Genomic DNA, 72,089 nt, shown 5'->3' with positions numbered 1-72,089 from the left:
AGACCAAGAGAAAGACTACAAACAATATCATAGAGAACATAAAAGACCCACAGCTTTTGACAAAGAAAAACATATTCACAACAGAATTACAAGGGAAGGAATGTTGCAAAAAAACATACGGATCTTGGTAATGCTCTTGTGCACATATATGCCAGGTGGGGTGCGGTTTTAAAGGCAGAATGCCAGGAGAAAGACATAGACTCCATGCAATAGACCTAGTCGAACGACACGACCATCTGTTGAATAGCATATCAGTTCGCATCAACATGAAATCCTATCATTTCCATGACGGAAAATTCAGTCGATTCGACAGTCGTTTGCTGAAAGAGAACACCAAGGCTTCAGACAGCTTTACACAATCTTGCCAATAACGATAAAGCTTTTCATCAAGCTAGTAATCACAAGACACGAAGTCAGCATAACTCACTTATCTCGAAATTACCAAGGAAGCATCAAAGCAACAGAGATTGCAGTTGCCCAAACTTGACATACTATTGAACACCATCAGATTCCACGAGGGTGCAAGCCAACAAACAAAACGAACAATTGTCAATATAAAAAAAAAAACAAGCCACACTGCATCAAGAAATGCATAGATGCCTCTTCCCATGTCTTCTTGCTTGAAGGCTTGATATCCTCTCTCTCTCTCTCTCTCTCTCTCTCTCTCTCTCTCTCTCTCTCTCTCTCTCTCTCTCTCTCTCTCTCTCTCTCTCTCTCTCTCTCTCTCTCTCTCTCTCTCTCTCTCTCTCTCTCTCTAAAGAGGGAAAATACACTTCAATATCCCATCTCTAGTTATTAACAATACACCAAATGAGCAGCAATGGAGAAGGATCACAACATTCCAGAGTTCTTCATGAACGCTTGAGAGAGCAGTGAGAACAACCGTGAAGCTACAACAGTAAATTGTAATACAGTTCTTTCATTAACACACTATTGCAGAAGAATATCAACAATCAAATATAGAAGCAGTAACAACGATATACCATGTTCCTTTTGCAGAGTCTACAGGACGGACGGACGGGGGGGGGGGAGAGAGAGAGAGAGAGAACGAACCTGCAAGAGATTTTGCGCAAAGGCTCACCACTACAAAACAAAGAGCCACATAGCACGTAAAACCACTTCCTCTAGACCTTCTAAAAAGATTCACGCATAGGTCGCATGCCAAAAGCACGTGGAAAAGGCTACGCACCCACCAGCTTGAGAAAGGAGAAAATTAGGGCTTTCTAAACAGAGCGTCATCCATGGACTGCACACCAAAAGCGCACGGCATGGCACACGCACTCTATAACTTATCTCGAGATCCCTTTTTGGAAAAAAAAGGCTGCACTTAAGAAAGCAAAATGCCAACAGCCTACCATTTTGCCCAATTAAATCAATTAACTTCAATAACCAATGAATGGATGCCACGTGCTTGGTCCCAAAATTGGGCCAAATGGTAAGGCTGCTGCATGGCAGGCCAAAATGGTGGGCCAACCTCCTAAAGCAAGTGAAAATGCAAGTTGCCACCATGAGCTCCGATATTAAAAGCACCCGTAGCTCTCCCTCTCCAATGTTGCATAACACATCCAGCAACATGTGTGCGGAGCTTCACAGGGCTCCCCCATAGACCCTTAACAAAGCGTTTTGGTTGGAGGGCCCTCTAAAGCGTGGGCAGACTTGCCATGATCGGTCAACAAACATGGATCAACCAACATACAAATACAAACAATGAGCTCTACTTCAAATCATAGCGCATTTTGCTACTTTGTTATTTTCCTCCCTAATAAACTGAACATCATAGCAAGCATGTTTGTTTCAAGCACACGGTTATTTCAGGTCGAGGGTCTACACACTCCTTCAACCACTCAAGCTTACCAGTGTAACAAACTCAAAAAGAAAATTGTTTTACGTGGGGGATGGTTGAGGCAACCCCCACAAAGCACATTGAGGTGCATTACCACTATGTCAGGGAGAGGCTCTCAGGAGGAGAGATCAGCTTGGCTTATGTGCCAACACAGGACAACCTTGCAGATCTTTTCACAAAGGCATTGTCTCGTGAGAAGCTCGAATCTTTCCGCAAAGCTTTAGGCTTACTCGCCTTTGTGGACTGATCATGTCCTCAGGGCATGGAACTTCCCTTTACTTATTTGCCAGCTCTCACTCACCACATCACTCCAGGGGGTATTTGTACATGTGGTAGTGATGTGTGTGAACACACTAGGACCGCCGGGGCATTTTTTCCCTCTTTAGGAGGTTTTTTCCCTCGTGCATTGTATATACGCCCATCACTCTAGGGCTATCTATCTTTCCATTGCACACCAAGTAACACACTCTCTATTGTGTGCCTTGAGCTTCTTTTGTCTTCTCCAAGCTGTGTGTGTTTCTCTGCAACCCTAATTCCAACAGGCCTCTCCCATGCCCACACCTTTGTTCCAAGCATCCACCACAGGACATATGTCTAGCAATTCTCCCAAAGCCAAAGCTCTAACAAGTCCATGGTTCAGCTCTTTCTCACTAGGTTTCACCAACAGTTTCCACTGCCTTTTGAGTTTGGGCACCATATTTATCAATTGTCCAAAAGTACAATCCACCTTTCTCCCAATCAAGTCCTCCTTTAAACTATAATCTATTTGGCCTTCTCCCAATTGCAGGTTTGCTACTTCAAATCATCTACAAGGTCTCCTTTTCTCTTAACTTTCACATCCTCACCGCCTTTCTCTTTCCCTTTTATCTTGCTAGGACCAGCACCATTATGTGCCCTCTCTCTCTTCCCCAATGACATCATATCTGCCTCCTTTCTTTCAATTTGCACAATTTCCACATGACCACATGAATTCGATGTTTGATTCTCTTGCTTCATGCCTTGATCTCCCTGTATATCCAATGCATGATCACTAACCCTATTACTCTAACAGCAACACGACTATGACCGCCTCCAAGAACATTAAGTAGTAAGTCTTGCATTATCGTCATCATTTCTTGCATATTCTATTGTAATTGTTCAGTGTCCGCCGCAACCTTTTGAATGGGTTGGGCTCCAACCTTTACCTAACTCTCCTTCTCCTCACATTTGCCACCATTAAACCGTATATTAACCGCTCTTCCATACTCATTAAGTCTCCGAGCTTTCCACTCCTTCTCCCTAGCACACGTAACTGCTTCCTCAAAAGTAGCAGGCCTCTTCAACTCAACTTTGAACTTCAAAGTCTCCTTTAGGTTTGCCACAAAGCGATCCTTCTTTAACATAACCGGAGGGGTTCCATATCCTAAAGCTCGAGACCATCATTCCCATAAACGAGTAAACTACATGATATAATTATCAATGCTTTGATTAGCCCTGAAGCAAGCAATTGAATTTCAATTTCTCAATAAAATCCTGGGCATCTTCATTAGGCAATCCATGAAACTTTGGAAATTCATCCGCCACATTTGAATACCACAAACCACTTACACGTGACGTCGTAGGTACAAGGGATGTTGATGGATCGCTCCAACACCTGTATCATCTTAGGGATCTCAACATTTGACCTTAAAACGACCCTCTTCAAAGGTTTCAATCCAATCAATAGACTGCCTCAAGTGTTGTCCACAAATTCCGCATACATAGGCGGTTGTCCATAAGGACCCACATTCCCATACATTCTCAGCCTGTAGAGTATGTGAATTTCACAAAAGTTGGAGCACACTAGCACTTTTCCTCCGTGGGGGCACCAAAAAACAATGTGGAATGAAGAAAACAAATTCCTCCATAGCCTAGCATGCACCACATCGTCGGAAAGAAACGCCATGACAACACCAAAATCACTAGCGATAAGCACCTGTGAAGTTTGATCAAAATCCCTTCTATTCAGGTACATTGTTGGAATAGAAAATTTTGAGAACAGAAGAGTGTAGCTTGGCTCGAGAAGATGTCCGTAGAGTATTCATATGAAGAAATCCGATTAAAAACAAGAGAGATATGAGATTCCAAAGGTGAGAGGGTCTTCACAAGAGCAAAAAAACTAGCTCTCTGGAATGAATTGCTTTGTTGCAGGTGTTGCAACTATTCTTATGGGAGATATTTTTTCCTTTTTATCAAAGGGTTCTTGCTCTCTCTTTAGCCATCAAGGACTCTTCAAATCTTGATTTTAATTGGTCAATTAAAGCCTCATTTTTGGAAAGAAGAGGGGTTGGAGTCAGTGGCTTGAGGCCAAGACAATTTTTAAAAATTTCGTCTAGAGACCAAATTAGGGCCATGTGCGTGGGCAGGTGAATGTGAACAATTGGGCACTCTCACAAAGGAGTCACGAAACCACCAAGGCCAAGAGAGGAGTGCCCCTCTCTCTCATTTGATTCAAGCATAAGAGGGCTCCCATGTCACCTCTTATACCCTCTCTTTTCCTCTCACACCCCCCTATATGGGATAATTCAACTTCCACATGGCATTCCTCTACCACTTCCCTTCCAACTTCCTCACATCAAACCTAATTTTTCAACCTAACTTCCAAACTAGACCAACTTTCCAGGGGTGCCATTTATCGCTCCAGCCACCAAATGCTACGTCGAAAATCATGGTTTCGATCTTGCAATTTAGGCTACCTTCAAAACTCTCCAACCTCAACATTTTTAAATTAACGCTCATCATGCCAGACCAGTCATTGATTACCCATATGCATCTGCAACCTCCTTCCAAGCAAAGACAGTCAACTTTAAATGCTCATATCTCATGATGCGCAAATCTGATTGACGAGCTACAACGCATAATTGAAACTACTCATCAAAATCCATCTTCCAGAGACTTATTAGACCAAAAATCTCCAGCAAACAAGCAGGGCAAAAGCAAGCCTTTATTCAACTGTATTAGCAAATCACTTCCAAAATGCAACGAGCTATGTACAAATTACATCAAAATTGGCAGTTAATTACATGCGGTTTTTTTGTGGGTGCTTTGCTGCAAACAATGTGTTCTCTCTCTCTCTCTCTCTCTCTCTCTCTCTCTCTCTCTCTCTCTCTCTCTCTCTCTCTCTCTCTCTCTACTCAAGGCTGCTAATGGGCCAATGGCACTTTCCACTCATGTGTGGGGCACTGGGCCATAGCCTCTTGTGGCTCTTAGTAGCTACTTAGTGCAAATTGCACACTGCACTACACACACACACACACACATGTCTCGAGTGTGGACGTTGCAAAGATACTCATAGAGTTTGAGCCTCCAAGCTCATCCCTATTCTTTGCATGTGTGGTTTGTCTTTCTCTCTCTACTATAGTTCAACTTTTGATTTTATGAGCGGTGAGCACTTTGTCTCTCTCCCTCCCTCCTACAGAGGTAGTGAAAAGTGGACCTACTCTGGAGCTTGAGATCTCTCTCTCTCTCTCTCTCTCTCTCTCTCTCTCTCTCTCTCTCTCTCTCTCTCTCTCTCTCTCTCTCTCTCTCTCTCTCTCTCTCTCTCTCATCAACGCGTAGCGGCGTGGAAATTTTAGTAGAATATTTTTAGCCAATTTACCATTTACACTATTTTTTAACCAAGTTCCAATTGGAATTTTTCCTTGCAATATTGTCACAATTGGCCATTTTAAATTTCCAACTGACTCAAGGCTAAGTTAAGACACACTTTTCCTGAACACTAGCATCGCTATGCACAAGCTTTGAATTATAGCTTACAAAATAATACCAGTATAGAGTCTAGGCTAGCTGCTAAACCGAGCAAAGCCTTTGGTAACCTTGCAAACAATCAAGGGTTATCAAGAGGTGAGGCAATTAAAGAAATCTTTGGGTTCAAATAAGAAGAGTATTGTCAAAGACAATACTCAATACTCCTCTCATAGCTAGCAAGCTACGATAGCCACCTTCTCGAGGAAACTCCAAAGAAGAACAGAAGAAACACAAAGAGTACAATGAGCCCTACCATAAAGAACACAATATATGACAGAAGTTGAAAGTGTGCTGTTAGGAGCCATAACCTTGTTAATTATTACACTTCATGATGAGTCTTTCATACACTTCATGAGTTTATTACACTTCATGATGAGTCTCTCATAGTGATGTTTGAAGTTGAGCATAGAAGACGTGGTTTGGCTATTTATGGGTGAATGTGTATGTGAAAGAGAACCTAAGTTTCCATGCAAGGAGGGATTTTGGGATCCCTCCCCTGCTACATGCCTCTCAAGCTCATGTTGATGTCTAGCTCTACAATTGTACGTGCTTTTGCTGGTGATTTAGGGTAGGTAAGATGTGGATAGTGGCTTTGGAAACATAAGTTGTCAGAAGCCAATGGGGTGACTATGGGGGTCACCAAGCTATAATGGTGAACTACAGGCACACCATGTGAAGAAGACATTTTTGACCAAAGGTGAGCATGTCACCAAAGGCGGTGCTGAGTTACGCTTGCTGAGAATACAATCCTTCATTATTGAATCCCTATCACAAACCTACAAAGGGGCTACCTTGTATGCATGAATCGAAGGCTGATGCCTACTAACAAAAAGGCCTTGTTGGGGTGATCTCGAGACCTTGCAAGAACTGACGCAAAAAGTTGATGATTGTCTTTTATTTTCTTACATTCCAATAAGTCAATGCCAAGTGGTGTAGCTCACGCTGCATGCTTTCTTGTAGCTTTCTTAGACAAACAAGGTATAGAGAGAGAGAGAGAGAGAGAGAGAGAGAGAGAGAGAGAGAGAGAGAGAGAATTAAAGATAAAGAAGGAGAGAAGGGAGGGAGACACTATATTTCTTTCTTTCTCTCTATAATCTTTCTTTCTTGGTGGGTTTTAATTGGAAACTTCATGTGTGAATTTCTCTCCCTCTTTCTCTCTCTCTCTCTGTGTGTGTGTGTGTGTGTGTGTGTGTATAACGTTTTTATTGTTGCAAAATAGCTTTTATGTTTTTTTTTTTGGTTCAAAAAACAAGATAGACTAGCCGGTAAGCCGTTTTGTAATGCTAGTAAGTTTTAAAGCACGTTGCTTGAAAAGGAACTTGGTGTCCTAAGCAGTGAACATTCGAATTTAGAGCAATTTTGAAGTCCAAATGTTCTAAATTAAGGGTAGTTCTTTAAGAGATTTAATATTAAAAGTCCTTCCAAATCCCAAAGCGGCCACAAAAAGAAGGAAACGTATGAGCGAGTGATGTATCATCATTATGGTGAAAAATAAAAGTTCCACTAAATTATAGGTTAGAGGGAAAAGCTAGTCTAGGAGGGTAGGGTTGCACATGCATGCGCCTAGGCCTTGAGAAAGGGTGTCTTGATAATGAAGGTATTAGCACTACTGCTTGCTTCCAGATGTTGGATATACATCAAACTTTCAAAGGGAAGTAGGCATTGGAACTTTGACAGTGAAAGGGCCCTCTAATTTGCCTTGACTTTGTGAAGGGGTATCTTTGTTTCTATGTGAAGGCCAACGGCTCTTTGCTTTCTCTATGCATTTCTTGAGCATCTCAATACGCTGAGGGGTAGCTTAGTTGGAAGAGTGTTGGACTTGCCTCACCAACGTGGTGGGTTCAACCCCCACTAAGTGCCCTAGGTGTTATCTCAAGGCAAAGGATGGTGCAGGTGGCCCGGCCTGATGCACGATATTGGTGGAATAAACAAGCTGACTTGTCAACATTTATTAAAAAAAAAAACGTGTTGACGGGTAGCGATATCACTGCTAAGGAAGGGGGACCACATGACACGTCCAATAGGAGTAGGATTCATTTGTATGCAGTTTGCATGTACCAAAATGGGCACATTAAATGGAAAAGGGAAAAGGATAGAGGCCATGAAATCCTTTGAATCAAGATTTATCTTTACTCTTACCCAAGGGGGCTAGCTTAGTTGGAAGAGGGTTGGACTTGCATCACCCAGGTGGTGGGTTCAACCCCCACTAAGTGCCCTTGGCGGTATCTCAAGGCAAAGGATAGTCCGGGTGCCTCGGCTTGATGCACAATGTTGGTGGGATAAACAAGTGTTCGCACTTTAAATTAAAAAAAAAAAAAGATTTATCTTTACTCTTTATATGTGTGTGTGTCTGTGTGTGTGTGTATGTAGCCCATTTATCTCTTTTACATCTGACCAATGTCATATCCTTTGCGCAGAAACTGAGTCTCTGTCTCCCTTAAGGCATCTTTGTAGTTTTTGTCATACATCTCATAATGCTCATTGAAATCTCTTGAGTTCCTTTTTGGCAAATCTTTGACTTTGGCTTGGTAAGCCTCAGGAAACTCATCCTTCACAGCAAACAATGATATCATTCAAGGGGGAAAAAGACACACATATACCATACAATCGTACTTAACAAGGCATTCGTATATATCTTTCATATTATGGATCATGAAAGAAGTCAAAGCCAGCCATATATCACCCATCTTTTCATAAATTTAGCAAAGGCTACATCATTTTGAAGATTGGCTGGAGCAGGTCAAGACTAGTGCCATTAAAGCATTGCATCTCTTGAACTTGTCAGTGCTAATAAGATCTTGACAATAATACACTAATCCTTTGTCGGTTTTGGTTTTGTGTGCGCACACGCGTGCATGCTCTTTGTCCATTTTCTTCCTTTTAACGAGGATAAGCGTGATACTTGGAAATTATCTCGAGATTTCCTTTATTGGACCTTATTTCAAACTAATCCATGTTAATGCAGTAGTAGGGCCCCCCAATTTCAGAAAAATCTGTTTTATTTAACATTGGCTCTTACCTATTTCAATATGAAGCACAATTTAAGAGTTCAGGAAAAGACTAATCAGTATAGAAATGTATTTAAGGGAATCGCACATCCATCATATAAGGTGTATAGATTGGTTGCTAGGTACAATATTACAGGGCTTGAATGGCCCGGGATGAAAAGAATAAATGAATTTTGACAGCAATCCATCAAAATGGATGAATCAATAAAATTGTGAAGATTGTGTGGTGTGTGTATTGGCATGGGCAGTAGTGTAATAAATGGCATTGTGGCATAGCGTTAGTGATTCATTTACCACGAGGAAGCAATGTGTGAGAAGAAGCTGGCTCATGCTTCCTAATTGTGATTATAGTTAGAGTCGATAACAATCCGGCGATAGACAAGGCTGGTGCTGGGGATGCTACCCACCTGCCTACCGCCTTTCATGATAACCACATTAGGCTGCCCATTGACAGGGGCGACGGAGAGCTTCACACTTTCCTCAGGGCCTACTCTCTTGCTGTCCTGCGTAAGGGAGCGACTGTTGGATCTCAATTCGAGGGTGTCATCACTATTATTGACTAAAGTAATGTGAGACATGGTGCGCAGAGAGAGAGAGAGAGAGAGAGAGAGAGAGAGAGAGAGAGGTGTCACTGCAGGCAGAAGGAACAAGGGAGACGGGGCGTATATAGAGGAGTTCAGGCCGTCAAGAGAGGCTTAAAAAGCCATAGAAACCGTTACTGCAAGGAAATTGTTTCAGTCTAGTCACTCTGCTGCATGCAAGGAAGCCGACGGGCTGCTGAAGTTAGTCAGGGGGGTGTAGCCGGGCGACCTTCTTCGCTATGCTCGCCCACGCCCTGCCTTCCTCCACCACCCCCGCGTAGCTGGCTTGCTTGTTGACGAAGCCGCCTCTCATTGACTACAAAAGAGTGTAGGTTCTCTAACTAAAAATGGAAGCCCGGGTTCTAACATAATTTGATCTTTTTTCAAGGTCAAATTTTGGGCTTCCATATAACAGTATATAACTTAGTCGTTGAGTCAATTCGTTGTTTTGAGAAAAGAAATAAAATTTTGAGAAAACTACGTGCATTCTCCATGTTACTAGAAAGAATTACTATTTTTCTCTATATTGTGGTGTGTGGTCGTGTAGGCAGAGTCCGGTCACCTAGTGTGGTCGGACATGTGATGGTTGTAACCAACTCTCTAGCATAATATAAGGAGGTGCTTGCTTCAGGCAAGGAACGCTCATTTGGGTTCTACTCTTGTCCACATGTGAGCACACCACAATATAAAGAAAGAATTACTATTTTTCCAATTTCCCCTTTTATGATATATAGCTACATTTAACAAGGCATTCGTATATATCTCGCATATTATGGATGATGAAAGAAGTCAAAGCCAGCCATATATCACCCATCTTTTCATAAATATAGCAAAGGCTACATCATTTTGAAGATTATCTGGAGCAAGTCAAGACTAGTGCCATTAAAGCATTGCATCTCTTGAACTTGTCAGTGCCAATAAGATCTTGACAATAATACACTAATCCTTTGACAGTTTTGGTTTTGTGTGCGCACACGCATACATGCTCCTTGTCCATTTTCTTCCTTTTAACGAGGATAAGCGTGATACTTGGAAATTATCTCCAGATTTCCTTTATTTGACCTTATTTCAAACTAATCCATGTTAATGCACTAGTAGGGCCCCATTCACTCATTCATTGGAAAAACTTGAGCTCCAACACAAATTTTCCCTTGTATCATTTTGTGTAGTCGGTTTTGAATTGAGGTTTTAGGCATATCTATGTGTCCCCAGGGGTTTAAAGACCACACTGGCCCTTGGTAGGTCCAAAATAATACCTATTGTGCAAAATGATACTAGGACTCAATATTGATGAGAGCTCTAAAAGGATCTAAGAAATAGAAGGTTATTTTGGTGCTATAGCTCTACTTTTAGGGTAAATACTCTCTTGAGATGAGCCTAGAGCTCATGTAGACAAATAACGACTAATTTGGGGTCGCAAAAGATAAGAAATTTTTTTTTCACATATTTTTTTCACTTTTTTTGGAAACATGTGTCAAAAGGTAAAAAGATGATTTTTTATACACTATTTTCTATGCATCTAACTAATTGAAGGCTTATGTACTTTCAAACATCTCCTAATTGTACTTATCAATAATTCTAAATGGAGAGGAGCACTACAAGAGGTTGTGTACTCTTGTGACGCTGTTAGCGACGAAAATACATTGGGTTTTTATAACCCTCGGCTTCGATAAGACCGTCGCTAACAGCGTCGATACGGGAACATCGCTATAACAGTCGCGATATACGTCGATATGAACGTAACTATATAGCGATGCTTATAGCGACGATTATAGCGACATTTGCAGGCCATCTATAGCGATGTTTATAGCGATGCTGCAGAGCCTTATATAGTGACGTTTATAGCGACGCCTGGGAGAATTTTTTTTTGGTGGCAGGACATTCAACCATCAACCATAATTTGAATGTTTCATTAATTTATTCACCTTTGAAAAAAAGTGCAAAGGTAGATATAGACCCAAAATAGTCACCCACAAGACAATATAACCATTAACTCCATCATCCATAGTACGTATTGTTTGCAAAATAAAGATACAGAATTGACAAGCGTGAATTGATGAAAGTAAATCAATGACAATTGTACACATCATAGGCAAAATCACTTGATTGTTAAACTTTGCAAATGTAATAGTTACAACACCATTGTCATTATTGAAAAAATATACATGGTTTTCAAAAAGACGTATAAAAGTCGTCTCATGATACATAAGGTATGACAAAAAGAAACTAATGCTATCTAGCTACGGTTAGACTGACATCGTCTAATCAAAAGTCTCATCGCGTCCAAGCGACGTATTTGTCGGATTCTGCAAAAAAAACAATAAGATAGCTTTTTGTAAGTATAAACATATAGCGACGTTTATAAAACAATACAACAAATAGAAAAGAGTAAACCCTAATACTAACCATGCTGCCGCGAGAACTCAGAATGTCCATCAAGGCGTTTAAGCCCTTCCTGCCTGCGTACTCGCGCTCGTACGGTGTGGGATCATGTCCTGTCATCGATCACTGTCAAAACATACAAAGAATCCATTATGTTAGAATTTAAAAACCCATAAACCCTAAACTATCAAACATAAAGAGCAATGCGAAAACACTTACAAAATCGGCCTCAAATGATGCCCACCCGTCGCTCCCCAAGTGATGCGAGATCACAGCCTCTACTCGCGCTCTGGTTGCCTCCTTTTGTTGCTTCCACTTGTCGGGATTCTCGCGCGTTGCTTTCTTCGCATTCTTCCAATCTTCTTTGGCCAGAAAATCTGGTCTATTCCACCCATGCTTGATTGCTTTTTGCACTTCGGAACGCTTGTGCTTGCATTATTCGCGCATTTGAACCTTCATCACGTCTTCATTGAAGCGGTCATCTCGTGTTGGAATGGGAAACTCGTCATGAAGCATGCCGATGACTCTGTCTTTTAAATCATTCGGTACTTCACTCCAGGTGTTTAGTACGTAGTGTCTAAACACCTGAGAGCAAAGATCGCGCATGCGCGAAATCACCTTCTTGTCTTCATCATCCAAGATGATTCCGCTGCTGAAGTCGACGGAGAAAAGCAAGCCCTCTCACCGTTGAGACGTGAACCTCGGTGTCCTGGCAGGGGTCTCTAGCGGCGTGTCGATGGGGGTACGGACGTCAGGTGTCTCCACTGGAGTCTGAGCCCCGAAGTGAGGAGTGTCTACTGGAGTGACTCCTGGAGGAGTAGCTAGTGGTGTGTAGCCGCTAGGAACGGCAGTCAACCGCGCAAAACCTGGTGTCGATGGTGATGTCGTGGCTGGTGTCGGGGCGGGCAAAGAAGGGGAGGGTAAAGAGCCTCGTCGAGCACGAGGCGGTGTCGAAGCATCGACAACGGTATCCCCACAACCACCACCTCCGCCACCACTAGAGCGCCAGTGCCTAAACGAGTGTGAAGATCGTCTCGTTGACACCGAAGCTTTGGAGTGTGCTGAATGCTCCGAAACAGAGGGAGATGCAGATAGAGTAGGAACGCACGATGGTGCGCCAGAGCGGCGATGACGCTCCACATACTAATGTCTATATTGGGGTGACAAAGAAGAAAGAAACTCCTCATCATCCATACCTGCATTAAACACACGAACATTAAGGAAGTCCATATCTGCTCATAGATGTTGCTTGCCCCACCACTAAATCTACTTGATCGGGTGAAAGAGACGCTAAGAAGCAGTAGTAGTGCTTCTTAGCGTCTCTTTCACCACTAAATCTAGTTGATCGGGTGAAAGAGACGCTAAGTAAGCAGTAGTAGGGCTTCTTAGCGTCTCTTTCACCCGATCAATTAGATCTAGCGGTGAGACGAGCTGCATCTATTAGCAGAGACAGATCACTCCCTTCACAATTGCATCTTCACTCTCCATCGCACCCGGAGCGCACTGCTCGTCGTCCCTGCTTGTGAGAACATACCTAGAGCATACATACCTGGAGTGGACGCAAAGACCATTAAATACAATGACGCAATGACGCATATAAATAGAAATGGACAAAAAGCCACGTGAACACAATATATATTATAAAACGGAGCAAAACTGTTCAAAACGTAGAATCGTACAAGAATCCCAACTATCTCTTTCTTTTTTGACGTAGAAATTGAAGGTGCTTGTATCTTTGGAATGTTCAAAGGCTAGCAGCAATAGAACACGTTCTTCTTCTATTCAACTTGAGTGATGGAAGAGGCAAGTCGATAACTCAGAATTTTCAATCGAAAGAGAGAGAGAGAGAGAGAGAGAGAGAGAGAGAGAGAGAGAGAGAGAGAGAGAGAGAGAGAGAGAGAGAGAGAGAGAGAGAGAGAGAGAGAGCGCACACAATCCGTTCCACTTTTTGTCGATCCGTTCCACGTTTTTTGTCCGTTCCACCCTAAAATGTCGACCTTTACACCATGCTGCTATGTATGACTTATACTACAACGAACAAAGATTATGAATGGCCGTTCAAACATCTAGAAAGTCACTAGTCGTACATTGCAAACTTACCTTGGTCGCACAACCCCGAGAGTACTCCCACTCTTCCTCAGTCACTTCTTCACCACATTGTTATGCGCTTTTCAATTGGTTGTGCAACCATCTTAAGCTCATGAATGTTGGTAGGCTCTCCAGACCCGTCGGATAGTGCGTCGGTGGTCGTCTTTCCCGTCTCCACTCGATTCGTGCCCTTTGTCACTCTTGCTTTGGATCCTCGTATTGTGAAATCCACTTTTTCATCACTGGATTGTGAAGTGCAAAATCGGTTGATTTTAGCATCTAGATCTTCCGTCATCTTCTGCTCAACACCGAGATTGCACATGACAATCCCAGATATGCGCTCATCATCTATGGTTCGCCATAGCATGTTCCGGGCTTTATCAAATCCATCTAGCCACTCTCCAATGTACACTAGGGACTCTAATACCAGCCAACCTTCTACCATGCTACCCTCCGGATGTGCCTTCTGGCGCACATATCCCTTGAGCATTTTCATGAAATGTTCTAAAAAGAACATCCATCTAGAATGTACTGTGCCAGCTATTTCCGCCTCATCAACTATGTGAACAAGAAGATGCACCTGAACGGTTAGCATGGTAGTAGGAAAATGTTTCTCAAACATGCACACAACCTCTGTAGCGTTTAGTTTGGCGAATGGTATGGAGTCTATGTTGATCTCCTTTTGTGAGATCCATTGCACCAACTTCGCAAGTTTGTAGATTGTGTTACGGACGTCAAGAGACAAACATCCCTCAATGGCAACCGGTAAAATAAACTGCAAAACACGTGCAACAATGATATAAAAGTCCACACACGAATTTGTTACACAATTCCTACTATGATATATTCCACTATGAACTTACCTAACACATTTTATGCCAGTCGTGTGACTTCAAACTGGTAAGCTTTCCTTCTTTAGTAAAACACGTTCGGAGCGAGTGCATTACGCCAATGGGGGTCCGCAAAGATCGAATGGTCTCTTTTATTTTGCATTCTTGGGCTCCTGTGAAATCCATGGTGCTTTAGGGAGTTTTATCGATCCATCGGACGCTGTTTGCGGCCAATATTGCTCCATACGATCCACATTTCTAAGGTCAACCTTGGCTCCCAAAGTATCTTTCTTGCCGGTGAGATGGTCCCATAGTAGATTACCCACATTCTTGAATATGTGCATTGGATCGAGCAAGTGATTGATCATGAGTCGGGTCCAGTATGGTAACTCGTACCATAGAGATAGTCTCTTCATCCCCGAGGGCAATCCGTCATCACACATCTCCTTCTGCTCTAACCATGCTTGTGTAGACATCCTCGGTGGCTCTCTTCCCAAAAAGCCATCGTGTAACACATGATTCTCTGGAAGATACGCTTGATGACCTTCGTAGATTTTCTTCTTCAATGAGGGTGCCCTACGTGCATTCAGTCTAGGTCCACATGTGACACATTCTCTGTATCTGCTTGTTTGAAGCCCTGCATGTATACACATGATAATAGATCAACTTGAGAAAAACCAAGATTTACAGTGTTTGAGTGAGGAGTGTACATTACCTGAGCATTCTGTTAGTCCGGGATAGTCATGCATGGTCCACATTACAATGCCTCTGATCAAAGCATTCCGTCGACCTGTGTGTCGGCTCATATCCACCACTTCTATGCCAATCCACAATTGTTGTAGCTCTTCCAATAGTGGACGAAGATACACATCCATATTCTTCACTTTATATCTCCGCGACACAATCAAGCTTAGCCATAGGTGCCCCTTCTTCGTAGTCAACCACGGGGGAATGTTGTAGTTGACGATAACAACGGGCCATACATTGTAAGATGTTGATCTTTGACCAAATGGATTTATGAGCATCGCTAAGTTACTTATAATTTAGCGACGCAGTGGGTTTTCACATTTGAGCGTTACACTACGAGCGTCGCTAATATTAAGTACCTCTTGTAGTGAAAAAGTCTCAACTGCAATGGTTTTTTGAGGGTTTGTGAACCTCCCACAACTCAAACAACGCGATTAATCCTAAACCCTAATCTAGCCTACTTTAATGAATGAAGATACTTAATCCTAAACCCTAATCTAACCTACTCTGATGATTGGAGATATGACCCAAGAAACATGCGATGGACCTTAGCCATTCATCATCCTAGGCTTTTGTTTTACTTTTTTTCCAGGTAGTGTTGAGCCAAAAGAGGGTAAACTTTCCACATTTGTACTTACTTTCCACATTTGAATGGATGACATCATGACAATCCACATCAATACAAAAATTTCTTTTGAATCGAAATAACTTTGGTCACTTACTTGTTAACGATACCTAGTACCAAAAGAAACTCGGATGTCTCTGACACATCGAACTCAACAAGCATGCACTCCATCGCAGGTAGCTCCTCAACTGGAATTCGCTTCTTGAATATCCATTCTTGCCACGCACAAAGCCGGTGTTTCCCATCCCACACAATGAACATCTTCTCTGACATGTGCTTCAACTCTTCTATTTGTTTCTAGCTCAACATCAAATTCATGCGAGACCTTTAAATCCCACCCCCGAGCCTGCCGCCTATCAAAAGGAATTGGGCCTTGCCCTAGAAATCTGGTAGACACAATAAATCTTGCCATCAATGGCTGATAGTCTTGGCGCTCTATGGAGAATGACAGCTCTTCAATGTAATCAGCGTCGGTGCAAACGACGGGATTCGCCAATAAGCGACATAGTGGAACCCACGGTAAGAGGCTTGCACCAACATGCAAATGCTCATCTATCCAACGAGACAAAATTTGTGCATCCACTACCTTTTCAAAGAAATCGCTTACCGGCTCTTCAATCACATCAATCGTCGTGCTGGTCGATGACTATTGAACCATCACATTCGATTCAGTGATCATAGACGACGTTGCTTCACTCTCTTGTGAGTGCGCAAGACTCGTATCTCCATAACCGGCTCCTTACCTTTTGATTGATTTCTAGTACGGATCGGCATATGTAGTATGTAAAAAGTGAAGGGGCTTGTTGAGAGAGTGAATGAGAGTGTTGGACGAAGAAAGAGGGGTTGGACAAAAACACGAAAAAACTTAATTTAAAAAGACGCGAGAGGGAGTGGAAGGAGTGAAAGGGCAGGAGGTAGAGAGGAAGCTCAAGGGGATAGAGAGGGAGCGTGAGTGGGCAGGGGGGAAGGGCGAGGGGGAGGGGAGGAGCCCAAGGGGAAGGGAAGGGGGTAGAGAGGGGGCGCAAGTGCGAGGGGAGGGAAGGGGCTGGGAGGAGCGCAATGGGGAGGGCAGGGGGGGAGGGAGGGGGCACAAGGGGGAGGAGGCAGGGGAGGGGCGAGCTTTCAAGTCCCCTTGAAGGGGCTTGGCCCTATTTTTAGGACTGAGGCACCACGTCGATGCCTCAGCCCCAAAAAAGGGCCAACGGTCATGCGGCTGTGCCACATGGTCCCGTGATGCCATGTGGGCTCCGCGTGCCACGTGGGGCTCCACGTGGCAAGTGGGCACCACCGTCCTACGTGGTCGATGCCACATGTTTGTTGATATGCTTTCTGGTAAGTTTGTTGATAGTGGTTGCTAGATATGGCAGGTTAGTAGCTGGTTAGTTTGTTGATATAATTGGATTGCTATTGGGCCAATATTTACTTTGTGTGTTGTGGTTGTTGGATGTGGTGGACCAATATTTACTATTGTTGCTGTGGTTGTTGGATGTGATTGCTAGATACGGTAGGTAAGGTGTGTTTTTTCATAGTGGTTATTGGATATGGTGGGCAAGCTTTTGGATGTGATTGCTAGATATGGTAGGTAATCTTTTGACGTGTTTGTTCATAGTGGTTAGCGGATATGTTAGGCAAGTTTTTGGTGTGTTTGTTCATAGTGTTTATTCACAGTGCTTATTCCCAACTTTTGATAGGACCCTCCTCCAACCAAATTCTAACCATATTAATATGGAGGGGGCAACCAAACACTATTGTGATTTAAAACCTCGCAAGGTTGCCAAACAGATTTTAAGTGAGAACAAGTTTTGCAAAGCCAAGCAGCAGTGCATTGAGGGGTTTTTGCAGAGCTCTTGCATGCAGAAGAAGGATGTGCAATACACTATGGATAAGGTGGGCATAAGTAGAGACAGCTATGGTAAGCTATTCAAGGCCATGAAGTCAAGATTGAAGCAGTCCAAAGTGAAAGCATCCATGCTTCCAAAGCCATCCCTTGTGCCGCACGCAAGGTAAATGATTGATGAGAGGGTTATGGAGATGTTGGGAGAGCCTTATCAAATCCATGACACGTATCATGGTCAAAAGAGAGATCTCCACTTTGATGAATTCAAAACCATTTTCTTTGACCTCAGGACACTCCAAAGAGAAATGATCAAATTTTATGGGATCGAGCATTCAGAAGCGAATGGTGTTGCAATCTTTGTAATAAAGTTGGATGAAAGTGAGATTTTGAAGAATAAAAATATAGAGAGGGTCTCCATAACTTTTGAACAAATCCATAAAGACTAAGGACTCCAGATACTTGAGTGTGCAGTCACCGAAGAACATTTGGTGGCTTGGTTCTTTTGAGGTGGACAGTGAGGATTTCAGTGTATTAAAGTGGTCTTCCATCACACAACCATACCTGAAATTATCAATGTACATCAATCAGGCGAGGAGCTTAATGTGGAAGGGTTTGGGAGTTATAGAGTAGAATGGCACATGGGGGGAGATCTCAAGAAACTGAAGTGTATGTGCAATGTATCCAAAGGTGCTACTGCTAAAAGCCCTTGCCTCTATTGCATGGGACCAACAAAAGAGTGTAACTCTGCAAACTGGAACAAGGCACCTACTAGTAGACACACAAAGGATCCTAATTTTCAAGCCATTTTAAATATCCCTCTTGGTAATGTGCACATATGCAGTTTACATGCTCTGTGCAAAATTGTGGAGAAGATTGTATGTTTGTATGTGGGTTTTGCTTGGAAACTAAACCTCAGACACCTAAAGATGCTGCAATCAAGAGTATTGAGAAGGTATTGTCATAGATTGGTCTCCACAGTGGCAAGGTTATGATTGAGACAGGCCTGAAAAAGTCTACAAGTGGAAACAATGTGCCTCAAAAGCCATCTATTGGTGGTGTGAAAGCTAGGACCTTCTTGGGGTTTCATGGCAAGCTAAACTCAAAAATGGGTACTTCCATTGTGAAGTATAACCAGTGGAAGGCTTTGCATAATGCAGTTAAGGGTCATGGGTATCATGGAACAACTAGGAATAAGAAGGTTTAGGTATGGGAGGCCTTGGATGCAGTCTTCTCTTATTGTAATAAGACCTACTGGAAAAAGAATGACCTTCCAAATTTTAAGAAAGAGCTCAATAACTTCAAGAATTCCATGAAAGATGCTTGGGGCCAAGAGTTTAAACACTACATGGTAAGGATATGCAAATGGTTGGATTTTAGATAATCATGTCATTTTTCCTCCATTAATTCTGTAAAATGACAACACGTTATTTACAATCACTCCCCCTAGTTTGCAAAGAAATATGGCAGCGAGAACAAAAATTTTCAAGCACACAAGACATGGGGGAGGTGCAAACAAAGCAAACAGCTTACTAGAAGTATTGCAATGGTTTTATAGACAAGTATGGCATAGAAGCAGATCACAAGTGGCAAAAGAATTACTACAAAATTCACAAGTTGCATAAGTCTTACAAATGAGAAAACATGAAAGGCAAGATACATACTGATAGCCGTTTTTCGGCTCTTTGTAATTGTCACAGTGAGTTACCTCACCCTACCAAAATCACCCAAACATTGTGGCTATCCCTACCATTTCACTATATATAAGCGTATGTGAGTTAGGGAACTTTCCCCATATTTTCTTTAAAACCCTCAGCTAGCTAGTCACTGGGCTAGTTGAGCCAAAAAAATAAATTAAAAAAATTATAAGTATATTATGGCCCATTTGTGTGTAAATATTTCATTGTATATAGGGCCTAAATAAAAGGATTTTTTTCATAATTATTTTGGTATTTATTTAAATATTTCTACCTAGGTGTGTGTTATTTATGCTCTGTACATTGCCTCACCATTACCACAATTTTTCTTACCATTTTTCATACTCTTTATTCCATATAGAAATATTTTCATGTAAGCTTCTCTTATTTTTGTTGTAACTCCATCCCAACAAAAATCCAAAAAAACTAGTTTTATTTATGTGTATATTTTTTCACTATTGTGATTTTTCCCTTCCTACATCTATTTTGTTTTTTTTTAGAACACCAAAAATATTTATCTTTTTATGGTAGCCTCATAATGAGAGAGATTTCTTTTGACCGCTTTATATTTTTTCCACTTATATTATTTATATTTGACATGTACATATTTTTTAGACCCCTCAATATTTGATTTTCTTAGTTGTACTATTCACTTATATCATAATCTCAACAATATCTTCAATTATAGACCTACCAAATAAGGTCAAGGGTAGGTGGCATGCATACATGCACTATGGAGGGCTCACTCTTGGAGGTATTCAAAAGAATCATCCAAAGAAGGACCCCACAAGGACCTTGTGCAGTGGAAAAGTTTTGCTGAATTTTTAAAGTTCACTTGCTCTCCGAATTTGAAAAGGTGATACAAACAAAAGTTGTAGCTCGTGGGCTGAACTTTTGCCTCAAATTTTTTCATATTTTTTTGAGCTACGAGTTGTGAGCTATGATTTTATTAGTGGACCCCAGTTTTCCCATGCTATGCAGCCACACTCTCTCTTCCACTTTATCATTTTCCTCTTTCACACACACTTCTCCGCTCATCATCCCCACCTCTCTCACCACTCCTCTCTGCACCCTACTCACCTTCTCCTCAACCTTGAAGAATAAGAGAAACCATGGTGAACTCATACCTCCCAAATTGACCACCTAGTCTCATTTTTCCTCCTCCAATTTACCCATATCTATCAAAAAAACCACAAAATTCAGCCTCTTCTCTTAAAAGACAGCATCATGGTGGTTGATTACTCAGCTTCGATTACCTTGTCTCTCAAGGAAGGTCAAGAGTGGAGAAAAAATGCACCGTCAAAGCTAGTGGACCGTCAACAAGCGTCAAAATTGGCCCTACTCAAGACACTTGGAGCATCAACCTTGTAAGAAATCCACCTTTTCTTACCTCTTAAGAGTTTTTCTTCCTTATTTGTATCCTACATGGATACTCCCATTGTAAATATCCAATTCCATTTGTAAATTAATACTAACTCTGCTAACACTAACCCACTATGAAAAGTCCTATCACCTCCATTTCTCTCCTCTCTCTTTCCCCACCAACTTCTTGATAATTCCAAGCAAAAGAAATTAGATAAATTTCTGAAAATCTAACCCAACCATGGTTAGAGGAGTAACCCTAGCCTTCAAAATTGCTATAAAAGGAGGGTGTAGCTAGCACAAAAGGGGGGAGCCATAAGCAAGAGCACTATGCTATAGCTTGAGAAGCCAAGCTCAACCTCTTTAGAAGGAGCTCTTGAGTGGAAGCTCATTGTCTTATGCATGTGCATTTGTTGTAATAGGGGATTAGCAAGGGAACTCTATGCCATTGTAAGAGAGAGAGTGATCATTCAATTGAGAGTAGGAAATCTATCATTTCTCCTACTAGTGTAAGCCCAACATTTGCTGAATCAAGGAGGGTGGATTTGGACTAAGCTTGGATATTTTGTCTCCCTTCCAACGTGAAGTAATGGACAACAATGATGCGTAAGTGTCTTGGTGTTTTTTGTTAAGTTCTTGATAGCTTGTCTCTGGTGTTGTCATCAATCTAGCCATAAATCCCACATACTATAAGAGGGCGATAGGGTGGAGAGGACTCCCCTGGCTTTAAGACAGTGATTGGGGTGGCTTTTCTTGTGATGTGTTGTGGTGAAATTTACGCAAGCTATGTTGAACAAATACGAATTTCACTTTGATTTGTCATGACAGATTTGTAAGAAGGTATTAATGCAACAAACACCCCCTCCCCCTTTCTCTCTCTTTCTTAAATATATAGTTGTGTTTGCTTGATCATTGCCGATACGTTTCAAAGCAGCCCGAGCACTATCTCTCTCTCTCTCTCTCTCTCTCTCTCTCTCTCGTGTTTTAGTGTGTGAGAGTGTTCCATTGGTGTTAGGGTTAGTGTAAATTCCTTGCTTGTTTGTGGGTTGCTCTAACGATTCTCCTCTTTTGCGTCCTAGTTCGCTCTTAAACTAGGTGGTGCCCCTTGTGTAGTTGGGATTTGGCTGTGGGTTTGTTGTTTTGGTTTGTGTTGTGTTGTGCCCCAGCCCCATTGAGCAGCACGGGAGCCTTGAAGGGTGTATAGAGGTTGCTCTTCTTGTTGCCCGCCCCGGACCGCTTCAAATTGGTGCCCCCACTGAGGACGGCTTGTGTATTTTTGTGTAGAATCAACCTTTAGCATAGTCAAGTAGTTTGCATGAATCACGAAAATTTGTATGATCCCTTCATTCCCATTGCAAGGCAAAAGGTACACATAATTGTTAGTACTAAGTTGCAATTTCAACGTGTCATTCGTAGAATTTTAGGTCCTCTTAGGTTGGCCGAGATAAACGCTTCAGTAAATCCTTTTATTTTGCCTCTCATTAGGTACGACCTTAGTTTGGACGTCTATATTTTTGTTTTGTTTTAAGCATTAGGTCATGCATAGACCATGGATAATGGCTCAGGAATAGAGGTTTTCCCCTTCCATTTCACTCCACACATTAGAATAAACATTGCAATTAGTAGGAAAATCCATTTTCAACAACGTATGGTGTTCATGTTTGGTGCCCAAAGAGTAGGAGAAATTCTCGCATCACCAAACCCTGTCATCCTACCTCTTATTGATTATCATAGGTCGTTTGATGTGAATATCTTTATTTTGTTGTAGAATAGATTGCAAGCTAGATACATTATTGTGTAAATCTTTTTAAGAAAGAAAAACAAAAACGGGTGGCACTTTGAAATCAATTCAATCGAAAGCCAACGCCAAATGTCTGGGTATCCTCTTTTCTTTGGAGAGCCTGCAGAGGATGCTGAATTATTTTTAGCGAATTTCAAGATGTCTTGCCGTATCAAGAGGATAATAACTGATCAAGAACGTGTAGAAATGTTTGAGGTGGTCCTTAGGAAAGATGCTAGCACTTGGTTTGACTCTTTGCCTGAGGAAGTTAAGGGGAATTACACAAAAGTTTTGAATCGTTTTAAGAGATACTTCTTTGATCCCCAAAACACTCAAAAACTATGGCAAGACATTGTTTCTCATAAGCAAAAAGACTTAGATGACTACTACTTGTACAAGCAAGAGTTTCTACGTCTTTGGGCTCTATGGATACGAAATGTTGCTAACCCTGGTGATGGTGCATAATTTCTAAAGAAGGAGAGGTTCATAGCCGGACTCTTTCCTGACCTTAAGGTAAAAGTTGAGGCGGGTGCACCTGCTACCTTTGATGCAGCTGAAACTAGGGCTGCTGAGAAATATAGGAAACTCAAGTGCTTAAGGGGAGAGGTTCCAATAGAAGGTCTTAGACCCAAAGATAAGTCACAAGCATCAACATCGAGGGAGCTTCCTGAGGTAACGGCGGAAGTAATTGAGAAGTTAAACGAATCTTTAAGCAGCCTGTCAATTCACCTTGCACAAGCTGTAGGTCCAAAGGGACAAGCAAAGAAGTCTGAAGAGCGAGATCCACGACCTAGGAGAGTCTTGCAATGTTGGAATTGCGGAGAGTCTGGACATGGGATGTATAATTGTCCTTGGCCCCGTGGGGAGCCAGGGAGACCTAACTTGAATTACCCAGTGATGAATGCAGGAGAAGGAGCTGGTCAACAACCAAGGCTTCTACAAAGACCAAATGGACCAAGACCACCTCCACAAGGGGTAGAAGGATTTACACCTTTGCCAGATCCAAATGTGCATGTGGTAGAGGTGACAAACTCAAATGAGGTTGACATGGAAGCAAATGACAATGACAAACAATAGCAAGACTAGGTGCATAGGCATTTGTAAAAATGTTTTTGTGGAGGCCTTTGGCATTAAGAAGGCAGTGGATTTCTATGTCATGTCTACCAAGGGAAATGGTTACCCATTTATCCTAGGAAGACCATGGCTAATGAAAATGCGAGCTTTGCAGGATTGGGAGAGTGGAAAGCTAATTTGCAGGAATGACAATCACAAGAAGGTTGTCTTTGACATGAAGGAGCAACGCCAAGAGGAGCTCCATGAAGAATCATCTCGAAGTGAGACGGAAGAAGATTGGACTGAAAACACTTCAGAAGAAGAAAGTAGCGGCAACATTACTGAAGAGGAGTCCTCCATTGAAGTCATGGGGATAAGGTTTAAGCCAAACAACCAGGAGACCTCTTCTCGAGGTTTGGAAGAGGTAGGTTCCCAAGAGAACCAAAAGGTGGAAGATGAAGGAATGTTAGAAGGTATGTTGTCAACAACACTTACAAAGGATGAAAGAGAGGAGTTCAAATGTGTGCTAAGGAAATTTTCGAGGCTTTTTGCTAAAGACTACACCGATGTGCGTGGAGTAGATGTTGTTCAACACAAGATTGAGTTGAAGCCAGAGGCCACACCTAAGGCTCAAAAGCTACGAAGGCTAGGAGTCATTAAGGAGCAGGCTCTACTCAAGGAGGTAAGAAAGCTTCTAGCAGCAGGTTTCATTTATCCAGTGGAGAATTCAGAGTGGGTCTCTCCCGTTGTTGTCACTCCTAAGAAAACCGGCAAGTGGAGGGTGTGTGTGGATTATCGTCCACTTAATGAGGCAACAAAAAGAGATCACTTTCCCCTCCCATTTCAGGATGAGATACTAAATGAAGTAGCTGGTCATGAGAAGTACACTGTGTGTGATGGCTACTCGGGTTACTTTCAAATAGGTATCGCATTGGAGGATCAATTGAAAACAATCTTTATCACTCCTTGGGGTTGTTATTCTTTTAGAGTCATGCCATTTGGCCTGACAAATGCTCCTGCAACTTTCCAACGCTTCATGAACATGGTGTTTCAAGCATTGTTTGGAAAGTCCATTAGGGTTTTTATTGATGATTTTTGCATTTATAGCTCAAAATCATTGCATCTACAAAGGGTAGAAGAAGGTTTAAAGAAGCTCTATGACATGGGAGGTCAACTCAACCCCGACAAGTGTCACATAGCTGAGGATGAAGTGATCTTGCTTGGTCACAAGGTTTCCTGTAAAGGCATTGAGGTGGATCCTTCAAAGGCAAAGGCTCTTATTGAGCTCCCCTCACCCAAGAATCTCAAAGAGGTCATATCATTCATTCAAAAAGTGAAGTATATGTCACGCTTTATTCACTTAGCTTCGGAGTTGCTTCATCCTTTGCAAAAGTTGACACAACAAGTAGAATTTGCATGGCCTGATGAGCTTGAAGAGTATTTTTGTAACATTAAAGTCATTTTGTCAGAGCTACCAACACTCATGCCTCCTTGTTGGGAGTACACATTCTTTGTTAGCTCTAGTGTTGGAAGGGAAACAATTGGTGCTGTGTTGCTACAACAAGATCCCCACAGTACAAGGATGCGACCCATCTACTTTGCTAGTAGGGTCATGAATGCTTTGGAGAGAGACTACACAGAAGCAGAACTCATGATGCTTTCTCTCATGTTTGCGGTGAGAAAGTTTAGATCCTACCTGCTACCAAAACCTTTTGTAATTCTCACTGCAGAGAATTTGTTCCCTTGGGTGTCATCTCAAATGAATCTTAGTACTAGGATCTCAAAGTGGATTATGGAGTTGCAAGAGTTTCAATACTCTTTCAAGGTAGAAGATAGTGTGCGTGCACAATTGGCAGGGATTCTCACTTATAGGGTGCATGAAAAGGAGATTAAGGTGCCTGAAGTAAAGACCCTACCATTACCACCACCAAAAAGTATTCCTAATGCTTTTACCTTGTTCTTTGATGGAGATTTTCGTCGAGCCACAGGAAAAGCAGGGGGAGGGCTAGTGTTGCTCAACCCAAGTGGAGAGGTGGTCATGAAAGAGAAGTTCAATCTACCAAGTTCAGCTAGCAACAATGAAGCAGAATACGACACACTAATTCATGGTTTGAAGATGTGCATTGGCCAAGGGATACAACGCCTCATGGTAAAGGGAGATGCACTTCTCATTGTTAAACAAATTTTAGGTATTTGGGCATGCAAGAATGAAAGCTTACGGACAAAAGTTCATGCCATTCGTAGATTGTTTAATCAATTTGAAGAAGTGCAACTATATCATATTCCTAGGAAACAGAATGAAGATGCCGATTTACTTGCACAGCAAGTAGTTACATGTGTTGAGAAAGAAGTGCAGGTCATCATGGTGGCAGCAACTGTCAAGCAACCGAGATACCAGGGATTGGAGTCATTGACTCCCATTATTAGCTACATTTTGGAGGGCGAGTTTCCACAAGACTTCACGAAGGCTCAGAAGAGGAGACTCATGAAGAAGGCAAGCGCATATCTCTTCCTAGAAGGCTCCCTCTAGCAAAGAGGGAGGGATCAAGTATGCAGAAGAGTACCAACTATTGAGGAAATTCCAGCCATTCTAAAAGGTTTGCATGAAGAAGCATGTGGTGGTCATTTTGCCCAAGAATTAACTGTGAAGAAGATTTTGCTTGCGGGGTATGTTTGGCCAAGTCTGCATGTGGATGTCCAACATTGGTGTAAAAGTTGTCACAATTGTCAGGTAACTGGGAATAGAAGATTGGTTTATGGTCCAAGGCAAATCGTGCTTGCAAATGGACCGTTTGAAAAGTGGGGCATTGATGCTATGGGTCCTCTGCCTAGGACAAAAAATGGTAAACTCTACATTCTAGTGGATGTAGACTATATGACTAGGTGGGTGGAAGCACAAAGTGTGGCAAAGGTAAATGAGAAGACAGTGAGCAAATTCGTCTACACTCACATTTGTTGTAGATTTGGCACACCTTTGGAGATTGTTTCTGATAATGGTCCAGGGTTTAGAAAGGGATTTCTCACAGAAGTCTGTGAAGAACTTCACATTCTACATCGTCACAGTACACCCTACTATCCCCAATCAAATGGTTTGGTAGAAAAAGCTAATGGTGTCATTGCAGGCATCATTAGAAAGATGGTGAAAAACAAGACAAAGTTGTGGGATGACTTCTTGGATGGTGCCTTGTGGGCATATCGAACCACATATAGGGAAGCCACGGAGTTCACACCATTTCACTTGGTCTATGGTCAAGAGGCTTTGCAGCCTATCGAGCTCAACATTCCAACAATGCGACTTCATGGCAAAGGAGCACAAGATGATCAAGAGGTATGGATGGATTGACTGCTTACCTTAGCTGAGCTTGAGTGGAAAAGAGAAGCAGCATACGAGTGCTATAAGAGGAAAGCCACACAGACAAAGGAGAAGCTTGACAAGAAACTGAAGGACAAAGGCATCAATGAAGAAGATCTTGTGCTAAGGTATGACAATCGACTCGATAATTGTTTTGATGCCAAATTTGAAACAAGATGGCAAGGGCCATACATAGTCAAGAAGGTTTTCAATTCTAGTTACTATCAGCTTATGGACTTGAATGGTAAAGAGCACTCCAGGAAGGTAAACGGGTATCGCTTTAAGCCTTATTTGAATCGCCTTCTACCAAAGGATCTACCAAAGATCTGTCCAAAGGCCACTGTCTCATGTAAGTATTGTTACATGAAGCATGAGTGTAACTCTAGCCAAAATTCTGAGGGGCCAAACAATAAAGATCTCGTCAAGGACTCTGAAGCACTCTCTTTGGAAAAGATACTCTATGATGGTACATGAATATACCATCATCCAGGGGGAGGGCTAATGATAGCCGTTTTTCGGCTCTTTGTAATTGTCACAGTGAGTTACCTCACCCTACCAAAATCACCCAAACACTGTGGCTATCCCTACCATTTCACTATATATAGGCGTATGTGAGTTAGGAAACTTTCCCCATATTTTCTTTAAAACCCTCAGCTAGCTAGTCACTGGGCTAGTTGAGCCAAAAAAATAATTAAAAAATAAATTATAAGTATATTATGGCCCATTTGTGTGTAAATATTTCATTGTATATAGGGCTTAAATAAAAGGATTTTTTTCATAATTATTTTGGTATTTATTTAAATATTTCTACCTAGGTGTGTGTTATTTATGCTCTGTACATTGCCTCACCATTACCACAATTTTTCTTACCATTTTTCATACTCTTTATTCCATATAGAAATATTTTCATGTAAGCTTCTCTTATTTTTGTTGTAACTCCATCCCAACAAAAATCCAAAAAAACTAGTTTTATTTATGTGTATATTTTTTCACTATTGTGATTTTTCCCTTCCTACATCTATTTTGTTTTTTTTTAGAACACCAAAAATATTTATCTTTTTATGGTAGCCTCATAATGAGAGAGATTTCTTTTGACCGCTTTATATTTTTTCCACTTATATTATTTATATTTGACATGTACATATTTTTTAGACCCCTCAATATTTGATTTTCTTAGTTGTACTATTCACTTATATCATAATCTCAACAATATCTTCAATTATAGACCTACCAAATAAGGTCAAGGGTAGGTGGCATGCATACATGCACTATGGAGGGCTCACTCTTGGAGGTATTCAAAAGAATCATCCAAAGAAGGACCCCACAAGGACCTTGTGCAGTGGAAAAGTTTTGCTGAATTTTTAAAGTTCACTTGCTCTCCGAATTTGAAAATGTGATACAAACAAAAGTTGTAGCTCGTGGGCTGAACTTTTGCCTCAAATTTTTTCATATTTTTTTGAGCTACGAGTTGTGAGCTATGATTTTATTAGTGGACCCCAGTTTTCCCATGCTATGCAGCCACACTCTCTCTTCCACTTTATCATTTTCCTCTTTCACACACACTTCTCCGCTCATCATCCCCACCTCTCTCACCACTCCTCTCTGCACCCTACTCACCTTCTCCTCAACCTTGAAGAATAAGAGAAACCATGGTGAACTCATACCTCCCAAATTGACCACCTAGTCTCATTTTTCCTCCTCCAATTTACCCATATCTATCAAAAAAACCACAAAATTCAGCCTCTTCTCTTAAAAGACAGCATCATGGTGGTTGATTACTCAGCTTCAATTACCTTGTCTCTCAAGGAAGGTCAAGAGTGGAGAAAAAATGTACCGTCAAAGCTAGTGGACCGTCAACAAGCGTCAAAATTGGCCCTACTCAAGACACTTGGAGCATCAACCTTGTAAGAAATCCACCTTTTCTTACCTCTTAAGAGTTTTTCTTCCTTATTTTTATCCTACATGGATACTCCCATTGTAAATATCCAATTCCATTTGTAAATTAATACTAACTCTGCTAACACTAACCCACTATGAAAAGTCCTATCACCTCCATTTCTCTCCTCTCTCTTTCCCCACCAACTTCTTGATAATTCCAAGCAAAAGAAATTAGATAAATTGCTGAAAATCTAACCCAACCATGGTTAGAGGAGTAACCCTAGCCTTCAAAATTGCTATAAAAGGAGGGTGTAGCTAGCACAAAAGGGGGGAGCCATAAGCAAGAGCAGTATGCTATAGCTTGAGAAGCCAAGCTCAACCTCTCTAGAAGGAGCTCTTGAGTGGAAGCTCATTGTCTTATGCATGTGCATTTGTTGTAATAGGGGATTAGCAAGGGAACTCTATGCCATTGTAGGAGAGAGAGTGATCATTCAATTGAGAGTAGGAAATCTATCATTTCTCCTACTAGTGTAAGCCCAACATTTGCTGAATCAAGGAGGGTGGATTTGGACTAAGCTTGGATATTTTGTCTCTCTTCCAACGTGAAGTAATGGACAACAATGATGCGTAAGTGTCTTGGTGTTTTTTGTTAAGTTCTTGATAGCTTGTCTCTGGTGTTGTCATCAATCTAGCCATAAATCCCACATACTGTAAGAGGGCGACAGGGTGGAGAGGACTCCCTTGGCTTTAAGACAATGATTAAGGTGGCTTTTCTTGTGATGTGTTGTGGTGAAATTTACGCAAGCTATGTTGAACAAATACTAATTTCACTTTGATTTGTCATGACAGATTTGTAAGAAGGTATTAATGCAACAAGCACCCCCTCTCCCTTTCTCTCTCTTTCTGAAATATATAGTTGTGTTTGCTTGATCATTGCCGATACGTTTCAAAGCAGCCCGAGCACTATCTCTCTCTCTCTCTCTCTCTCTCATGTTTTAGTGTGTGAGAGTGTTCCATTGGTGTTAGGGTTAGTGTAAATTCCTTGCTTGTTTGTGGGTTGCTCTAACGATTCTCCTCTTTTGCGTCCTAGTTCGCTCTTAAACTAGGTGGTGCCCCTTGTGTAGTTGGGTGTGTAGTTTGGAAGTGGCTATGGTTTTGTTGGTTTGGTTTGTGTTGTGTTGTGCCCCAGGCCCATTGAGCAACACAGGAGCCTTGAAGGGTGTCTAGAGGTTGCTCTTCTTGTTGCCCGCCCCAGACCGCCTCAATACAGAAACTCATCTGCAAGTGAGAAGTTTTTGTAGTGGCTTGCTACAAGGGAGAGACAAGGGAGGAAGTAGACCAAGCTACAAGTTTTGGCTAATTAAGCCAGAGTCATTCTTCTCATCAGCCTCACCACATGGAATCTCTATGTCACCCCTGAACTTTAAAAATTTTTGTTACTGTAACCAGTCAGCTGCCTTTTGAGGTCACAAAGTGAGCAGGCACATAGGAGGCCATAGTGCCAAAATAACCACCCCTAGACCCAATAAGACCTGGGAAGAATCCAAAAATCCTTAGAGCCTCCTCTTTCTCTACCAGTATTATTTTCTCTAAGCCAGGAGGAAGCTGGTGTGAGCCAACAACCTTTAATACTGCTTTTATTGCCAGAATAGGGAAAATTGGATTGGTGGAAAACTTGTTATGATAAATAACAGCTGTTTCTTTATTCAGCTTCCCTATGTAGTGTCCCAAGATTTGGTTCCTCTTCAGATCCAAGGTTCTGGACCTCTTTAACCCTTCCAAGAAATTTTTCTATGTCCAATATTTCAATCTATGAAGGATAAATATGTGTTTATAATTTGAATCTACAATCAAAGCAAGTTTAGGGACTTTGGGGTGTACCTTTGAAGATTCATCTTCATCAAATAAAATTGGATCCCAGATGTTGATTGAGCCAGTAGGCATTGCTTCAGGTGGCTCTTTGATTTCCTGCTTCCCCATGTAATCAATTTTTAGTCTCTTCTGAATCTGTTGAAAATCCTCCTCTGAGGCCAAGCCTTGCTGCTCATACCTGTTGACAATGTCAAGAACATGTTTCCCACCACTTACACTATCAATAAAATTTTCCACTTATGTGTCCAAGAGTGCTAAAGGGCATGGTTGATAATCAATGAAGCCTTTGTCATTCTCTGACCACTCTGATAGAATTGCCAAAGCATCATCCTCCCTTAGATAAAAAAGATGTTGAATATCATTAAGCAAAAAATAATCTTTGTTTTTGACAATGTATGAGGGAAATGTAGAAGTACACTGTAATGGATCAAGGTCCTCCTCTTCATTATCAGGCCCTTCAATTTTTGTAATATTACTTGCTTTAAAATTTGCTATGTCCAATATTTCCATGCTACTCAACTTTTCCTCTTCCTCCTTGAACTCTGTCTCTATTTCCTTGACATCCTGGTCCTCCTTGAACTCTGTCTCTATTTCCTTGACATCTTGGTCCTCCTCAGCTTGAGTGATCTGCTTTGAGCCTGCCTTGCTTTTAGGTGTGGGAAGAAGACTAAAAAAGATAAGAAGACCTATATCATAATCTATAACATGGCAATGAACTTGTCCATGAAACTTGCAAGGATTTACAATCTTCTGCCAGTCTTTATGAAGAGTTGACCACTTCTTGGATATTCCTGCTTTGCTGAGGTCAGCTCCCTTACACACATCAGTGAAATGAATATATATATATATATATATATATATATATATATATATATATATATATATATATAAATATATATATATATATAGCAGTGCACCAAGCCACCATACGCACACGCCCCTTATTCCACACACTAGCTCAAAGATCCTCTCTTAGGTTCACCATCCCCTTCATATTGATCCTTTTGTGAGCTATATACACAAAAGTATCAATAAACCCTTTGACAAATTTCCCAAGAAAAGGGGTAAAAATCCAATCCACTTTCCACTCAAAGGCTCCTGGCCCATTTGTAAGCCCAAAAGGAAGACACCAAAAATAGAAACAGCCCCATGGAGTAATGAAGGTAAGGCTAGTTTTTTTGTCTCTTCATTTAGATCCAATGTCGAAGAGCCCATAGCACATGGTGGCAGGGGTGCTTGTTGAGGACTTGGGCCTATTATAGTATAGAGGCTGCCTCTCAAGTCCTCTCTCTCTTTCAATCTCTCCCTCTCAGTAGGGTTGCAAGGTAGCACATAAGTACGCTCTGTACACATCTCTCTCTCTCTCTCTCTCTCTCTCTCTCTCTCTCTCTCTTTCTTTTTGACACACACACACACACACACACACACACACACACACACACACACACACACACACACACACACACACACACACACACACACACACACACACACACACACACACACACACACACGCACGCACGCATGCGGCTTGTGCTTGCAAGTGCAATGGCCCAACCAGGTTGCTAGCGTGTCTATTGATCACATACTTGCTATGCTCAGCGTCGACTAGCCATGAAGCGTAGTCAAATATGTGGTGATTGGTTGATGTGTAGTTCTACCCAATGACAGTGTGTCTTTCCTGTTTCAAAATTGTTGCCCATAGCTCATCCAATCATGTGAGCTTGTCAGCAGATGCTACTAACAAGGATTATTATGAGATACTTGGTGTCAGTGTTGATGCCTCATATGATGAAATTCAAAGAGCGTATCGTCTTTTGTAGAAGAAACATCACCCAGATATTGTTGGCCCGACAAAGATTAAATAGTTGGGCAATGGGAGGAGCCCATGTGGACAAAAATGTTGGGTTTGTCAGTCCCTAATTTCAAGGGGTCAAACTTGGAGTCTAGGCTTTTCTATTAGACTAGAATATTGAAAAATCTTCAATAATATAAGATTTGGGCCCATTTTTTAATTTAAAATGTCCTTGCTGGTATGAATGGGCCACCCTAAAAAATTGGACTAGGCCCAAAAACGCCCAGCCCCTCATTACTGTCATTGGATGCAACTTTTCCCTCCCTCCACTCACTTATCCTCTCTCTATACACCAGATCTGGACCTCTCTCTCTAGAATCCAAAATCTTGGCTTTCATTCTCTCTCATCATAGAAGAGTACCTTTTTTTGGCCTCCCCTCTCTCTCAGATCCACCTTCCCCTTTCCTCCCAAGCCTAGTTCTGAGTTTCGACACCTTTTTGGCCATGGAAAGCTTGGAACACAGACCATTTTTCCTTGCTTGACCCCTTTCTCTCATGTCGGCACTTCCTGTCCGACTTTCTTCTTGATCCATTCCTTTCATGCTAGCGCCCTTTCTCCACTCTCACCTTGGGGGCTCCCCACACATCTTATAGAGTGTAGAGCTTCAGCTTGCAAAGCTTTAGATTTTAGGGAGCTTCAGCTTGTAGAGTGCGAGAAAGTGAAACACAATGAGACGTAGACCTCGCTCAAGCGTGGACTCATTTTGCTGCACCAACTGGCGAGATGACAGCGGCCATTGGGTAACCACAAGCTTTGTGAAAGGCATGTGGGTGACCATGCATCCAAGCACAAGGGGAGCCCACAAAGTCTCACATCAATACATCGAATTGAAGTCCGATCACTGGAAGGGTCGCATGATGGAGATGAAGAAATCTTCCGATGGAAGCAAGCAGGTGAAGATACAACACGTCTACAAATCTTCACAACTATGGATCAATGATGCCAATCGCAAGCACTTTCCTGCAAATTGTAAGTATTTCTAGTGTTATTTTCAACTGTCATCTGTCATCATGCTACAGCTACATTAACACAACATAATACTGTCATCCATTCTCTAGAATCACATGTGATACCATACATTGATTTAGTTCCCTTCTTTGCAAGGATATTCATGCCTTTGTCCCTTGACCCTTGAAATTGAGTCTCGTATGTATTCCAGATATTAGAAGGTGGGTACTTATTTTCATCATACAACATCCAAAGATTCTCGTGAAGAGTCTTGACAATTTCTGGTCTGAACCTTATTGCTCTTTACTGATCTAGGCCCTCAGAGACACAAAAAACAAGCTGAGGGTGCCATCAACGGAACCCTTCCCACCAACTCCTTTCGAGAATGCCATTTGTGAAGAGTGTGTGTCTTGCCTAACAAATCTCTGCCACCTTTAGCTTGACATCCAAAATAGAGACACCATGTCTTGATTCGCACTTTTGAAATATCCATTTTTGTAGTGCTTCTTCTTCATCGAAGGTGAGTATTGCTTTCGGCCCTCTCCTCCTCTTTTGTGATCGTCCTTCTTCCCAATTTGTTATTGCAGATTTTCTCGTGCCAAATTGCATGGATCATTTTTGCAAAGAAAGTCCTTGTTCTTGCACCGAAAGAGCTTTTGCCATGTACTCCTCCGTCCAAGATAGCTTTGCACAAGTTTGTTTTTTGGTGGCGGTTTTGGAGAGGAGTCCTCTGGTTGACATATTGGTTCTTGATGTTGTATAACTGTGCTTGGTCTCAGAAATTTTGCCTTGGCTTGGAGCGCACAAGGACGCTTCTTAGTTTTTTGTTGTCCATTGATTCGTCTCTTCTGGATGTCATGAGCTTGCCTAAACAACGGTGAAACAAGTGAAGTTTGTCTTGCTGATGCACTACCTTTTCTCTTTCATGTTGATCTTGTACCTCTGAAGCTCTTTCATGTTGATCTTGTACCTCTAAACATAGCCTAAATGCAAATATAAAACTGATTATTAGCTAATGAACTATGCAATCGATTTAAAATAACCGTGGTGGACAACATATGTGACATATATAGACTTTAAATGACTATGCAGATTCTTTACAATCCTACTTGTATTGTTGGAACTCAGTCGGTGATACTCTCAAGTAGGTGAAATTATTCCTTTATAGAAGATTTTTTCTTTGGGGGAAGGGGAGTGGTCTTCTCTGGGTTGGCAGCTCGCTTTGCAACTACTGTTGTTGAAGAGGACTCCTTGGGATTGATGAAAGGAGCTTTCTTTCTTGGGACACTGCACAAACATGAAGGATGGCTTTACATGCACATGTCGACAACAACAAGCTCGGCTACCATGTCTATGTACTAGTTGAGAAGTACACAAGGAATCAACCAAAATAGGGTGTCTTTCCAGCAAACATGTCTTGCACTCACATGGAGCCTTTGAACCCATCTGTGTAGAATTGCATATTTGATCAAAATTGGTTCTGAAATTGTTCTGCAAATCAAGTTTGTTTGTTCTTGTTGGGATTTCTAAATGGTTGTAGTATACACTTGCAAGTTTGTCTGTTCTTGCTGGGATTTATAAATGGTTGTAGCATGGATGGGTAGGAGGGTATAAGGTGGAAATCTGAGGCTAACATGAGTAAGATTTAAAGGTAGAATTGGTTGTAGTTTGAATGGGTTGAAGCTAACAGAGTGGAGTCATGGAAACCAAAGTGAGAGCCAGGTAAGAGTGCAGGAGACAATTGTAGGGCAGAAAAGAGAGTGTTCATGGGGTGCAAGACAAGTTAAAAAAAGTGGTAGACACCACATATTTTCATGGAGGTGTAAATCGTGACTAGTCGTAACTATAAATTTATCTCTCATAGTGGCTTTAAATGTTATTTTGATCGTCACTTGGAAATTGTACTGATTGTATTTCTACATGGATGATTCATGATTGCTGAGGTATACTGTCTTTGATAATGTGTAGTGTGGAGCCTGCGTTGGAGAGAGATGGCGCCAGATTAAAGAGGGCATGGAGCCTTCTCAGAAAGAGGAGACGTTAATTCTGTAATTTTAAGACACATCATGTAAGAATCTTAATATTGAAACAAGAAGTTTTTTTTTTTGGCTGGACCATCATGTTTCTAAGTCTTGGACCTAAAAAGGCCACCGCCTTTTAACTGGTACCTCTACACTATAGTCGTCTCCTGATAAGTGACTCTTTCTCTCTCTCTCTCTCTCTCCCTCTCTCTCCTGGTACGAGGTAAACCAAAGCTATTTCTTTTTATATTTATATCTCACATAGACTAGACTAGGTTATTTTTAACACTCACTTTATTTTTAAAACACCCAATACTTCTATAGATTCCCCCCCTTCTCCTTATCTACGCACCGCTTGTACACACAACCTCTACCCCTGTTCCTAATCCCCCCCCCCCCCCCCCCCCCCCCCCCCCCCCCCCCCCCCCCCCCCCCCCCCCCCCCCCCCCCCCCAAAGCTCTACAGTGCTGAACAGCGGATACTTGCAAGCTGCACAGTAGAGAGGAGAATTTGCGAACTACTTACAAAAAGAGAAAGGGGGGAAGAGAGAGAGAGCGCTCTGCGCAGTGGAGAGAGAGTGAGCCAAAGTGTTTGGAGGGGGGGGAGAGAATCCTAGTGCAAAAATGAATGAAGGGGAGGAGGACGTATTGCAACGGATATTTAAATGATTCTGGTGTTTTTGTTATTTTTCCAAAATCAAGGGCACATTATTTATAGAATATAAGTTCTCTACAAAACGCAGATCATTCTGTCTCTATATATACCACAAAGACTAAAGTAAATGTGTAATTTGAGATTGGTTGCTTTTGCAACCAGGTCCACAACGACAGGAAGAGTGTGATGGTGACAGATTGGTTACTTTCATTTCAGAGCCAAGCTGAGGTACTTTATTGATTTTGCAATATGCATGCTGCATGTTGCTTCTTCTTCTTCAACTGCATCCCTCACCACTGCACGTCTGCTGTTTGCCCATACTACATACTATTAGTAAGTATCACTCACCTTCTTCTCCATGGCTCACCCACAGTGCAACAGCATCACAAAGTGGATCAAACGAAGATGCTTAACAGATGTTACTTCTTTTGTTTGTCAACATACGCCTAGATTATTATTTTTTGTGATCACGGGACACTCAGTGGTGCTGCAGCCACTTCTGACAGAGCTTAGCATGCAAGCTTTCAGACATGAGAAGCGGTTCTTGGAGTTCTTGGTTAGGCGTGGGTCAAGATTGTCTCACATAGACAAGCTTTTTCTTTGGGATACCTTCCAAGGGGAGTTGAAAGGTCGTATCCAAAACTTAGCTACACCTATCAATTTCGGGGGCTGAGTTGTGTAAAGGCAAAGCTATTTACACCTATGATCAAACATAGCCTCAAAGAACTCAAATTGTTTCAAAGATTAGAGAGTGGTTGTCCCGCACCCGACAATGTAGAGGGCATTGAAAACAACAACATTGCGTGGGAATTAAGCATGCTGCAAAGCATCAAAAGGAGCAAGAAAGATACTCATTATGAGAGAATTTTTTTTGAGAAAGTCTATCATGACATTAGCGACGGATGGGTGACAGTGGAGAAAGAGGAGGAGATGGTGATCTCTGAAGGCAAAGTTCCAGTGAAGAAAGAGGAGGAGGTGGTGGTCTTTGAAGGCAAAGCTCCAGTGAAGAAAGAATAGGAGCTACAAACAATTGTTGTTCTACGTCCTACTACCTAGTGCACCTCTTAGTTGTGCAACATTATTTTAGAACTCCTTGGAAAACTATCAGCTATGGCTCTTCAATTTTGTGTGTCTGAGTGAGCCTAGGGGTAAATAGTTTTTTTGCTTATGGGTATCTCTTATTATATGCGATCCTTGGATAAAGAGTTTTGTTTTTCTTATAAGTTTCTCTTATTATATGTGATCCTTCAGGACTCCTCGGCTTCAATAAATCTTTTGTTTTTAAGCTATGGGGCAAGTTGAGTTGACAGTGATATCCATTTCTCTTTGACATGTTATAGATTCTAGACTAGAGGTTAAGATTTGATGTTTTTCCTTACTAGTAATGATAAGAGGCTAGGATTTGATGCTTTCTTAGTGATTTGATGGTTTTTTGCATTTATTACAAGACATCCTTCATGTTAAAGTTCACACACTTAAATCGTTTTCGATCAGACATCCAGAAAATCCTTCTAGCAATTGATTAGAAAAGAATAGAGCTTCCTCTGGGTCTTACCTGCATCATGTATCTTAATCTGCCTTCTTTACTTGGTTTTTCTCCTGTTGTTAGGTTATCCACTCTAGGTACCAACGTTTTGTCTTTAGTTTGAACCCTAGTCTAGGGTCTAGGCTTGACTCTCCGCCTCGTGCCCACATGCTCTTCTTTGTCTTGCTCTTGCACGCTTAGGCTTCAGCCCAAGCTCCAGCCTTCATAGTGCTCCAATCTCGAATCTCAGGTCTTTCTTCTCTAGAGTAGGATATAGCGTTTTCTTCTCGACTCAGTATCCTCCAACGTAGAAATCTTTCTTCTGAGCATAAAAGGCGACCAAAGTTTCTCATTCTCGTTTCTCTTTCAGGCTCAACTACTCAACCAAGATTCACTTTTCAGGTTGGTCTTTTACACTAGTTCTTCAATTATAAATACGTGTTTTCATAAGATTTGAGATCTTTAAGATTTACAATTTCCAGAACTTAAAAGTTCAATGCTAGCTCTTTTGTGTTGATTACGTTTTTCCATGAAATCTAAGAGCTTCAAAATTTACACTCTACGGTGCTTAGAATCCCTTAATTGTCTTGTAAAAAAATTTAAGTCTGTTTATAGTCTGAACAGATCTACACTATGCAATAAGTGCTTTTAGTATGTTTTTTTTCATGTGTTACTGCCTTAATGCCAATTTTTTTAAAAAATTCGTTAATCAGTTAAGGCGAGCAGCTCAAAATCGTATGCCATGATGTAGGGACTACCTTTCATGAAGTTTGGGTGGACTATGCATTTGATATGTTCTTGTCCATTTTTGATGCCCATCTTTAGTTTGTGATTCTTGCCCCTTCGCGTGCAGATATTGCCTTTGCAAGCATATCCAATGTGCCCCTTCTATTAGCCCAGGTCAAGTTTATTACTGGATTTCATCATGTATCATATTTGCTAGTTTTGTGATTGGGTATGTGCAAATGCATAATTCATGCACACACTTTTACACATAAAACCCATCAATTTTCTAGCTGACAATTCTCTCATGTCAAGAAAGGAGTTCTTTTCCCAAAGAATTTCTTCCTGTAGCATTCAACATCATGATGTAGTTCTTGGGAGGGATCACATACCTAGCTAAGATCCGTTGACACCAAAGACATTTCCAGTTGCTACTCCACCCTAGTTGCCATTGGCAATCTGTCCGGAACTGCACCTCGCCTGGTATCTCTTCTGTCCATGTCACTCATTTTGAACATGGCTGCAGCTACCTCGGCATCAGGCTGCATCACAATGTCTGTAATGGCTTCCTGGCCTACCATTTCTTGAGCTCTTGGGCCATCCTTAATGTCAACAAAGGTGGAGAAAGCACATCTATATAAAGGGGGGCGGCCGAGATTGTACGCTATCCAATCCATTATATATAAAGGGGGGCGGCCGAGATTGTATGCAATCCATTATCAAGCCTCCTCACATAGATAACCACTCTCTTTTCAATGAAAAAGCTTTGACTTGCCCCCATAACAACCCTTCCAACCACCCTGAGTACCAAATCACCCACCTATCAAACTTCATTAGTGTATGGCCAGCAGACACATTAAGAATTTTCCCCTTTATGCCATCATTCATTGATGATGTGAGGGCAAAATTATCTGCGAGCTCAACTGCAGGAGTTGCTACAACGTATACACACAATACAAAATTTGAAGCACTAGCTGCATACTTGTGGCTAGGCATCATTAGTGCAAGAGGTCTTGCAGTCGATGGTCAAAGCAGCTTCGATCCCCTCCTTGCCGGAGAGCTACTTCAAGAACATGGTCTTCTATGGTTATACGACATGCAAAGTAGGAGATCTTGTCTGAATTCCGTTACCATTTTTCGTAGATCTAGTGTTAAGAGTGCCACAGTGGATGATGCACACATGAGGTATGCTTTAGGTTGGCTTACCATGCAAAAGTCTTGAAAGCGAGTCATTCCCTCATTATGCATCCCCTTGGTCGACCTCATCATCACTAGATGGTCCAGATTTCCATTCTATGAGCTTGACTTTGGATGGGGCAAGCCTTCTTACAAGCGAAATTCCGGCTATTTGATGCACTCATCATCCTCATGCCATCCCCTTTGGGAGCAGGGCATGTGGATGCCCTAGTTGGTCTTGTTGGCTGAAAGTAGTTTTAAAGGGCTACTAGGTAAGAGGCCAAACACTAAACCCGCATACTTGTAGTAATGCCTCAGATACTTCTAGCAGCCTGTTGGCAAGACTTTCACAATTTCTCCATTTGTCTTCTTCATGCATTGGCATGGAATGGATGATCGACATGGAAAGGCCTTAGAATTAGACCTTCTTAGGAACCACCCTCCCAAATAATAGCTCGCATTATTTTTTCAAAAGTGAGTTGTTGTGCTTCCCAAGATCTCCTAGGCCTCTTTGCTTGAGCTACCTCTTCTTGTCGTCGTCTACGTGCATCTAGTTCGACTGCAAGTGATTCAAGTCGTCGTTGCTCTTTCTCCACTTTCTTATGCTCTCTTGGTTTTGCAATCTCGTCTTTCTTAGCGTTCTTAGCCTTCATGCTCGCAATATATTGGGATGAAGTGAGAATTAAACTGTTTGTATAGTCCACAAATGCCTCTCGAGGTGCTTGCCTTACTGATACCTCTGGCACTCATAAAAGATCAATTACACGAGTGTTTTTGCTTGGAGATTGGTTTCTTTGCATCGGCTGCTTGCTTGAAGAGCTGGGATTGTTCTCCTTATCAGACTCCACCATTTCCCAAGCCAATCAAAGATTTGATTGTATGTTTGTGTTATCTTCTCCCTGCCAAAGTATTTCATGCTAGTTGTTTGCTGATGGAAATTCTAAATTGATGTCAGCATACCCTTGTATAGGTGGCAAATTAGTATCATCTTGAAAATAATCTCCCTGTAGCAATCTCATAAAACTGATTTGATGCGCGGATTCAATCTGATCATGTGACGTTGATAAGTCAATTATCCAAATCTTCTTGTGACTTGCCATTGAACGTAATGCTAGAACAGCCTCATTCTCTATTCCTGCACTAGTTGGAGTGCTAGGTACCCCTGAGATGCTTTCATCATCTTGACTTGCTGGTTCATTTTTTATATGTATATTATTGCATGGCATGCCATTGATTTTTACCGCTGAAGCATCACGTGGCTAAATTCCTATTGCCCAAAAACTTGCCTTAATGTTTGACTTCATTAAAGACAATTTCAGGGCACTGGCCACAATGGTTGCGAGCTCTCTCTTGCTTGCTTGGTGGCTGGATGCTGTCTGCCGCTGCCACATTGCTCTCTGTTTGCAAAAATTCATCTTTAATGATTTGAAGATGGAGACATCCAAGGGTTGTAGCTTGTGTGATGTATGGATAGGTAAAGTGATAATATCTATGCCAGCTTCATGTGCTCTTGCCACAACTTGGAGGGAATCATGACTTTCATGACCATTAAGAACTAAAAGGTGTCTAGTTTTAAATCCAATATCTTGTATTATGAGCTTTCGTAAGTGCTCTAGCCAATCTTGGAAGAGATCGCCTATCATCAATGCTTTCTTTTGCATGGCCATTGCAGCCCTCGTTTCACAATCTTCGATGTAGTTGTCATTCATTCTAGTTTCCTTCAATATATAGTATGAAGAGATTGCATGGCCAGTTGCATTAACACAACATAATATTGTCATCCATTCTCTAAAATCACATGTGATACCATACACTGAATTAGTTCCCTTCTTTGCAAGGATCTTCATGTCTTTGTCCCTTGACCCTTGAAATTGAGTCTCATCTGCATTCCATATATTAGAAGGTGGGTACTTATTTTCATCATACAACATCCGAGGATTCTCATGAAGAGTCTTGACAATTTCTGGTCTGAACCTTATTGCTCTTCACTGATCTAGGCCCTCAGAGACACAAAAAACAAGCTGAGGGTGCCGTCGACGGAACCCTTCCCACCAACTCCTTTCGGGAATTCCATTTGTGAAGAGTGTGTGTCTTGCCTAACAAATCTCTGCCACCTTTAGCTTGACATCCAAAATAGAGACACCATGTCTTGATTCGCACTTTTGAAATATCCATTTTTGTAGTGCTTCTTCTTCATCAAAGATGAGTGTGGCTTTCGGCCCTCTCCTCCTCTTTTGTGATCGACCTTCTTCCCAATTTGTTATTGCAGATTTGCTCGTGCCAAATTTCATGGATCATTTTTGCAAAGAAAGTCCTTGTTTCTGCACTGAAAGAGCTTTTGCCATGTCTTCTTCCGTCCAAGATAGCTTTGCACGCATTTGTTTTTTGGTGGCTGGTTTTGGAGTGGAGTCCTCTGGTTGACATATTGGTTCTTGACGTTGTATAACTGTGCTTGGTCTCAAAAATGTTGCCTTGGCTTGGAGCGCAAGAGGAGGCTTCTTAGTTTTTTGTTGTTCATTGACTCGTCTCTTCTTGATTTCATGAGCTTGCCTAAACAACGGTGAAACATGTGAAGTTTGGCTTGCTGATGCATTGCCTTTGCTCTTTCTCGTTGACCTTGTACCTTTGACCATAGCCTAAATGCAAATATAAAATTGATTATTAGCTAATGAACTATGCAATTGATTGAAAGTAACTGTGGTGGACAACATATGTGAAATATTTAGACTTTAAATGATTATGCAGATTCTTAACAATCTTACTTGTATTGTTGGAACTTAGTCGTTGATTCTCATTAGGTGAGAGTATTCCTTTACAGAAGATTTTTTCTTCAGGAGAGGGGGAGCGGTCTTCTCTGGGCTGGCAGCTTGCTTTGCAACTACTGTTGTTGAAGAGGACTCCTTGGGATTGAATAAAGGAGCTTTCTTTCTTGGGACACTACACATGAAGGATGGCTTTACATGCACACATCCACAACAACAAGCTCGACTACCATGTCTATGTACTAGTTGAGAAGTACACAAGAAATCAGCCAAAATAGCGTGTCTTTCTAGCAAACATGTCTTGCACTCACATGGAGCCTTTGAACCCATCTGTGTAGAATTGAATATCTGATCAAAACTAGTTCTGAAATTGTTCTTCAAATCAAGTTTTTCTGTTCTTGCTAGGATTTCTAAATGGTTGTAGTGCACACTTGCAAGTTTGTATGTTCTTGCTAGGATTTCTAAATGGTTGTAGCATTTATGGGTAGCATGGTATAAGGTGAGGCTAACAGGAGAAAGATTTAAAGGTAGAGTTGGTTGTAGTTTGAATAGGTTGAGGCTAACAGAGTGGAGTCACGGAAACCAAAGTGAGAGCCACGTAAGAGTGCAGGAGACAATTGCAGGGCAGAAAAAGGAATGTTCATGGGGTGCAAGACAAGTTAAAAACAGTGGCAGACACCGCATATTTGCATGGAGGTGTAAATTGTGACTAGTCGTAACTGTAATCTCATCTATGATAGTGGCTATAAATGTTTTTTTTATCATCACTTGGAACTTGTACCTATTGGATTTCTGCATGGATGATTCATGATTGCTGAGGTATACTGTCTTTGATTGTGTGTAGGTATGGAGCTTGCGTTGGAGAGAGATGGCGCCAGATTAAAGAGGGCATGGTGCGTTCTTGGGAAGAGGAGACATTCATTTGTAATTTTAAGACGTCATGTAAAAGTCTTATTATTGAAACAAGAAGTTATTTTTTTTGGCCGGCCCATCATGTTTCTAAGTCTTGGCCCTAAAAAGGCCACCGCCTTTAATTGGTACCTCTACCCTTTAGTCATCTCCTGGAAAGTAACGCTCTCTCTCTCTCTCTCTCTCTCTCTCTCTCTCTCTCTCTCTCTCTCTCTCTCTCTCTCTCGGTACGAGGTAAACCGTAGCTATTTCTTTTTATATTTGTATCTCACACAGACTAGACTAGGCTATTATTAAGACTCCCTTTATTTTAAAAACGCCCAATACTTCTATAAATTCCCCCCTTCTCCTTATCTATGCCGGTCTTGTACACACAACCTTTGCCCCTACTCCTAATCCCCCCCCCCTCCAAGCTTTGCAGCGTTGAACAGTGGATACATGCAAGCACATGCAGGCTGTACAGTAGAGGGGAGAAACTACGAACTGCTTACAAAAAGCGAGAGGGGGGAAGAGAGAGAGCGCTCTACGCAGTGGAGAGAGAGCGAGCCAAATTGTTGGGGGGCGGGGGGAGGGGGGAGCCAAAGAATCCCAACAAAGAAATGGACGAAAGGGAGGAGGACGTATTGTAGAAAATATTTAAATGATTCTCATGTTTTTGTGATTTTTCCAAAATCGAGGGCACATTATTTATAGAATATAAGTTCTCTACAAAACACAGATCATTCTGTTTCTATATATACCATAAGACTAAAGTATATATGTAATTTGAGATTGGTTGATTTTGCAACGAGGTCTACAACGACAGAAAGAGCGCAATGGTGACAGATTGGTTACTTTGAATTCGGAGCCAAGCTGAGGTACTTTCTTGATTTTTCCATATGCATGCTGCATGTTGCTTCTTCTTCTTCAGCTGCATCCCTCACCACTGCACGTCTGTTGTTTGCTCATACTACATACTACTAGTAAGTATCACTCACCTTCTTCTCCATGGCTCACCCACAGTGCAGCAGCATCACAAAGTGGATCAAACAAAGATGCTTAACATATGTTACTTCTTTTGTTTGTCAAAATACGCATAGATTATTAGTTTCTGTGAGCACGGGCCACTTGGTGGTGCTGCAGCCACTTTTGATAGAGCTTAGAATGCAAGCTTTCACATATGAGAAGCGGTTCTCAAAGTTCTTGGTTAGTTGTGGGTCAAGATTGTCTCACATAGACAAGCTTTTCCTTTGGGATACCTTCCAAGGGGAGTTGAAAGGTCGTATCCAAAACTTAGCTACACCTATCAATTTTGGGGGCTGAGTTGTGTAAAGGCAAAGCTATTTAGACCTGTGATCAAACATAGCCTCAAAGAACTCACACAGACAGCAGGAGCATTGTTTCAAAGATTAGAGAGTGGTTGTCACGCACCAGACAATGTAGAGACCATTGAAAACACAACATTGTGTGGGAATTAAGCATGCTGCAAAGCATCAATTGGAGCAAGAAAGATACTCGTTACGAGAGAATTTTTTCTGAGAAAGTCTATCATGACATTAGCGACGGATGGGTGTCAGTGGAGAAAGAGGAGGAGATGGTGATCTCTAAGGCAAAGTTCCAGTGAAGAAAGAGGAGGAGGTGATGCTCTTTGAAGGCAAAGTTCCAATGAAGAAAGAAGAGGAGGTGCAAACAATTGTTGTTCTATCTCCTACTACCTAGTGGACCTCTTAGCTATGCAACATTATTTTAGAACTCCTTGGAAAACTATCAGCTATGGCTCTTCAATTTTGTGTGTCTGAGTGACGCTACGGGTAAAGAGCTTTCTTTGATTATAGGTATCTCTTATTATCTGTGATCCTTGGATAAAGAGTTTTGTTTTGCTTATAAGTTTCTTTATTATATGTGATCCTTCAAGAATCCTTGGATGTAATAAATCTTTTGGTTTTAAGCTATGGGGCAAGTTGAGTTGACAATGATAGAGATTTCTCTTTGACATGTTATAGACTCTAGACTAGAGGTTAAGATTTGATGTCTTTTGTTACTAGTAATGATAAGAGGATAGGGTTTGATGCTTTCCTTGTGATTTGATGGTTTCCTACATTTCTTACAACACATCCTTCATGTTAAAATACACACACTCAAATCGTTTTTGGTCAAACATCCAGAAGAGCCTTCTAGTAATTGATTAGAAAAGACTAGAGCTTCTTGTGGGTTCGTCTTGCCTGCATCATGTATCTTAATCTTCCTTCTTTACTTGGTTTCCCTCGTGTTGTTAGGTTATCCACGCAAGGTACCAACGTTCTGTCTTCAGTTTGAACCCTAGTCTAGGGCCTAGGCTCGACTCTCCGCCTCGTGCCCACATGCTCTTCTTTGTCTTGCTCTTGCACGCTTAGGCTTTAGCCCAAGCTCCAGCCTTCATAATCCTCGGATCTCAAATCTCAGGTCTTTCTTTTTCCAAAGTAACAAGGATAGGCTATAGCGGTTTCTTCTCGACTCAGTATCCTCCAACGTAAAAAGCTTTATTCTCAGCATAAAAGGTGACCAAAGTTTCTCATCTTCTCGTTTCTCTTTCAGGCTCAACTACTCAACCAAGATTCACTCTTTAAGTTGGTCTTTTACACTAGTTCTTCAATGTTGAGTACGTATTTTCATAAGATTTAAGATCTTTAAGATTTACAATTTCCAGAACTTAAAAGCTCAATGCTAGCTCTGTTGTGTTGATTACATTTTTCCATGAAATCTAAGAGCTTCAAAATTGACACTCTACAAAAATATAAGTCTTTGTTTATAGTTTGAACAGATCTACACTATGCAATACGTGCTTTTAGCATGTTTTTTTAATGTATTACTGCCTCAATTTCAAAGTTTAAAGCATTTTTGTTAATCATTGATGGCGAGCACCTCAAAAGCGTATGCAACGGCAAGCGCTTCCTTTCATGATGTTTGGGTGGACTATGAATTTTATATTTTCTTGCACATTTTCCATGCCCATCTACAAGTTGTGATTCTTGCCCCTCCGTGTGCAGATATTGCCTCTGTAAGCATATCCAATGTGCCCCTTCTATTAGCCCAGTTCAAGTTTATTACTGGATTTCATCATGTATCATATTTGACAATTTTGTGATTGGGTATGTGCAATGCATAATTCATGCACACACTTTTACACATAAAACCCATCAATTTTCTAGCTGACAATTTTCTCATGTGAAGAAAGGAGTTCTTTTCCCAAAGAATTCTTCCTGTAGCATTCAACATCATGATGTAGTTCTTCGGAGGGATCACATACCTAGCTAGGATCGGTTGTGACCAACGACATTGCCACTCGCTGCTCCACCCTGGCTGCCATTGGCAATCTACTCGGAACTGCACCTCGCCCGATATCTTTTATGTCCGCGTCACTCGTTTTGAATGTAGCTGCAGCTGCCTTGGCATTAGGATACATCACAATGTCTGTGATGGCTTCCCGGCCTACCATTTCTTGAGCTCTTGGGCCATCCTTAATGTCAACAAAGCCAGAGAAAGAACCTCTATATTAAAGGGGGCCGCCGGCCGAGATTGTACGCAATCCATTATCAAGCCTCCTCACATGGATCACCGCTCTCTGCTCAATGCAAAAGCTTTGAATTGCCCCCATAATGCCCCTTCCAACCACCTTGAGTACCAAATCACCCACCTATTGAACTTCATCAGTGTATGGCCAATAGGCACATTAAGAATTTTCCCCTTTATGCCATCATTTATTGATGATCTAAGGGCAAAATTAGTTGCGAGCTGCAAGAGTTGTTATGATGTATACACACAGTACATGGTTTGAAGCACTAGCTACATACTTGTGGTGAGGCATCATTAGTGTAAGAGGTCTTGCAGTCGATATGGTCGAAGCAGCTTTGATACCCCCCTTGCCGGAGAGCTCCTTCAAGAACGTGGACTTCAATGGCTATACAACATGCAAAGGAGGAGCCCTTGTCGGAAGTCCGTTACCATTTGTCACAAATCTAGTGTTAAGAGTGCCACAGCCAAGGTGGATGATGCACACATGAGGTCTACTTTAGGTTGGCTTACCATGCAAAAGTCCCCAAAGCCAATCATTCCCTCATTCTGCATCCCCTTGGTCGACCTCACCATCACTAGCTGGTCCAGATTTCCATTCTATGAGCTGGACTTTGTATGGGGCAAGCCTTCTTACATGCAGAATCTTGTCTATGCATTTGATGGATTCATCATCCTCATGCCATCCCCTTTGGGAGCAAGGGATGTGGATGCCCTAGTTGGACATTTAGACCAACTAGGGAATCTACATGCCCTGCTCCCAAAGGGGATGGCATGAGGATGATGAGTGCATCAAATGCATAGCCTAAATTCCGCATGTAAGAAGGCATGCCCCATCCAAATTCAAGATCATAGAATGGAAATCTGGACCAGCTAGAGATGCCGAGGTCGACCAAGGGGACGCAGAATGAGGGAATGACTAGATTTTGGGACTTTTGCGTGGTAAGCCAACCTAAAGTAGACCTCATGTGTGCATCATCCACCTTGACTGTGGCACTCTTAACACTAGATGTGCAACAAATGGTAATGGACTTCTGACAAGATCTCCTACTTTGCATGTCGTATAGCCATAGAAGACCACATTCTTGAAGTAGCTCTTCGGCAAGGGGGGATCAAAGCTGCTTCAACCATTGGCTGCAAGATCTCTTGCATTGATGATGTCTCGCCACAAGTATGTAGCTAGTGCTTCAAACCTTGTACTGTGTGTATACATCGTAGCAACTTCTGCAGCTAAGATCATAGCTAATTTTGCCCTCAGATCATCAATGAATGATGGCGTAAAGGGGAAAATTCTTAATGTGCCTGCTAGCCATACACTGATGAAGTTTGATAGGTGGGTGATTTGGTACTCAGTGTGGTTGGAAGGGTCATTATGGGGGAAACTCAAAGCTTTTGCATTGAGAAGAAAGCGGTGATCTATGTGAGGAGGCTTGAAAATGGATTGCGTACAATCTCGATCGGAGGCCCCCTTTAATATAGATGTGCTTTCTCTAGCTTTGTTGACATTAAGGATGGCCCAAGAGCTCAAGAAATTGTAGGCCGGAAGTCGTCACGAACGTTGTGATGCAGCGTGATACCGAGGCAGCTGCGGCTACATTCAAAACGAGTGACGTGGACAGAAGAGATACCAAGCGTGGTGCAGTTTCGGACAGATTGCCAATGGCAGCCAGGGTGGACCAACGACTGGCAACGTTGTTGGTCTCAACAGATCCTAGCTAGGTATGTGATCCCTCCCAAGAACTGCATGATGATGTTAAATGCTACAGGAAGAAAGTCTTTGAGAAAAGAACTTCTTTCTTCACATGAGAAAATTGCTAGCTAGAAATTGATGGGTTTTATGTGTAAAAATGTGTGCATGAATTATGGATGTGCACATACCCAATCACAAAATTGGAAAATATGATACATGATGAAATCCAGTAATAAAATTGATCTGGGCTAATAGAAGGGGCACATTGGATATGCTTGCAGAGGCAAATCTGCACGCGGAGGGGCAAGAATCACAAACTGCAGATGGGCATCAAAAATGGGCTAGAAAATATCAAATGCACAGTCCACCCAAACTTCATGAAAGGAAGCGCGTACAACATTAAAAAAAACATACTAAACGCACGTATTAGATAGTGTAGATTTGTTCGAACTATAAACCAACTTAATTTTTTTTACAAGACAATTTAAGGGATTCTAAGCACCGTAGAGTGTAAATATTTACGCTCTTAGATTTCATGGAAAAACGTAATCAACGCAAAAGAGCTAGCATTGAACTTTTAAGTTATGGAAATTGTAAATCTTAAAGATCTCAAATCTTATGAAAACACATACTCAACATTGAAGAACTAGTGTAAAAGACCAACCTGAAGAGTGATTCTTGGTTGAGTAGCCGAGCCTGAAAGAGAAACGAGAAGATGAGAAACTTAATTTGGTCACCTTTTATGCTGAACAGAAAGCTTTTTATGTTGGAGGATACTGAGTCAAGAAGAAACCACTATAGCCTATCCTTGTTACTCTGGAGAAGAAAGACCTCAGATTTGAGATCCGAGGACTATGAAGGCTGGAGCTTGGGCTGAAGCCTAAGCGTGCAAGAGCAAGACAAAGAAGAGCATGTGGGCACGAGGCAGAGAGTCAAGCCTAGGCCCTAGACTAGGGTTCAAACTGAAGACAAAATTTTGGTACTTGGAGTGGATAACCTAACAGCAGGAGGGAAAACCAAGTAAAGAAGGCAGAGTAAGACACATGATGCAGGCAAGACAAACTCATAGGAAGCTCTAGTCTTTTCTAATCAATTGCTAGAAGGCTCTTCTGGATGTTTGACCAAAAATGATTTGAGTGTGTGAATTTTAACATGAAGGATGTGTTGTAAGAAATGTAGGAAACCATCAAATCCTAGCCTCTTATCATTCCTAGTAAAGAAAAACATCAAATCTTAACCTCTAGTCTAGAATCTATTACATGTCAAAGACAAATGGCTATCACTGTCCACTCAACTTGCCCCATAGCTTAAAAACAAAAGATTTATTACAGTCGAGGAGTCCTGAAGGATCACAAGTATAATAAGAGAAACTTATAAGCAAAACAAAACTCTTTATCCAAGGACCACATATAATAAGAGATACCTATAAGCAAAAAAAACTCTTATCTTGTAGGCTCACTCAGACACACAAAATCGAGAATTATAGCTGATAGTTTTCCAAGGATTTCTAAAATAACATTGAAAAGCTAAGAGGTTCACTAGGTAGTAGGAGGTAGCACAACAATTGTCTGCACCTCCTCTTTTTTCTTTGGTGGACCTTTGCCTTCAAAGACCACCACCTCCTCCTCTTTCTTCACTGAAACTTTTCCTTCAAAGATCACCCATCCGTCTCTAATGTCGTGATAGACTTTATTTTAAAAAAAATTCCCGTAATGGCTACCTTTCTTGCTCCAGTTGATGCTTTGTAGCAAGATTATTCCCACACAATGTTGTTGTTTTCAATGGCCTCTACATTGTCGGGTGCGGGACAACCACCCTCTAATCTTTGAAACAATGCTCCTACTCTCTGTTCGAGTTCTCTTCACTGCGTAGAGTGCTCTCTCTCTCTTCCCCCCCCTCTCTCTCTCTCTCTCTCTCTCTCTCTCTCTCTCTCTCTCTCTCTCTCTCTCTCTCTCTCTCTCTCTCTCTCTCTCTCTCTCTCTCTCTCTCTTTGTAAGAAATTCATAGTTTCTCCCCTCTACTGTTTAGCCTAAATATCCGTTGTTCAGTGCTGCAAAGCTTTGGGGGGGGGGATTAGGAGCAGGGGCAAAGGTTGTGTGTACAAGCCCGACGTAGATAAGGAGAAAGGGGGAATCTACAGAAGTATTGTGTGTTTTTAAAATAAAGGGAGTCTTAAAAATAGCCTAGTCTAGTCTGTGTGAAATATAAATATAAAAAGAAATAGCTTCGGTGTACCTCGTACCACGAGAAAGAGAGAGAGAGAGAGAGAGAGAGAGAGAGAGAGAGAGAGAGAGAGAGAGAGAGAGAGAGAGAGAGAGAGAGAGAGAGAGAGAGAGAGAGAGCGTCACTTTCTAGGAGACGAATATAGGGTAGAGGTCCCAGCTAAAAGGCAAGGGCCTTTTTAGGGCCAAGACTTAGAAATATGATGGGGCCAAAAAAAAAACTTCTTGTTTCAATATTAAGACTTTTACAAGATGTGTCTTAAAAATACAAAATGAATGTCTCCTCCTCCCGAGAAGGCTCCATGCCCCCTTTAATCTTGCGCCACCTCTCCCTCCAACGCATGCTCCACACCTACACACAATCAAAGACAGTATACCTCAAAATCATGAATCATCCATGCAGAAATCCAATCAGTACAAGTTCCAAGTGATGATCGAAAAAACATTTATAGCCACTACGAGAGATCAGATTACAGTTACGACCAATCACAGTTTACACCTTCATGAAAATATGCGGTGTTTGCCACTGTTTTTAACTTGTCTTGCACCCCAAATATGCGGTGTTTGCCACTGTTTTTAACTTGTCTTGCACCCCATGAACACTCTCTTTTCTGACCTACAATTGTCTCCTACACTCTTACTTGGCTCTCACTTTGGTTTCCGTGACTCTACTTTGTTAGCCTCAACCCGTTCAAACTACAACCAATTCTACCTTTAAATCTTACTCCTGCTAGCCTCAGATTTCCACCTTACACCGTCCTACCCATCCATGTTACAACCATTTAGAAATCCCAGCAAGAACAGACAAACTTGCAAGTGTGCACTACAACCATTTAGAAATCCCAGCAAGAATAGACAAACTTGATTTGCAGAACAATTTTAGAACCAGTTTCGATCAGATATGCAATTCTACACAGATGGGTTCAAAGGCTCCATGTGAGTGCAAGACGTGTTTGCTGGAAAGACACCCTATTTTGGCTGATTTCTTGTGTACTTCTCAACTAGTACATATACATGGTGGTCGAGCTTGTTGCTGTGGACGTGTGTTTGTAAAGCCATCCTTCATGTGCATCATCCCAAGAAAGAAATTTCCTTTCATCAATTCCAAGGAGTCCTCTTCAACAACAATAGTTGCAAAGCGAGCTGCCAGCCTAGAGAATACCGCTCCCCCTCCCTCGAAGATTTTTTTTTTCATAAAGGAATACTCTCACCTACTTGAGAGAATCAGTGACTGAGTTCCAACAATACAAGTATTGTTAAGAATCTTCATAATCATTTAAAGTCTAAATATTTCACATATGTTGTCCACCAGGGTTACTTTAAACCGATTGCATAGTTGATTCGCTAATAATCAGTTTTATATTTGCATTTAGGCAAATATAAAAACTGAGAAGCCTCCTCTTGCGCTCCAAGCCAAGGCAATATTTTCAAGACCAATCAAGTTATACAATGTCAAGAACCAATATGTCAACCAGAGGACTCCACTCCAAAATCAGCCACCAAAAGACAAGCGCGTGCAAAGCTATCTTGGACGGAGGAGGACATGGAAAAATCTCTTTCAGTGCGAGAACAAGGAGTTTCTTTGAAAAAATGCTCCATGCAATTTGGCATGAGCAAATATGCAATAACAAATTGGGAAGAAGGACGATCACAAAAGAGGAGGAGAGGGCCGGAAACCACACTCACCTTTGACCAAGAAGAAGCACTACAGAAATGGATATTTCAAAAGTGCAAATCAAGACATGGTGTCTCTGTCTTGGATGTCAAGGTAAAGGTGGCAGAGATTTGTCAGAGAAGACACACACTCTGCTTGCACCCTCAGCTCGTTTTTCGTGTCTCTGAGGGACTAGATCAGTCAAGAAGGTTTAGACCAAAAATTGTCAAGACTCTTCACAAGAATCTTTGAATGTTGTATGATGAAAATAAGTACCCACATTCTAATATCTGGAATGCACACAAGACTGGATTTCAAGGGTCAAGGGACAAAGGCATGAAGATACTTACAAAGAAGGGAACTAAATCAGTGTATGGTATCACATGTGATTCTAGAGAGTGGATGACAGTATTATGTTGTGCAGCTGGCCATGCTATCCATTCATACTATATATTCAAGGGAAGTAGAATGGATGACAAATATATCAAAGATTGCGAAGCAAGGGCTGAAATGGCCATGCAAAAGAAAGCATGGATGACAAGCAAGCTCTTCCAAGCTTGGCTAGAGCACTTACCAAAGTTCATAATACAGGACATTGGATTTGACAACAAACACCTTTTAGTTCTTGATGGTCATGGAAGTCATGTTTCCCTTGAAGTCATGGCAAGAGCACATGAAGCTGGCATAGATATTATCACTTTACTTGCCCATACATCACACAAGCTACAACCCTTGGATGTCTCCGTCTTCAAATCATTAAAGATGATTTTTTGCAAAGAGAGAGCAATGTGACAACATCGGACAGTATCCAGGCAAGCAAGCAAGAGAGAGCTCGCAACCATTGTGGCGAGTGCCCTAAAACTGTCTTTAACAGAGTCAAACATTAAGGTAGGTTTTTGGCAACAGGAATTTGGCCACTTGATGCTTCAGCGGCGGTAAAAATTCGATGGCATGCCATGCAATAATATACAGATGAGAAATGAACCAGAAAATCAAGATGATGAAAGCATATCATAGGTACCCAACACTCCACCTAGTGTAGGAATAAAGAATGAGACTATTCTGGCATTACGTTCAATGGCAAGTCACACGCAAAATGAGCAGATTGGGATAATAACCTGCCAATGTCACATGATCAGATTGAATCAGCACGTCAAATCAATTTTATGAGATTGCTACAGGGACATTATTTTCAAGATGATACTAACTTGCCACATGTAGAAGGGTATGCTGACATCAATTCAGAATTTCCATCAGCAAACAACCAACATGAAATACTTTGGTAGGGTAAAGATAACACAAACATACAATCAAATCTTCGATTGGCTTGGAAATAGTGGAGTCTAAAAGGAGAACATTCCCAACTCTTCAAGCAAGAAACCGATGCAAAGAAACCAATCTCCAAGCAAAAACACTCGTGTAATTGATCTTTTACGAATGCCAATGTCAGAGGTATTAGTAAGACAAGCACCTCGAGAGGCATTTGTTGACTATACAAACAATTTAATTCTCACTTCATCCCAATATATTGCGAGCATGAAGGCTAAGAACGCTAAGAAAGACAAGATTGCAAAAGCAAGAGAGCAAAAGAAAGCGGAGAAAGAGCAACAATGACTTGAATCACTTGCAGAACTAGATGCACGTAGACAACGACAAGAAGAGGCAGCTCAAGCAAAGAGGTCCAAGAAAGCTTGGGAAGCACAACAACTCAATTTTGAAAACAGGATGCGAGCTATTATTTGGGAGGGTGGTTCCTCAGAAGGTCTGATTCTGAGGCCTTTGCATGTTGATCATCCATTCCATGCCAATGCATGAAGAAGACAAATGGAGAAATTGCGAAGGTCTCGCCAGCAGGCTGCTAGAAGTATCTGAGGCATCACTACAAGTATGCGGGTTTAGTGTTTGGCCTCTTACCTAGTAGCTCTTTAAAACTACTTTTCAGCCGAGTGTTTACTTATTTTGGACCTCAAGTTTTTGAAGGTTTTGTGTTTGGCCTCTTACGTATTAGAACTTTAAAACTACTTTTCAGCCAGTTGTATAATCATTTTGGACCTCAAATGTTTGGTGCTCGTTTTGAACCTCAAGTTTTTGTTGAGTCTTCAAAATATAAATGCAATTATGTACCTTCAAAGCATGCAACAACGTCACTCCTTTATTCTGATTTCAAAGCAGATTTAAAGTTCAAAAAAATAGTAGAATAGTAGACAATCATGCCATGAATCACACTGATACACCTCACATTATAGGGATGCTCAAGAAACCCCTGAAAGAAAAAAAATTCAGAGAGATGAATCATGATTGCTGGTGAGCAACTGCAACTCACCTTCAAGGAGCAAGCATTTTCTCTAAGTAGTTAATCCATTTACCCGATATCCATGTCTGCAGGCAAACAAAACCATAGGCACTTTAATCTAGACCTTAAGAAAACATTATCACTCATCATCACCACAAGTAACAATGAAACTGTAAACAACGTGCACTAACTTGCCTTGCAATTCTTTCCTGATTGATGCTTAGTGACTTGCACAAGATTTCTTTTGACATCTGCAAGAGCCTCTGCTGCGATGACCTCAAACCATTTTTGCGATATTGTTAGCATCTAAAACTATATACAAGATTGTAAGATCTATAAGATATCTGTCTAGCAAGCTTGTGCACAAAAGAAACACATGTAGACATGTAAATAGACATGCACATCCATACAAATAGGTGGATATTGACAAACGTCCACCACATGTAGCCATGAAGCATTCATGCGCTATCAGGAAATAGTAATTTTTTGTTATCACTCACCCAAAACTCTAATCCCTTCCTACAAAGGTAAAGTGCTATGGCCCTTCCTTGCTTCCAGGTGCAACCTGTCAAAAAGACCTCTTTGGCATGCTCGGGTATCTCCTTGATGATGACTGCAGTTGTGAGTGTATTGCCACGACAGACCCTAATCCTCAAATTTGGATGCTTCATCACAAAGAGCTTCCCAGGAATGAGCACCAACCGATCATTTGGTGCGCCTAGCAAAATCGCACACCAGAATATACATAGCCACCAAAATCACATAGCAATGCATTAGCCATAAGAAGAGAGCAAAGCAACAATGACGATAAGCTCTCATGTTCCCATAGTCAAGTAATATGGCCATCATAAACAAAAGGTTCATACCAGACAAGCCCTTGGGAAGGGGTTTTGACAAAAAGAAAGCTAGACACAATCTGTACGTATGCTAGCTAATCAACCCAAACCCAAGGAGAGGTATACGCCAATGTGGTGGAGCCACACATTCCCTCAGTTTGAGGTGCCAATATCACCCATGCCTCTTAATTTGACTCCAGTGCCTAGCTTGTGAGCTAGCTCTACTTGCCATAGCTAGATTCTCCTTCCCCCGCACCTCAGAGCTATTGGGAAGGTCTAGAAATTCTAACACTTGCACGGTCCTCTGCTTTTTTGCTGAGGCAACACAAGAATGTTACCACTAAAAAAAATTCCTTGATCCATCCCCTAACCAAATGCTAATGCTAAAAGAAGTAACAAAATCCCCAGACATACAGTCACCATTTTTAGCTTGCTGATACCCTTGATGTAGCTTCCTTTTGGCAATCTCAAGCTTCTGCTCTACCTGACTTTTGTCCGACAACATCTGCAAAGAGGTAAGTCGAACAAGTTTACTTTTGATCCAGATGACTCCAAATTGAATCAAAGACAACCCTTCCCGATGCACCTCTCTTGGACACAACCTTATTCCTAAACAAATGCCCAACCATGTTTGTTCTTATAGGATATCCCTTTTGAGAAGTCATCACACTTCATATCTCTACCTTTGGATATCACACGCCATCTAATTCAAGAGATATGCATGCATGATGTTCCGGAAAGTAATATAATTTTTGCATCCCATCCCCATGCCCTGCTTTGTGCAGTTGAGGAAGCTATGGATGGAAAGAGAAGTGATTAATTATCCCACAAACTGAAAATACCCATACTAATAAGATACGATGCCAGACCAATAGCCTTCTTACATTGGGAAACGGCTTCACATTCCTCTCATTCCCGCTCGGGTATCTCCTTGATGATGATTGTAGCTGTGAGTGTATTTCCATGGCAGACCCTAACCCTCAAATTTAGATGCTTCACCACAAAGAGTTTCCCACCTCTATTGAGAGTTTCATTCTATGCAAAAAAAAACATCCAACATGAAACAGATACTACAACTCTATACTTGGAACAAAAATCGGGCTCTTGTGACAAGCATATCCAATGTGCCCCTTTTATTAGCCTAGGTCAAGTTTATTATTGGATTTCCTCATGTATCATATTTGCCAGTTTTGTGATTAGGTATGTGCACATGCATAATTCACGCACACACTTTTAAACATAAAACCCATCAATTTTCTAGCTGACAATTTTCTCATGTAAAGAAAGGAGTTCTTTTCCTAAATAATTTCTTCCTATAGCATTCAACATCATGATGTAGTTCTTGGGAGGGATCACATACCTAGCAAGGATCGGTTGTGACCAACGACATTGCCAGTCACTACTCCACCCTGGCTACATTGGCAATCTATCTGGAACTGCACCTCGCTTGGTATCTCTTCTATCCACGTCACTCGTTTTGAACGTGACTGCAGCTGCCTTGGCATTAGGCTGCATCACAATGTCTGTGACGGCTTCTCGGCCTACCATTTCTTGAGCTCTTGGGACATCCTTAATGTCAAAAAAGCTGAAGAAAGCACATCTATATTAAAGGGGGCCGGCCGAGATTGTACGCAATCCATTATCAAGCCTCCTCACATAGATCCCCACTCTCTGCTCAATGCAAAATCTTTGACTTGCCCCCATAACGACCTTTGCAACCACTCTGAGTACCAAATCACCCACCTATCGAACTTCATCAGTGTAGGGCCAGCAGGCACATTAAGAATTTTCCCCTTTATGCCATCATTCATTGATGATCTGAGGGTGAAACTAGCTATGAGCTCAGCTGCAGGAGTTGCTACGACGTATACACATAGTACAAGGTTTGAAGCACTAGCTGCATACTTGTGATGAGGCATAATCAGTGCAAGAGGTCTTGCAGTCGATGGTTGAAGGAGCTTCAATCCCCCCTTGCCAGAGAGCCACTTCAAGAACGTGGTCTTCTATGGCTATACAACGTGCAAAGCAGGAGACCTTGTCGGAAGTGTGTAACCATTTGCCACAGATCTAGTGTTAAGAGTGCCATAGCCAAGGTGAATGATGCACACATGAGGTCTGATTTAGGTTGGCTTACCATGCAAAAGTCCCCAAAGCCACTCATTCCCTCATTCTGCGTCCCCTTGGTCGACCTCAACATCACTAGCTGGTCCAGATTTCCATTCTATGAGCTTGAATTTGGATGGGGAAAGCTTTTTTACATGCGGAATCCCGGCTATGCATTTGATGGACTCATCATCCTCATGACATCCCCTTTGGGAGCAGGGCATGTGGATGCCCTAGTTGGTCTAAATGTTGAGACTATGCCCAAATTCAAACACTACACCTTCAACCATGTATGAGTGCACACATTATTTGTGTGTACAGTATCCTCACCATTATAATTCATGTTAATATAGCCACAAGATTTTTTTTACTTTTTTGGGTGCTGATCATGCATCAGGCCGGGGCACCCAGACCATCCTTTGCCTTAGATACCACCAAGGGCTCTTAGTGGGGTTGAACCCACCACCTTGGTGATGCTATTCCAACCCTCTTAACCAACTGAGCAAGCCCCCTTGGGTAATATAGCCACAAGAAATTTTGAACAGATTCTCACATTACTTCCCACATTTCAACTTACCATAACATCATGAGCTTCTTTCTATGAGGGAGGCGTTGCATACCTTGTAACATCTAATGGCCTAGTAACTTGTGTGTAGCGGAAAATAACATGAACATAGTGAGCATTTCATTAGAATAGGTTTCTAATGAGCATAACAAGAGTGCTTCGGTGGAGAGAGCAAAACAAAGAATAACACCTAGTTAGATAACATGAACAATACTTCAAAAGAGAGAGAAATTAAGCTATTGACAACAATTGAGGATCGGATTTACATGGAGCAGGTCCCCCCTCCAAAAGGCTTGGTATTATAGGTTTCTCCCATCAAGAGAGATATTTTACAATACAATTCTTTGTGTTCCTTCAATAATAGCTAGTGCAATGAAGATGGGAGCTTCAAGCACTAAGCAAAACACTTATAATACACAACATCAATTCCCTCACAGTCTCAGACCCAAGACCTCACACACCTTTGAAGATGGTGAGAGCTGGCGGTGTATGAGAGTTGATTGAGAGGAAGGAGTAGTCTTACGAGAAAGATGTACATCTCCTCACATAATCACTTATATTATCATAGCATAGCTTAGTCATTAGCATGGTAGAGGAGATGAGCATGCATTGAAGCTTGGATCTTGGTTGAATTTTCATCACAAAGCCAAGAGTTGTTGGTGTAGGCCTCCCTTCTCACAAGCTTGGAGTAGGTGATAAGCTTTCCATTAAAGCTTGAGAAGGAGAGAGAGAGAGTCTTATTGCTTCACACATGAGCTTGGTGTGGAATAATCACTTGAGAAAATCAGCCCTCTCTCTCTCTCTTGGTTGACCCCTCATGCTATTTCCTCTTTCTTACACCCCATTGGACCTCTCCTGGCTTAGCCAATAAGATTTTAGGAGCATAAATGATAGCCTTCTGACATGTGTCCCCCTTTCCCCTTTTGTGAGAGCGTTAGGTAATTAATTAATGCAACTAAACTCTCATTGGACCCCTTTGTCTCCTAGCCAATAGGAATCATGCAAGCCATTGGGCTGTTGAATGCTCATTGGACCCCTTGGGAGACTGTCCAATAGTATTCTAGAGAGATTAATTCGTACTGGTTATTTTATTAAGTGTTTTTAAATTAATTAAACTAGATTTACTCTAGCCTAACTCATTGATCCACCTCCATGGCCATCCAAGAGGATTTGAGTACACCTTGTGGGCATCTGGGATAGGGAGCTGACATGTGTCCCTCATTCCCTTTGTGTAAAGGAGGCTTGTGAGTGTGTGTGTGTGTGTGTGTGTTTCTCTCTCATCCCCTCCTTGCAAGGCTCGCCCCCTCCTTTGTAGGAGTTGTGAAGACTTTTTTGGTACACACACTAAGCATCTAATTTAACTAAGCTTTGATGATTGGACACAACCTTTGAATTTTGGAACCTTAGCATTTTGGAAGTCTTAATGGGCTGAACCTTAGGGTCTTTAAAGCCCATTGTTACACATTTCTCTTTTGCAGATGGCCCCCCCTTTGGATCCCTATTTTCCCTCCTTTGGATCCCTAATGTGGCCGGTCTGCCAGTTTAACCAATATTCTATCTTCTTCTCCCCTGGCACTTCCCCATATTAAATGATCAGCTTAACATGAGGAAATCATTTAGGAGAATTAGATAGTAGTTATTATGACATTACATCTCTCTTGAAATCATAGTCGTCCTTGACTATGGGGTAGAGAAAATAAAGTTTATTCATTAGTCCTTTTTCTAGTGAGTAGAGGATCCTTATGTTACCCTACGATATCGTTCTAGAATGGATGACTAATCCATTTGGCGCTTGAGAGGCTAAGCTTCCGTAAGCATGTCCGCACATTAGTCCTATCAATCTTCCATAGTAGAGTGACAAGCTCTACTTGGTTTTTGGGAGACGTTGTCTCCGCAAACTTGATCTAAGCATGCATACTACTTAATATTTGTGCACAATAAAGAAAAGGAGTGTCTTATAAGACAAAAAATTTGTTCATTTTAAACATTTGTACATTTGCTTACTCTAGGGAAGCATTGTACGCATTGGCAAGGTTTAGGTTATCCTTTAATTGTATGCCTTGCATCCATCTAGCTGCTTCAAAAGGATAATTTTTAAACTTAATAAGATATCATCGGATAGTCTTACCACCTCTTAATACTTGTCTTCATGTCGGAGAATGGACTCAGGCTGTAGCACCTCTTCTTGTTCCTCGATCTCCTGTGGGTCTTCAATAGTTGGTTCTTGAGGTGGCTCTCCTTTGTAAGCCTTTAGTAGGCTCACATGAAAAGCATTGTCTATGAGCCGATGGCTAGGCAACTTGAGTTGATAGGCCATCTCTTTGATTGGCCTAAGAATTTGGAAGGGATCATAGTACCTTTTTGCTAGTTTAGCATAATACTTTTGGTGTTCCATAGGATTCTTGCCCGTCGTATGCCTTAATCGAGCCTTGGAAATTTAAGTAAGACCCAATCATTTTCTTTAAAGGCTTGGGCTCTTTTGTGCTTATCAATAGTAGCCTTTTTCTTTTGCTGTGAGATAGAGATAGTATCCTTAATCTTTTGGAAAGATTCTTGTAGGTATTCACTATACTCATCTGTGGCAAAGATCTTCCCATGTACCTTAAGTAGTAGGGGACTTTTTTATCTTCCCTCAATTACCTCAGAAGGTGCTTTTCTCGTGGAAGTATGTACAGTGTTGTTGTAGGCATACTCCACTAAGGGCTACTTCTCCCATTGGGATCTTTGATCTACTTCCGTTACATAGGCTTTTAGTAGATCAATAATTGTTAGGTCAGCTATTTCACTTTGGCCATCGTTTGCGGGTGATAGCCCGAAGATAAGTTTAGCCTTGTCCCTAAATTCTCAAAGAGACCCTTCCAAAAATTAATGGTCATTCTAGGATCCTTATCCGACACTATGGATATTGGCAAGCCATGGCACTTGAAGATTTGTGAAATGAAGAGAATTGCTATTTGATGGGCTTTGATAGTCTTTTTGACAGGTATAAAATGAGCTTGTTTACTGAACCTGTCTACTATGATCCATATTCTTGTACTCCCATGGATAGACTTAGGAAATCCAAAGATAAAATCCATGGATATGCTCTCCCATGGTGAATTAGGGATTGGCAAAGGTTGAAGCAATCCAGGTTGCTTCCCTCTATCAAACTTCATCTTTTGCCATACCACACATTTAGAAACATACTCTTGTATGTGTGCTTTCATGGTAGGCCAATAGAAATATGTTTCAATCCCTTTTAGGGTAGACTGAATCCCTCTATGCCCCACATAAGGAGGAGCATGACATTCATACATTATTTTCTCATGTAGTTAGTTAGTAACGCATGGACTATTTCCATAGAGAAGATAACCATCTTTGTAAAGTAAATGTTTCCTCTTTCTTCCCTAATGCAAGGGCTGAAATCACATCTCTAAAATTGGGATCAATATCATACTCATTTATCATAGAAGAGAGATCATTGTGAGTTGCTATGGAAACCGCATTCACTCTCGGCCGTCTTGAGAGTGCATCGGCTACTTGATTATGCTTGCCAGCAATGTGAGCAATATGAAAATGAAATTGCAAAAGCAAATTTGCCCACCTCATTTGTTTGTCGGAGATCTTGTTCTGCATCATGAAGTATTTAAGACTTTGGTGATTTGTTTGCAGAATGAAAGGAGTCCCTAATAAATAGTGCTTCCATGAGTATAAGCCATGTAGAACTGCGAGGAGTTCCTTTTCATGTATTCCTAGAGCTTGATCAATAGGGTTGAGCCTTCGAATTTCATAGGCTATGGTGTGCCCTTCTTGTAGCACTTCACCTTGGAGGATGGATTGCCGAAGCATAGGGGCATCATTAATTGCTCTTTCACTAGCAAAAGCAAAGTTATCAACATTCATTTCAATCTCTTTTCCCTTGTCAGTCATACTAACAAACTTTTGGTGTAAATTTTTACTTGTACTTTGGAACTTTAAGCCCTAGTTGCTACTCCTCTTTACCTTCAAAGATAATCACTCAAGCATCTATACCTGTGGCTTGAATATTATTAGATGCAATGAATAGAAGAGTGGGATCAACAGAGCCAAGAAAACACCGGTTCTTGTCAAGCTTCTAATAGCTCAATAATGGTTAAGCCATAGGCAAGCCTCATAGGACTCCATTATTAAGACCATACCTCTCAACGGTATCCCCGTTAACTTCATAAAGCAGGCGTGCTTCAAGGATGAAAAATCCCTATTCTACTTACTCTTTTGCAATTAATAACATCAACCATTTGTAGCAATCTTGAGTACCTCTCTTCTTGAGCAAGAAAAGAGAAACCAATAGCTTTGATACCAATGTAACATTTAATGCACTAGTAACTTGTGTGTAGCGGAAATTGATAACATACTGACCATTTTATTAAGAATAAGTTCCTAATGAGCGTAGAGAGAGTACTTAATTTGAGAAAGCAACATAAGAATTTACACCTAGATAATTTGGCATTGACAATACTTGAAAAGAGAGAGAAATAGAACAATTGACAATAGTTGAGGACCGGGTTTACATGGAGCCGCGCCCCCCTCCATAAAGGCTTTGTATTATAGCTTCTTCCATCAAAGGAGATTTTTGTACAATACAATTCGTGTGTTCCTTGACAAATCTCATTGGTGAAATGAAGATGGAAGCTTCATGCTCCAAATTATGCTTGAAAAACACACCTAACGTCCCTAGTCTCATTCCCAAGACCTCACACACCTTCAAAAATGGTGAGAACTAGCAGGGAATGAGGATAGATTGAGAGGAAGAAGATGTATCTTATGAGAAAGAAGTATTCTCCTCACATAGTCACTCTAATAGGATAGCTTAGTTTAGTAATTAACACGGTAGAGGAGATGAGCATGCCATTGAAGCTTGGCTCTTGGTTGGATTTGCATTCCATAGCCAAGAGTTGTTGGTGTAAGCCTCTACTTCTCAATGCTTGGAGAAAGAGATGGAGTTCTTCTTGCACACATGAATTGTGTGTGTGTGTGTGTGTGTGTGTGTGTGTGTGTGTGTGTGTGTGTGTGTGTGTGTGTGTAGAAATGTGTTGAGTTAAATGCAGTCCTCTCTCTCATCTTGGTTGATCCCTCTTGCTATTTGTGCATGCTAGCATCCCATTGGCTCCTGTAAAGCTTAGCTAATCACAAATTAGAAGCATATCAATAGCCTTGAGACATGTGTCTCCCTTCCCCCTTTTGTGAGAGCCTTAGGTAATTAATAATTCAATTAAAATATCATTGAACCTTTTAGTCTTCTGGCCAATAGGAATCAGGCAAGCCATTGGGCTGCTGGATGCTCATTGGACCGCTTGGTAGAATGTTTAATAGTCTTCTAGGGAGATTAATTTCTATTGGTTCTTTTATCAAGATTTTTTAAAAATGACTAAACTTAATTTACTCTAGCCTAATTCTGATTGGTCCACCTCTATGGACATCCAATATGATTTGATGGGAGGTTGGGGCCAACTGGCCTAGGAGCCTGACATCTGTTCAGTATTCCCTTTGTGTAAAGAGGGAGCCTTGGAGTGTGTGTGCGTGTGTGTGTTTCTATCTCATCCCCTACAATAAGGGCTTGCCCCCTCCTTCCTAGGGATGTGGGAAGACTTTTTAGTCTTCCCCATGACCATCCAATATTTCCCCTATTTGGCCTTTGGACAATACAATAATAAATCAGGAACTTTAGCCTATGGAAATCTTAATGGGGTTGAACCTTAGGTCTTTTAAGCCCCATTGAAGCACATTGCTCTTTTGTAGACTATCCCCTTTGGATTCCTATTTTCCCTCCTTTGGATCCCTAACAGAGACCGGTTTGGCAGCCTTACCAATATTCTAACTTTTACTCCCTTGGTACTTCCCCATATTAAATGATCAGTTTAACATGAGAAAATCATTTGGGAGTATTAGATATTAGTTTCTATGACAGATTTGATGCCAAATTCAACAACAGATGGAAAGTTCGTGTATGGTCAAAAAATATTTTAATTCAAGTTACTATTAGCTCATGAATTTAGATGGAAAGGAGGATCCTAAGAAGGTGAATGGGTATCGACTTAAGCCCTACTTGAGTCGCACTCTACAAAAGGACATGCAAGAGCATTGTCAACAAGCTATATTGCCATGTAAGTCTTGTAGTTTGGTTTGTGTTAGTAGTTCAAGACAAGGTGAATAAAAACTACAAAATGAAGACTTGTTTGAGGCACAAAACATCACAAATAGCTTGGAGCCACTCTCAATGGAAAAGATGCCTTTTGATGGTAATGAATGTACGATCATCCTAGGGGAGGGCTAATGATAGTCATTTTTTGGCTATCCGGAATTGCCATAGTGAGCTACGTCACTCTATTAGAAGCACTCAAACACTGTGGCTATTCTCACACTTTCACTGTACATAGGCGTGTGTGAATTAGGCGACTTTTCCAATATCTTCTATAACCCCACAGCTAGGTAGTCATTGGGCTAGTTGAGCCACAAAAATAAATGAAAACAAAAAGTAAAAATCTATTATGGCCATTCGTATGTACATATTTCATTGTATATAGGGCCTAAATATAGGGATTTTTTATAATTATTTTGGTATTTATTTAAATATTTTTACCTAGATGGGCGTTATTTACCTAAATATGCTATGTATATTGATTGACCATGATTATAATTCTCTTACCACTATACATAATCTTTATTATATCGATAAATAATTTTCATGCAAGCCTCTGTAAATCTTGGTGTGAATCCACTCCGAGAAAAAATCACAAAAATACCTTTCACCTAGTCACTCTCTTTTACTAAATTACCTTTTTTCTACATGCATTCTTCCTTATTTCTTGTAAATAGTCCTAAATCAATAAAAACAAATGAGGGCCCCCTCATTTGATTCCGTGAATTTTCATATATTTCTTTTTTCCATTTTACATTTATATACACTGCTGACACTATTCCAGATTCCATGAATTGTCTATATACTAACCTCAAGGCAGCGTCGATGGTTCTTCTCCCTCATGAAGATCGAACCCTCCATACTACTGTGGAAGGAATTTGGCTACTGGCATCATACCCTATAAAAGGTGAGCTTCCTTGCTCACTTAGCATTGGTACCTATGTTCTTCTATGGTGTGTGTATGTAGTAGTGAAAGGTTGCCTATACCTTTGGATTATGAGGGTTTTTCTAGAAAGGGTGTGTATTGTTAGAGTGTTTGACTCTATGGAAAAAGGCAAAGACAAGCAAGCTATTGTGGAGCTGGCTGCTCCAACTCAATCTCAGGTGACTTAAGATATTGATATGGGACTACTATCAGAGCTTCATGGATGTGTTGTGATTCACTTTTTGATATGGTAATAGAACTCATGCATGTCTTGGCTATACTAAGTCTAAGTATGACTATTATATTGCTATGCCATACTAGTTTGCTTATAGTTGGCAACTTCCATTGACCCTTTGGTATCTGCAGCACTAGTTTTTTACTCTCCTTTCAAGCTAGGGAATTCTTTCAGTATATGTCTACTGACATGTCATAGGCGTGTATACTAGCAGTAAAATACATTGAAACTTTGTATCCTTTATTCAATACAGGTTAATAGGATTCCTTGAGTCTTTTTATGCCTAAGAAAGTAATGCTAGAGGTTTTTTTGAAAAAGAATCAATGAGGAGGCAGCTTCTTACGTAAACTTGGTGATGACCCTATATTATATGGTGGGTATTGGCTTATTTTTGAGAGGTTTTATTGAGGTAACTGCTACGGGTATTTTTGTGATGAGGTGCCTTTTGGGGTTTGTTATTGAGCTTGACTTTATTCCTCAGATACGATCATGTAATGAAGCTTTGCCTGCCGTTTGTTGTGTGACAGACCTAATGTTTTTATGACAATCCGAATATCGACTAACTTAGACATTGTTGTTAACTTAAAAAAGTACTCCTACTAAGGATTGGGCTTGATCTTGGCACTTATAACTAGTTCTACCTTATAGCTGCTCATGTGGCCGAATATGGTTGTGAATGGTTGGTTATATTTAAAGGTAAGTAACTATATGTTGGATATGGTTCTTTGGGGTGATACTAATTGTTGTAACCTTAACTGGGTGTTGGCTAATGCCGTTGCTAACCTATTGGGCCCTACAGGGTCGGTGAATTTGGTTTACTTTGTTTCTTTGAAGTTCAAAGACTTCCTTAAATAGAGGTCTCCTGACATATCATAAACACTTTAGGTTTGTAATCTTTTTAAGAAAGGTTAGTAAGTCATCTTGGGCACTTCATGGTTAAAAATAAAGAGATTAGTTGCATTGATAGAATCAACAGGAAAATCCATCTGAGACAAGCTATATTTGGTGAGAAATGCCTTACTATTAAGTAATTGCGGACTTGGTCTGGTCGTTGAGTCAACTACCATGGTTTATCTTCTGATAAAGTTACTTTTGAGGCTTATTGCATCAATTTCATGATATTTAATGGGACTTGGCGGCACACTTCCTTGGCCTATGGGGAGAACTGGGGGATTCTGGAATATCCCACCTCCTCTAGGAGTTTGTGATTGAGTGGAGTTGAACATTCATACTTACTACCTTGTATGTTTTTCTTTGCCTCCGTCTAAGGAGGTGTAGTGCATACTTACTAACATTTTTGTGTGTTAGAGGAGACTCCAAAGTAAAGATTGAATGCACATACGAGCACTAATAATCTATTAGGTCATTCTCTCATGCAAGGAGGGGCTGACTCTTGGAGGATCATGCAAATTCAACAAAAGGGGGGCCATTGAATACTTTTGTAGGAGAAAAAACTGACATTTTGGTGGGAATTTTTGTGTCCACCTCCACTCAAAATTTGAGGAAGTGATTTAAAAAAAAATGTTTAGCTCACAAGCTAAAAACTCATCCCAAAAAATTTCATAATTTTTGGAGCTGCTACCGGTGAGATATGATTTCTTGGTGGACCCTAGTCTGCCCACTTTTTCTCACAAGTCACCCTCTCACCTTCCTTCACACTTCCACACTTCCACACACACACATTTCTCTCAAACCTTCACCTTCCATGGTTTCTCTCACCCTCTTCACCATTAACCTCCCTTCTCACTTCCATAACTCTCATATGAACTCTACATGTACATACACCATCTCTATGCCACCGGTGAGATATGATTTTCTTGGTGGACCCTAGTCTGCCCACTTTTTCTCACAAGTCACCCTCTCACCTCCTTCACACTTCCACACACACACACATTTCTCTATCCCTCTCTCAAACCTTCACCTTCCATGGTTTCTCTCACCCTCTTCACCATTAACCTTCCTTCTCACTTCCATAGCTCTCATATGAACTCTACATGTACATACACCATCTCTATGCCTCTCTCTATCACTTCTAAATTACAATTCCTTCTTACCTCTTTTCTATATACATAAAATTTAGCATGTAAAACCATGCTTAATCTTTGCTAATTAGGATTCTCATCAATCAGCATCGGTATTTTCATCATGGTGATTCAACCTTAGCGACGACGTAAGAAGAGAAGAAGAAGAAGAAGACCGGCAGTCATTTTTGAGAACCTACACAAGTAAGTTGAAAACTTCTTCAAAGCTTCACCATCACAAGGATTCCCTCACTTCATTCACCCATCTTAATTCAATCATCCACCTGATTCTGCCCATTGTAAATATTTCATTAACATTTTAGTGATTGCTAACACTAACCACTAACCTACTAACACAAAATATCCATTGACGTAACCATAAAAGGAATATCAACTCAAGACATGTACATAGTAAAACTCTCTCTCTCTCTCTCTCTCTCTCTCTCTTCTTCCTTAACACTCTAAATTCACTCTATCTACCATTAATAATGCCTTTCTCTTGAGCCCACATCCATGTCTCCAAGCAGAAAAAGAAGGCCACAATGTTTTGATATTCAAAAGAAATCATAATTTTGTTTTGATTAACGTGTAAATAAGTGTAAATTATCTCCAATATCTCAGAAAACAGTCCAACACTCTATACGCGAGGTGAGATTTAGGTCTAGTCATCACCCTGTGAGCTTCACAGTTGGCGTGAGAGAACCTTTGTGCTACACACTGCAAAGTGAGAGAGTGTGAGTACCCTATTTCAAACCACTATTGTACATGCTCTTCCACTATCAACAATTGAGGTTTTGGTGCTTCAAAGGAGTGCTTGGCTTCAGAATTGTTGTCCTTCCATTTATTGGACAAATGCAAGGGGACTTGTATCTTTAAGTTTCTCCATTTGAACTTGCTTGAGTAAGTGATTCGTGCATTCTCATTGTCATGTTGTTGCTCATTGTAAGAGGGTACACTACAAGAGGTTGTGTGCACTTGGGACGTTTTTAGTGACAAAAATACATTGGGTTTTTATACTCCCCAGTGTCGCTAAGACCGTCACTATGGGAATGTCGCTATGAGCGTCACTATGGGAATGTCACTATGAGCATCGCTATAACCGCTATATGTGTGGCTATACTTGTCGCTATATAGCGACGCTTATATCGACGGTTACAGGCTACCTATAGCGATTCTCATAGCAACATTGCAGAGCCTTATATAGCGACGCCCGAGAGTAAAAATGTTTGGGTGGGAGGGTATTCAACCATCAACCATATTGAATGTTTCAATAATAAAGTAATCCTAAATGAATCCAAGTTAAGCCCAGATTCACCTTTGAAGAAAGTGCAAGGTATAGACCCAAAGTAGTCACCCACAATACAATATAACCATTAACTCCATCATCCATAGTATGTTTGCAAAAAAAAGATACAAAACTGACAAAAGTAAATGGATGAAAGTAAATCAATGACAATTGTACACATCATAGGCAAAATCACTTGATTGTTAAGCTTTGCAAACTTAATAGTTACTACACCATTGTCATTATTAAAAAAATATACATGGTTTTCCAATAGTTACAAAAAGACGTATACATGTCGTCTCATTATACATGCTATGACAAAAGGAAACTAATGCTATCTAGATACGACTAGATAACGTCGTCTAATCAGAAATCTCATCGCATACAAACGGCGTATCTGTCCGATTTTGCAGAAAAAAACAATAAGACAACTTTCTGTAAGTATAAACATATATTTTACCAACAATATAACAAATAGAAAAGAGTAAACCCTAATACTAACCATGCCGCTGCGAGAACTCAGAATGTCCATCAGGGCGTTTAAGCCCTTTTTGCCTGCGTACTCATGCTCGTACAATGTTGTGTCACGTCCTGCCATCGACCACTGTTCAAAACATACAAGAATCCATTATGCCCTCTCGCCTATGACACGTGAACCTAGGTGTCTCGGAAAGGGTCTCTAGCGGCACGCCGATGGGGGTGCGGATGTCAGGTGTCACCACTAGAGTCTGGGCCCCGAAGTGAGGAGTGTCGATTGGGGTGACTCTCGGAGGAGTAGGTAGTGGTGTGTAGCCAAGAATGACCGATAGCCACACAAAACCTCGCATAGATGGAGATGTTGTGGCTAGTGTGGGGGCAGGAAAAGAAGGGGAAGGTAAAGAGCCTCATCAAACACGAGACAGTGTCGAGGCATGAGTGGCGGCATCTCCACAACAACCGCCGCCACCACCACTAGAGCATCGGTGCCTAAACGAGTGTGAAGATTGTCTCATCCACAGCAAAGCTTTGGAGTGCGCTGAATGCTCCAAAACAGAGAGAGATGCTGAACGAGCAGAACAACATGATGGTGCTCCAGAGCAATGACGATCCTCGTACCACTGCCTCTGCTGGGGTGACAAAGAAGAAAGAAACTCATCATCATCCATACCTGCATTAAACACACGAACATTTAATATTACAAGTAGAGAGAGAGAGAGAGAGAGGATTCATAAAGGGGGTGGGATTCTTGTGTAGAGAGAATCCTATGAAGTTCTTGTGAATTTGTCTCCCGTGTGCATTCTACATATCTTGTAAAAGCACTTCGCTCCGAGTGTGATGGAGACTGAGGCTGCAATCGCGAAGGAGGTGATCTGTCTCTGCTCATAGATGTTGCTCGTCCCTTTACTAGATCTAGTTGATCGGGTGAAAGAGACGTTAAGAAGCACTACTAGTGCTTCTTAGCGTCTCTTTCATCTGATCAACTAGATCTAGTGGAGGGACGAGCAGTATCTATGAGCAGAGACGAATCACCTCCTTCGCGATTGCAGCCTCAGTCTCCATCGCACTTGGAGCGTAGTGCTCGTTGGCATATCAAACTTTTACGACACATCGAGGAGTGTCCCTACTTGTGAGAACATACCTGGAGCATACGTACCTGGAGTGGACGCAATGACAATTAAACACAATTTAAATTTCTCAAGTATAGCCACGTGAATAAAATATATATTATAAAACGGAGAAAAATTGTTCAAATACAATTTTTATGGCTTTAAGAGGTCTCTCTCTCATCTCGCATAGCTCAACATAACTCCCTATATCTATATAGAGCTCTCCGTTTATGCAGATGTCCTCCATTTCATTTTGTAGATCCTCTGCATGCACCCCATAGAGAGTAGAATCTTGATGCTCGTCTGGCCCCACCTCAACGGCTTCGGATTGAGCATCTTCTCCAATCTCCTCCATTGATGCCGCTGTGATTGGCACATGGTAGCCCTCATCAAGAGGCTACCTCTATGACGTACCACCAATTTGATGCAGACTTTGTAGGATGAAATATCACCTGCCACAGCCACATAACTTACATGAGAGCTTCCAAGCACATAACCTATAAAATTGGATGTTAACTATTTACATGCTTACTTGTTCACAATGCTTAGGTAGTATGAAAGTGTCTCTTAGGTCGGTCCATTTTTTAGTTGAATCCACCTCAAGGAAACCAAACTCTCCTCTGCACATAGTAGCATTGCAACCCTCCATGTTTATCTTGAACCATTGCACGTCGAACAAGTCAACAAAAAATCCTCTATATTCAATCCTCAAAATCTCTTGTAGCGTGCCTAAGTAAGTGAGTTCCGTCACCACAGGATCTGCATCAGAGGATTGTCGTTGACTAGACTGTTCAAATTTTGCCATGATTCCACAATCTTGAGTAAAAAGATTTTTGTTGATCCGTTTCACCCTAAAATGTCGACCTTTACACCATGCTACTGTGTATGACTTATACTACAACCAACAAAGATTTTGAGTGGTCTTTCAAACATCTAGAAAACCACTAGTCGTACATTGCAAACTTACCTTGGTCGCGCAACCCCGAGAGTACTCCCACTCCTCCTTGATCACTTATTCACCACACTGTTGTGCACTTTTCAACTAGTTGTGCAACCATCTTAAGCTCATGAATGTTGGTAGGCTCTCTAGACTCGTCGGATAATGCATCGGTGGTCGTCTTCCCCGTCGCCACTCGATCCGTGCCCTTTGTCGCTCTTGCTTTGCATCCTTGTATTGTGAAATCCACTTTTGCATCACTGTATTGTGAATCATGTAATATTTATTGATTTTAGCCTCTAGATCTTCCGTCATCTTCTTCTTAACACCGAGATTGCACATGAAAATCCCAGATATGCGCTCATCAATCTATGGTTCACCATAGCGTGTCCCGAGCTTTATCAAATCTGTCTAGTCACTCTCCAATGTAAACTAGGGACTTTGATACCATCCAACCTTCTGCCATGCTACCCTCCGAAGTGCCTTCTGACGCACATATCCCTTAAGTGTTTTCATGAAACGTTCTAAAAAGAACATCCATCTGGAATGTATTGTGCCAACTATTTCCACTTCATCAACTATGTGAACAAGAAGATGCATAACCTAGACATAAATTTAATCTTCTATTGGCATCCTCCGTCTTCTCTCTCTCTCTCTCTCTCTCTCTCTCTCTCTCTCTCTCTCTCTCTCTCTCTTCACACTGTAAACTACCTCACATTCTCTAGTCATGTCCAATCCCCACACACCTCCGTCTAGAGGTGCACAGAGATCATAACCCCCG

The 72,089-nt window shown here is 41.3% G+C and overlaps 2 protein-coding genes and 7 pseudogenes across 2 annotated transcripts; 5 read left to right on the top strand and 4 right to left on the bottom strand.

Annotated features, from left to right (window-relative positions):
- Positions 1 to 33,561: 33,561 nt before the first annotated feature.
- On the bottom strand, positions 33,562 to 36,536 carry LOC147435902 (uncharacterized; annotated as a pseudogene).
- A 342-nt stretch (positions 36,537 to 36,878) lies between these two features.
- LOC147435901 (shikimate O-hydroxycinnamoyltransferase-like) lies at positions 36,879 to 39,849 on the top strand (annotated as a pseudogene).
- Positions 39,850 to 40,018: 169 nt separating this feature from the next.
- LOC147435900 (uncharacterized) lies at positions 40,019 to 40,826 on the bottom strand (annotated as a pseudogene).
- A 33-nt stretch (positions 40,827 to 40,859) lies between these two features.
- LOC147435899 (MFS-type transporter clz9-like) lies at positions 40,860 to 42,233 on the bottom strand. The gene has a single exon (XM_086487802.1). It carries the CDS (start codon positions 41,529 to 41,531, stop codon positions 40,860 to 40,862), a length of 672 nt encoding a protein of 223 aa, XP_086343928.1. The 5' UTR covers positions 41,532 to 42,233.
- A 3,907-nt stretch (positions 42,234 to 46,140) lies between these two features.
- LOC147435898 (shikimate O-hydroxycinnamoyltransferase-like) lies at positions 46,141 to 47,523 on the top strand (annotated as a pseudogene).
- Positions 47,524 to 47,530: 7 nt separating this feature from the next.
- On the bottom strand, positions 47,531 to 51,054 carry LOC147435897 (shikimate O-hydroxycinnamoyltransferase-like; annotated as a pseudogene).
- Positions 51,055 to 52,617: 1,563 nt separating this feature from the next.
- LOC147435896 (MFS-type transporter clz9-like) lies at positions 52,618 to 53,157 on the top strand. The gene has a single exon (XM_086488232.1). It carries the CDS (start codon positions 52,618 to 52,620, stop codon positions 53,155 to 53,157), a length of 540 nt encoding a protein of 179 aa, XP_086344358.1.
- Positions 53,158 to 53,592: 435 nt separating this feature from the next.
- LOC147435895 (uncharacterized) lies at positions 53,593 to 54,264 on the top strand (annotated as a pseudogene).
- A 3,066-nt stretch (positions 54,265 to 57,330) lies between these two features.
- LOC147435894 (shikimate O-hydroxycinnamoyltransferase-like) lies at positions 57,331 to 57,893 on the top strand (annotated as a pseudogene).
- The last annotated feature ends 14,196 nt before the right edge of the window (positions 57,894 to 72,089 follow it).

The sequence above is a fragment of the Adiantum capillus-veneris genome, chromosome 18, assembly GCF_014529385.1.
Source record: "Adiantum capillus-veneris isolate H3 chromosome 18, ASM1452938v2, whole genome shotgun sequence".
Taxonomy (NCBI): domain Eukaryota; kingdom Viridiplantae; phylum Streptophyta; class Polypodiopsida; order Polypodiales; family Pteridaceae; genus Adiantum; species Adiantum capillus-veneris.
The sequence above is the reverse complement of the archived record's forward strand: the minus strand, read 5'-3'. Positions and strand labels throughout refer to the sequence as shown.

Coding starts and splice junctions, on each gene's coding strand:
- LOC147435899 (XM_086487802.1), bottom strand. CDS start 41,531: ATGTTGTATGATGAAAATAAGTACCCACCTTCTAATATATGGAATGCA.
- LOC147435896 (XM_086488232.1), top strand. CDS start 52,618: ATGTTGTATGATGAAAATAAGTACCCACATTCTAATATCTGGAATGCA.